Below are 72,089 nucleotides of genomic sequence, written 5' to 3'. Positions count from 1 at the left end.
TTGTACTATTTATCTAATGTTGCAAGACATATAATACAAAGATAAATTGAATAAACTTGTACTATTTATCTAATTTCTTATTAATTAAATAAGATGTTTTTTTTATAATAAAAAATTCATAAATACACAAAAAAAATTCACGAATGGTCCTTTAACATTACAATTTTTCCCTAATATGGTCTCTGTGAAACTTTTTTCCCTGAGATGAAACCTAAGTAGCAAACTTTACATATAAACGTGCTTACGGTGGATGTCCGTTAGATTGATCCGTTAAGTTGAAAGAATTTTGGATAAGGATTATTTCTGTCATTTTGTGAAACTTGTTTAAGGACCATTTGTGAAATTTTACATAAAAAACCATTTGAGATATTACAATGTTAGTCTTTTGCTTTTTCTTTTTTACATTTTTGGTCCTCTTTTTTACTTTTTTTTTTAATTCAAATTTCTTTTAAAAAATTTCCTTAATTTTTTCACAATTTTGTTATTATGTATTTTTAAATATATATATATATATATATATATATATATATATATATATATATATATATATATATATATATATATATATAAAAGTTTTGTTGTCTAGACTTTATTTATAATAGTCAAACTACGATACTTAATTAAATATTTTCGTTTTCTATTTTATATATAAAAAAAAATTAAAGTATAAAAACATCATTTTATTACTTTTTAAGTTTTACATAATGTAATTATTAATACTATTGACGACGGTGAGTCTAACAACCATCGTCCAAATCTGAGCCGTTTAAACTCCACGAACTTTCAATGTGAGCCGCATAAACTCCAATTTGGCGGTTGTTTGCAGTTCATTCCATCGGCTCCTGCTTCTTCTACCCACGATTTCGTCTCTACCCACGTTTGCGTCCATGTCGGTAACTGCTGCATAAGGTGTTCCTCATCCGCCTATAAATTGATGGTTCGCTGTTAGATGTTTACAGCTTTCAATTGGTAAAAACAGTTGCTTCAATCGATCCTATGACTTCCAATTCGTCTGACATACCTTCACCTAAGGTAAAAATTCAATTGTCTAATCGATTTCTATTATTTGTATTTCATTGCATTTGTTTGTTTCAATTGGTAAAAAGAATTGATTCGTTTGATTTTATGGTTTGCAATTTGTAACACCGTAAAATTTCAAATAAAATTTTCATTTATAATCGCATGTTTCTAATAACATATTTCACATAAATATCATTTATTTATTTTACAATTCACATCTCCATAATTGTTTGATTAAAATCCAGGATCTTCAAAACATAACTCTTTCACTGGTGTGTGTAAAATCAAGCCGGTGCCTTCCCGCGATCCTGAGAAAACCTGAAACACATAACACATAACACGGTAAGCACGAAGCTTAGTGAGTTCCCCAAAATACCACACAACACATTAGCCACTCGAGGCTATAACTCAATAAGACCATCCGGTCAATGTGTCTCAGTGGGACCCTCCGGTCCTACAACTCGGATGGACCCTCTGGTCCCTCAACTCAGCATCTCAATATAATACACAGTAAGCATATCACAAAACAAATAGCAAGATATCTCAATACACAGCACATACACATAAGACCCTCTGGTCATACGTAAGTTACCACTCAAGGTAAGTATAGTGAGAAGACTCACCTCGCAGCTAGTAGGTAATAGACAAGCACTCGAAATCCTGAGCTAGCCTTCGCCTAACACATTAGACAAGCATCTCAATCATTATTCATCTTTTACTCATTCACACCTAAGTCCTCTTATTCGCTTCCCAACCCTCGGGATGGGTAAAAGACCATTTTACCCCTCTATGGTCCTACATGCTCCTAATTGACCCACTCATGAAGTCAACAGAAGGCAAAATGAGTCAACAGCCCAATTCGACCAGACTCGCCGAGTGCACCCATGTGACTCGCCGAGTCCACTCGTATCTCAGATTTCTTCCTAGGGTTTACTCATCTCGTCGAGTTGACCCCCAACCTCAACGAGTTATTACTGGGTCAAGGGTACTGGGTCAGACCTGACACGACTCGTCAAGTCATCCCATAGACTCGACGAGTTGTCTCAAACGGATCTCTCATTTGATCGACTGAGGTGAGATCTGTAACTCCAACTCATAGATCTACCCTCCTAGCACTCAGAAGTCACGTAAAGGTCTGATCTTGGTGTCCATGCATGGTATATATTGTTCTATATGCCATCAAAACTCCATTAATGCTTCCTAGCTTCAAAACTCCATGGTTGCTCAACCATGGCTTCACACTTTCGGACTCTCGGGACCTCACAAGGTCCAAATCTATAGCACAAGCTCACAAAGGAGGTTTGATGCACCCAAAGCCCCATCAAAAGGTGATGCAAGCCCTAATTCTCACCAACATGGAATCTAATCAATCAACAAAGAAGGTAAGAACTTTATACCTAGATCTGAAGCTTGAGATGAAAAGGAAACAGATCCACAAGCTCTCCTCCTTGATTCCTTGAAGAACCTTGCTCTTCCTTTTAAGGAAATGACTTCAAATGAGCCTCCTTCCCTCTCTTGCTCACAATAAACGCTAGGGTTACTCTCATTGGGTGAATGAACACCGATGGGGGTGATATGGAGGCTATAAGTGCCTTTAAATAGGCCCAGGCCCGAGAAAATTAGGGTTTCCATCGGCAGCGCTGACTCGTCGAGTCGGCTCATCGACTCGTCGAGTCCACTCATTAATCCACGTCACCAGTCGCGACCCTACTCGACGAGTTGAGACACCAACTCATCGAGTCCCTTCAGAAATTCTTAAATTAAATAATTAAAATTATATGCCTGGAAATTCGGGTGTTACAATTCTCCCCCACTTGAATTAGATTTCGCCCTCGAAATCGCTCTCTAGTATCACACAGCTCAAAAACCAAAAGTCCGAAAGCACTACCCAAGAGGACTTCATACCACACAACTATCTTCCTCCAATGATACCTGATCCCAAACTCCCAAACCCAGAAAAGGACAGACCCAACTGTCGCTACGATACCACCTCTGGCTCCCCAGAATCTGGAAACTCTAGTAGTCTGCCTCCCTGCTAGCTACCCTCTCAAGATATCACCATGGTATCTGCTCCTCACATAATAGACCCCGATAACTCACTATCCCTCTGATCCTTTCGTCGTGGCTGATAAACAAGTCAACGCCCCAACATAGGCTTCTGATCGCTAAAACCAGATATATTACTCAATCCAAATCATACTCCAAAATGAAAGGACCACATTACACCAGGGATCCATCCACTAAGCTTCAATCAGAACCTATCCGAACAATGAACTCTCGATACCCTGTACTTGAACACAAGACAAGATCATGCTTACTCAACAATATCCTCTGACTTCTACAATCATGAAGCTCCATAGGTTATCCATAACATGTCTCAAAGTGTCTCACTGACTTCCTTCTCTCAACAACTACCTCGGCCCATTGTGACACACGAGTCACGAAGTTCGCTTTTCCCCAAGCGAATACTAAAATCCAAACTGAAAACATCTCACCCTCGACCTCTGTCGTCTACTGCTCATTAACTCCAAGCGTCTCGAGGTCCTTTCCATACGAACGAACCGACCCACACAGATCTAAGACATCCGATGACGCACAATACCTCTCTACGAGGAACCCACCTCGGAGCTCGGAATCTCATCTCGCCTTCATAATACACCACTAGAGCCAACTCAAACTCGAGAGTCTGGACCGCCACGAAATTGAAACCACTCATCCCAAAGAAGCACCCAACTCATAACCCATGACTCTATGATAATGTTACCCAACCTAGGAACTCTTCTGCGTCATGCTCTGATTGGTGAAAACTACGGCTCCCCGTAATTCCACGGCGCTCTCCCTCTGACCAGTGAAAGTTACGGCTCTCCGCAGTTTCACAATGCTTTCTCACTGCTTGGCGAGTACCACGGCTCCTCGCAGTATCGTCACACCATCTTGCTGACTGGCGGATACTACGGCTCCCCGCAGTATCACCACACCCTTTTGCTAACTGGTGAATACTACGGCTCCCCGTAGTATCACCACACCCTCTTGCTAACTGGTGAATAATACGGCTCCCCGTAGTTTCACCACGCCCTCTTGCTAACCGATGAATACTACGGCTCCCCGTAGTTTCACCACACTCTCTTGCTAACCGGTGAATACTACGACTCCCTGTAGTATCACCACACCCTCTTGTACTAACTCATGGATGTTGCAGCTCCCTGCAGCCTTACAACACTTTCTCTTACCATCCACGGTCTCATCCTCAAGTCGACGCCACACACTACATCCATTAACCCATGTTCCACGACCCAACATAGATATATGCACACACACCCATCCAAAAATAAGCATCACTACTTCTGACGGCAACCGACATGACAAAAATCCTTTTCTCACTGCAATTCACATTCTTAAATAATCTCGTTTGACATCAATTAGCCGAAGGGCTCCCACTGGAACCATAGATACTTGCTACACTACTTGCCACCTCTTAACTCAAAACTCAAAATAATCTGTAAATAAGGACATCATACCCGGATACCTCGGTACACCAACACAGAATCCCACGATGTTTTGCCCAAACCACTGCTCTCATACTCACGGCACCATACTCGGATACCGCATTGCTCTTTTAGAATCTCTCGACCGATCTTCCTCTCGTACCACTTGTAACCTCAGATTATTCCATCTCCCAATTTGAAACACAGAGGCATCGTCAATGGCTCAGAACACGTTGACGAAAACCCTAAGCTCCCCCTCTACTGGTTACTACCCATACGGAACTACTCATATCGACCCTGAAATTGGTTGACAAATCAACTGATGCCCTTCCTGGGGTATAGATCACAATCTATACCTTCACTTGCAAATCTCAGCTATTGCATCCATAATCCAGCGACCCGATCGCACTCGAACTCGACATATGCTAACCCCGAAAATCACAGGCCACAATGAATTCTCCAATCCACGGCTACCTGTCGTGGATCCACTCATACTTTCTTAAACACAAACTCATACATCTTCCCGTCTGGCACCTCGCCTCATCCTTGGGCTCTTGCGTCGCACCACATATTTCCATAACCATTTCTCTGACCGCACATGAATGGATCACTGATCCCCTAACTGGAAAACCAGTTCTCCCCCACTCAGGGTTCGAACAATCACCAATTAGCACACCCACAATCTACTCGGTAGACTGTCTCACCAATTATGTCACACTTGAATCTTAAACGTATTACGCAATGATCCCAAGGCCTTCCCAAAGGAAACCAAACAATCTCCAAATATCTCGTCCCTGACAAAATCTCGAAATCCTCCCCACATGACTGCCTCTAGTCACCTTGAAGCCTCAGACTGACACACCGCCGGAAACCCCACTGTTCCGAATCCAATCTGTCTCTAATCCGGAAATAGTGCCCTATCACGCATTTCGACTCTAACTCCTCGACCCGCCTCCCAAATCGGAAATAATCATAAAAGCACAGACCTTATTCTCATTATCGATACACAATGTAGACCACGAGGGCCACTTCCCTGATATACTCCTTTTTAACCACCGGAAACTGCTAATAAAAGTACATTTTCCCCCAACAAGGCACCTCTTTGTTCTCATCCGTCTTAGTCCCACTAATGACTCTTTCCTGGTATCAGAATACCTCGCAGCCAACATACTGCCCAAATACTCTGGTGAAAAGGTCACCACGCTTGCTACCCCACAGGGTTTACCTTCAACTCTGAACCAGAAACTCAATATCCCTTCTGCTCCTCACAGAAAATAGCACACTGCAGTCACAGGAAGTGGCATCTCCACTATCGATCGACTGCGTAACTCAAACCGTAGTCCTCCATGAAGCACCACCTCTACTCATCCCTGAGTCTTGCGACTCCAGTTGTCATCTCATCTAAATTTCTCGGAAACCAAATCAATTTCCCCCTCAAGGTGTGGTCCCTTGAAACTCGTTCAACATGGCCCTCTGGCCCCACACTCTATCACATCTGATCTCAATCTAATCAATCATAACGGAATAACCGGTAACATCAGAAGCACTAACCGCCACGAATCATGGTACTCGAACCACGTGATCACCTCTCATCTGCTACGGATCATGGTACTCGAACCATGCGATCACCTCTCATCTACTACGAATCAAGGTACTCGAACCATGCGATCACCTCTCATTTGCTATGAATCATGGTACCCGAACCATGTTTTCTCTTCTCAATCTACCTTAAATCATGGTTCTCGAACCATGTTATCTCTTCTCAACCTGCTACTTAGAACCTCTGGAATTTTCCCTGTTTCAAGTATGGGTCATCTGCTTTCAATAGTACGGGCCCATACTACCTGCCACATCTACCCATACTTTCCACACGGATCGTTCCAGATTTACTAAGTAGTTGCCCCTCCTTCTCGATCACCAATCTCGTTACGCGTGTTTGCTCCCCAGCGAAATACTCTACTCTATCAGCATACTTATCTGACTAAGGTCACTCCCTAGGCTCTTCTTAGGTTCTCACACTTCTCCGCCATCAGTTGCTGAAGAACTCCTTATGATGCCAGCCATCTACCTCCTGAATATCATCATTTTCACTTAGTAGCTGTCTCCCATCATCAAGAGTTCCACAAAGCACGAAGCAAGCAGCATTCGGGCATCGGGTAATCCCCACTAGCACATAAAACCCCTCTAGGTTAGTACCCCCCCCCCCCTTCATCTCCTCATACTCGTAGGATACCACCGAACTCAAGCAACCTTACCCCACGCGGGCACCTGACTACTCTCTCCGTAGGCTCCTCAAATATTCATCTAGGTATCTCCCCTAGATTACTCCTCTACTCAAATCCCTCTCTAAAAAGGATTCCTGGTGGATACTCTTACCCCACACATACTCAAAATCAAATCACAGATAGCAGCAACTCCTAGGCTAAGGCATCACAAATCAGGCCACTCTAGTCCTAAAATATGAAATACCTAGCCTATCTCTAGCATGCATAATATCTCATAAAATATCTCATAAATATCTCATAACACAAAAGTAAGGGTATTTTGGGAAATCACTGTTCGGGCTCTGGCTGATTGTACATACTGCTCCAACTTGTTTTCTCTTAAACTCTTTCTCATTTTTAGAAAAATTTATCCCTTTTGAAAATCTTTCTCAAATCCTCAGTTTGAGTTCAAATACACCCGGAGGTGCATCCGAATCCCTCAAACCAAGGCTCTGATACCAACTTGTAACACCGTAAATTTTCAAATAAAATTTTCATTTATAATTGCATGTTTCTCATAACATATTTCACATAAATCTCATTTATTTATTTTACAATTCACATCTCCATAATTGTTTGATTAAAATCCAGGATCTTCAAAACATAACTCTTTCACTGGTGTGTGTACAATCAAGCCGGTGCCTTCCCGCGATCCTGAGAAAACCTGAAACACATAACACATAACACGGTAAGCACGAAGCTTAGTGAGTTCCCCAAAATACCACACACAACACATTAGCCACTCGAGGCTATAACTCAATAAGACCCTCCAGTCAATGTGTCTCAGTGGGACCCTCCGGTCCCACAACTCGGATGGACCCTCTGGTCCCTCAACTCAGCATCTCAATATAATACACAGTAAGCATATCACAAAACAAATAGCAGGATATCTCAATACACAGTACATACACATAAGACCCTCTGGTCACACATAAGTTACCACTCAAGGTAAGTATAGTGAGAAGACTCACCTCGCAGCTAGTAGGTAATAAACAAGCACTCGGAATCCTGAGCTAGCCTCCGCCTAACACATTAGACAAGCATCTCAATCATTATTCATCTTTTACTCATTCACACCTAAGTCCTCTTATTCTCTTCCCAACCCTCGGGATGGGTAAAAGACCATTTTACCCCTCCATGGTCCTACATGCTCCTAATTGACCCACTCACGAAGTCAACAGAAGGAAAAATGAGTCAACAGCCCAATCCGACCAGACTCGCCGAGTGCACCCATGTGACTCGTCGAGTCCACTCGTATCTCAGATTTCTTCCTAGGGTTTACTCAGCTCGTCGAGTTGACCCCCAAACTCAACGAGTTATTACTGGGTCAAGGGTACTGGGTCAGACCCGATCCGACTCGTCGAGTCATCCCATAGACTCGGCGAGTTGTCTTAAACGGATCTCTCATTTCATCGACTGAGTTCAGATCTGTAACTCCAACTCATAGATCTAGCCTCCTAGCACTCAGAAGTCACGTAAAGGTCTGATCTTGGTGTCCATGCATGGTATATATTGCTCTATATGCCATCAAAACTCCATTAATGCTTCCTAGCTTCAAAACTCCATGGTTGCTCAACCATGGCTTCACACTTTCGGACTCTCTGGACCTCACAAGGTCCAGATCTATAGCACAAGCTCACAAAGGGGGTTTGATGCACCCAAAGCCCCATCAAAAGGTGATACAAGCCCTAATTCTCACCACCATGGAATCTAATCAATCAACAAAGAAGGTAAGAGCTTTATACCTAGATCTGAAGCTTGAGATGAAAAGGAAATAGATCCACAAGCTCTCCTCCTTGATTCCTTGAAGAACCTTGCTCTTCCTTTTAAGGAAATGACTTCAAATGTGCCTCCTTCCCTCTATTGCTCACAATAGACGCTAGGGTTACTCTCATGGGGTGAATGAACATTGATGGGGGTGATATGGAGGCTATAAGTGCCTTTAAATAGGCCCAGGCCCGAGAAAATTAGGGTTTCCATCGGCAGCGCTGACTCGTCGAGTCGGCCCATCGACTCGTCGAGTCCACTCATTAATCCACGTCACCAGTCGCGACCCTACTCGACGAGTTGAGACACCAACTCGTTGAGTCCCTTCAAAAATTCTTAAGTTAAATAATTAAAATTATATGCCTGGAAATTCAGGTGTTACACAATTCGTCTATTGTTTCTTCACATCGGCAATGCCTATCTCCAGCGGCTTTGAATATATCCTTGATACTATCAATGTCATTGAAGGCTTTGAATGCCGAACTAAAGAGGAATTATTCTAACGTTTTTGCTCCTGGTATTAATAATTGCACATTTATTCTTTATGTGGATCCTAATTTGATTTTATTTCTAATTTCAAGGTTTATTATTGCTTAGGTTTAATCCAGGAGTTGGATATTGAAACCCAAAATTATTCGAAGGAGTTAAAACTGTGAAACCAAAAAAGGTCATTGAGCTTTTAAATGAGATGAAAGTTTGATAAAAAGGTCTATGTTTGACTCTTTTTTGTGTTATCTTATGCTTATAATTATTATAAAATCATCATGTTTCTGAACTATATGGTTGACATCTTTTGTATTTACAGTTAAAATCTGTGGAAGCAAATCACATCATTATGTAAAAGTTAATTTCATATTAACTTTCTTTTTATCTGTTTACAGAGGTTGCAATGAAAATCAATGAAGAAGAGTTGAATTCAACAATTTCCAAATTGGAAAGCAATATTTTTTCTTTGAAAGAAAGTCTTGCCAATGAACAACCACAAAAGCAAGTAAGCCTTTCTTTCTAACAACACTATGTTATCTTATCTTTCCACCTTCTTTTTTTGTTTCTTACCTCAATTGTTTATTATAATTAATAGGCTGCCATTGATGGACACAATAGAGAAAAAGAAGTCACAAAGGATTGATATTATTTAAAGGAAAAGCTTTTTGTTTATGGGCAGAATTTGTCAACTGCTAATGACAAGGTGATTATGTACAAAAGAATCTACATCCATAAAAGTAAAACTACAAAATGTGGTTTTGAGTTTTGATTACAGATTGTCTGTTAAATTAATCGCCTTATTCCATATTGATTTTCAGATAAAACAACAAGAAGATATGTATAAATGACCGCAAGAATAGAAATGTACTTACCTTTATTTGATTTAATCAGGCCTTTTAGGAATCTAGCTTTCAAGTTAACGGTTTTGAAAGCATTGAGAAGCTTGATGCCTCCAGGTAAGTTATATATCTTAATATGTCCAACCAAAAGTTAAATGTGTTTAAATTTCATTCACATATTATCATTGTAAACATGGAATGAAGTTTAAAAGAACTCTGAGTCAGCTTAGTCTGAAGCTGACTATATTTTCTGCACATGTGTTCTTGAGTTCAAGCCAACTATCCATCTGTAACTAACTGATAATGGTATTTCTTACTTTGCTTTTTTTTGGTTCGTTTTGATAAAACTTTTTGTGATATTTATTCTCTTTCCTCTAAACAATTCATACTTTATCTTTGCTTATTTTTAAGGAGTGTTGTATGAATCAGAGGCATTAGTGCCTTTTGTCGGGTGCCATTTTTTTCCTACATTACAGTGATGCTAAATATTTAGTGCAATCTATCTTCCTGCAGGGAGATGATCTATTAACTGTCAATGGTGTTGAAAGTTAAGCTAGATTTACTTATAATTAAATTTCTCTTTGGTTTTGTTAATCAAATTTGGTGTATTCAATATCTATTGTCACCATCGTTCCTGTAGTGATTATAGAACATGGTTTGGCATGCGGAATTAAAGATTGCACAATGAACACGGTGATTTAGGTGTTTAGGAGATGTATTGAATATGTATTGTGTTACAAAAAGGGATATAAATCAACATCATCTTTTACTGGAAGTCAATACAGAAACTATCCTCAACAATCTTATTTATATCTGCCACAAACACTCATAATTATCCTGTTCAGGAGGCTTATCATACTTATCCTCAACATTATCATGCACTCGCAACTCCCCCTGCACCTTCACCTATGGTCAACCCCATAAACCATAGAAGAAACTTGACCGGATGTATTCAAGGTTTGCAAATAATTACACTTCATTGGAACAGGTAGAATTTCATGAATTTTTCTTATATAGTTTGCAAGATGTGATGTATCCTATCATATGGTCATTAGATATGTCAATCTTATATAGAATTTGGATAATTGATTTTGTCTTTAGTATTTTGATGAATTTAGGTATGCTAATGATTATTGGAGAGATTTTTTTTTGAAAATATGTCATACTTTTGTAATATTATGCATTGTATTGTAGTCTGTGCAAGTTGTTGCTAAAAAAAATTTGTATGATAGTGGAAATTATCGCATTCATTTGGATTGTTATCTTGTAGGTTTAGTTGAAAGCTTCCACAATTACTAGAATGACACTTCGAATTTTTTTGCACGGGTGACTGAAGCTCTTCCTCGTGCAGGGCTCAAATCTTCTAACCTAATTGTTGGTATCGAATTCACTAAGAACAATGAATGTAGCGGTAACATTTACGTTATTACCCTTTTTGTTCTTTTTCCTTCTTTGTGATGTGATACTGTATGTATAAGAAGCACACTAAGTCTAACTAACCAGTTACTTACAAATAGGTTCAAGGTCTTTTAATAGAAAAAGTCTACATCATATTGGAGATGATTTAAATCCCTATGAATAAGCAATAACCATTATCGGGAAACATTTGCTGCCTTTGATGAAGATAACTTGATTCCCTGTTATGGTTTTGGAGACAGTATAGTAATTTCATTATTTACAATTCATAATCCAATAAAAATATAGCTTCATAAAAATCTTACATTTTTTGTTATAAAATGGCAACATCAACATACGATCAAGATGTTTTATGCTTTTATCCTGAAGAAGGATTTGTAATGGATTTGAGGAAGTCTTGAGTAGATACAGAGGAATTGTCACTCATTTAAGGCTTGCAGGTTTGAGATCTTATACTCTATAATTTGTTTCTTTATATCTTGAATGCTACATAAAATTTACCATTTTGCCATTTTAACCTCTATGTTTGTATTTCATGTTTTTACAAGAATCAGTATGTGATACCTTTGATTTCATCTCATATTTTTATATAATGCTTTCAAATTTTCATTACCAAAAGTTTATCAAGATTATATTATTTTTAGATTCATAAACCAGATGCTAATTTTGGTGTTTTGTGAATCAGAATCTTTGAAGTGACCTGGCTTTGTGGAGTTTGTAGTTAGGTTTACTAGATTTGGGCGAACACCGATGGTAGCCATGTTTATTAATCTGACTTTCATCCATATGTTTTGAAGGCAATATCTACATTTAATTCCATAAAAGAACAATTCGAAGGTCAAATTTTTGATCGTTATAATGCACTTTTTAGAGTATGTTATAGTTTGTAGTTACTTAGTACATGCGGTTATGATTTTTCATTTATTTTATTTGAGGAATTAAGTATAAGTTACATGAATCTTGAAGTAGGAAAACGACCATTTTGCACCCTAAAGTCAAATTAAAATACCTCTTGAATGGTTGAAATGGTGGTTCTATATGACAGAAAATTAATTTTTATTACTTTATTTTATGCTTGCTTATGTATGGTTCCAATATGGATATAAGTAGAAAATAAAACAACATTAGTCAGATTAAGACTATAGGAACCAAAATGATGATCTACATGTCATTAGTTTAACTTTTGGTAGAAATTTTAAAAGTAATTTTCAATTTTTGCTAGCCTTTTCACTTTTTCCTTTTTAGAGACCCATCATGAGAGTTGGTTTATAAAGTTTAGTAGAGTGTTGTATTACTTATTTAACTCTTCAGTTAACTTGTAATATATGTTGTTTGTTTCAGATCTTTGGGTGTGTCTACAACAAAAACTGAGATGTGAGAAGTGCATACGTTCTTGCACTTGGAGTAATTGTAGGAGCTGATAGAATTATATATAATCTTGGTGATTCAAAGTTGAATATGGTTGGGGTACCCGACAAAATAGCTTGGTATAGGTCTGGTAACAAGCTATATTGTTCTGTATAATTTGAAACTGGATTTTGGGATTATGATAGGTACTGTTTCTATCTATTCTAAATTTCTAATTCTCCAAAAACAACCTATACATTTTCTATTTCTAATTTTACCATGGTTTTTTTTATTAAATCTCTCCATCACTATAGAAAGCATTGGACATGCTACAAGGAAGACATTTTCCCTTACATACCATCACTACCTTCACAAGTTTGAGAATAAAGTAGAATGGGGAATCGACTTGGCATCTAAACATTAAAAGTATTGTTTTTGCTACTTTTAAACCAATAAGTGTATATTTCTAACTAAAAAATTTCTTTTTTTGTTAAATCTTGTATAGTCTGGATTTGGGTATCAGTAGCAACTTATACCATGAATGAGGTCTGGTGCCCTAATGCCAAATTTCTTTATTCACATTGTTCAGAAAGGTCAACAAGGTCAATGCCCATATGGCAGACACACATCTGGGCTCGGGCCTGTTCCCCTTAACAAGTTTCTTGCTAACTTGATATTATTATTACAATAATATTCATTCCACGTTGGATGATGTAAACATATCCCTTGGTCGGAACATTCTGGGTGCTTCCATATGATATGGGTGGTTCCTTAGTTTTGCTTTATCCTAAGTTTTGGTCTTAAAAACGAACCGACTTTCATTATTGGTCCTTAATTTCATCTTCTATAACAATTTTCGTCCCTGAATTAATAAAGTTAATAAATGCTCATTTATTTAATATTGGCCGTTTTGACGTTAAACAAAATCTGAGAGAAAAAATGTACATCATGGACCAAATATGTAGTTTCCTTCCAATTTTAGGATCAAAATTACAAAAATCAGCTATAGTCTCACATGACCCAAAAAACAACTTTTTACTTTCAAAAATAGATTTGGGCAAACTCCATAAAAACCATTGTAGTTTTTTTTTTTGTTTAACAACCAATAGTTTTTTCTTTTTGTTTTAACCACTGAAAGTTTGTTATTTAGAAAAGTTGTTAACCACATACCCCAAACCACATAGTGGCGCTCCATTACCCATGTTGATGTCATCACTCAGCTTTGACATTGTCTAATGCTATTATGAATCTATCAAGTATAATTTTTTTTTCACATTTTCTATCATCTATTTTTTTCATGGAGGAAATTCGGCGACACAATGGAACTGCATTGCTATTTGTTGTAGTTAACCCTCTAATGTTATTGTACTTGAACTTACTGCAAAAATAACTGTAATGACTGTATGCTGGTATAGTGAACAAAAAATAAGTTTTTATGTTTTTGTATAATTGAAAAAAATGAACAATATAAGTACAAAAAATAATGAAGTTCATAGTACAATGCTATAATTGGAACAAATGAAAGTCGATGTTATAAAATCGATCTATTGTTTTTACGTCATCATACCCGACCAACACGCGGGTATAACACTAGTTTTATAGAGGTCTTCCCAAGTTATTAGTCTAAAATATGACCGGTTTGGATGTGGACTAGGTTTGATGCATCATATGGGCCTCGTGAACAACAACATGAAATTGTCCAAAATCTATTTTTGGCAGCCCACCTTATGCCTTTTAAAGCAGCCGATAAATCTTTTTTTAAGGCCATTCTTGGCACTTTGGCAGCCCACGTTGATTATCAAAACCCAAATCATTAGCTAAGCCCAATAATATTGATTCCTAAAGGATCAAACTCACGTGGCTTTGAATGAAAGAGAGGGGGGATTGGTTATAAGAAGAAGACAAAATTGCAAATTTTTTTGGGGTTTTAGTCCAAACCTTGACTTTTTTGGATTGGTAGTCCTTTTGAGCTAGTTTACATGCAATTTTGGTCCCTGTCCAAACTAAAAAGACTATTATACCCTTAATGAAATTAACTTTCATTTTCTTTCACTTTTTAAAATTATTATTATTATTAAATATAAATTTGGGCCCACATATCCACCATACCTCTCTCTCTCTCTCTATCTCTCTCTCTCTCTCTCTCTCTCTCACTACTCACAGCTCCCTCATCTTCTTCCCCCTGGTGCCATTTCCCCTTATCGATAACAGAGAAAAACTCCTCAGGATGACTCTGACTTACAAGATGAATCGATCGATGAATAAGGTGGGCCGGAGAAATTACTAAATTCAAATATCGATTAACTTACTCAGAAAACGCTCGATGAGGCCCAAATACCATATCGTTTCCATAATCCTCGGAGTCATCGGAATTGTCGGCAACAGCCTCGCCAAAATCCTTCACGAACTCATCAGAATCTTCCAGCATGTAGAAGGAGACGGCTGTATGTGAGGTAAGTCTGAACGGTTATTTTTTGAACTTGATCCCACAAGTTTGATACTTGGAATCTGAGAATCCTTATGGGGAAAATAAGAAGTCGATGAAGGAGACTCGTGATTTAAAAGATTTGGATTGTTTGGAGAAGACAGTGGGTGTATGTATGTGTGTTTTGTTCTTGGTTCACCGAAATCCCTGTACCCTTTTCCTCACATAACCTATGGTGGCTGACGATTCAATGACGGAGAAACCATATCATAACCAAATCGGAGTTTTCATCTGCAGTTGGGGGCACCAAAATGAAGGGGAAACTAGATTGGTAACCACAAACAATGGCAGATTGGATGGCAGATCGGGAACATGAGAAACAACCACATTAGAGATAGCAGTTGTAGAGGGGGCTGAAGAGGGTCGATGTTGTTTGCGTTGGGGTAGCGTGTCACACCCCCAAACCAGACGGCGGAAATGTCCGGGGGTAGAGGACTTCATTTGTAGTATCACAACACATGCATTATAGTAATCAAAGTACAAAAAACCATTGTATTTAAAAAGGTTAAATATTTACATGTGTTTCAACGTTGTATACTGAAACTAAATAGTTGTACAAAAGAAGAAGACAAGACATAATAGCTCCATCTTCTCAAAAGCTCGGGGTGCACCTGTCTACCGATTCCCTGAGAATACAAGTAATTTGAAAAGGGAGTATCAACATAAAGTTGAGTGAGTGCATAAGTATTTATGTTTTGAAAGAATGTCTTCTGCTTTCTTGAATATGTAAACTATTTCCAGAAAATCCTATATTTTCTGTTGTATATGAAAAGTAATTGTATTTGCATAAAATTGTTCTATTTGTAAATAAATGTTTTGTATTTGTAATCCTTCAGGAAGAGATAGGATTGGTGCACTACACAAGGCTCGCTTTAGTGTTTGGAACGATGTTTCTTGCTTCTCTCCCCAACTAAATGATACACCCTTTTGCGTCAGGGTGGTAAGAGGCTTAGCTATTCGAGAGAAATTCTGAATGAATCTGTGATAATAGCCAGCAAGACCTAAGAATTGACGGATTTCTGTAGGTGTTTTGGGTGCTGACCAGTTTTCAATTGCCTTTATTTTGGAAGGGTCGACGTGTATTCCTTCTGAACTGACCACGAGACCTAGGAAATCAACCTTCCTGGTCCAAAATTCACACTTTGAAAACTTCGCATAAAGTTTCTCTGTTCTAAGAGTTTGCAAAACTTGACGAAGATGTTGGCTATGATCCTCTTCACTTCTTGAGTAGATAAGGATGTCGTCAATGAAGACTATGACGAATTTGTCCAAGAATGGACGACACACTCTGTACATTAGATCCATGAACACATCAGGTGCATTCGTCAATCCGAATGGCGTCACTACGAACTCATAATGACCATAACGAGTTCTGAACGCGGTTTTGGGAATATCATTCTCCAAAATTCGTAACTGGTGATACCCGGACCTTAAGTCTATTTTTGAGAAGTAGCTCGCACCTTGAAGTTGGTCGAACAGATCATCAATGCGAGGCAGAGGGTATCGATTCTTAATGGTAAGTTTATTCAGCTTGCGGTAGTCTATGCACATACGGAATGATCCATCCTTCTTCTTCACGAACAAGACCGGTGCTCCCCAGGGTGAGAAGCTTGGTCTTATAAAACCTTTGCTAAGGATTTCATTGAGTTGGCTGGATAATTCCTGCATTTCATAAGGTGCAAGACGATAGGGAGATTTGGCTACAGGGGTAGCCCCTGGAATTAAGTCGATTCGGATTTCGACTTGTCGTTCGGGAGGCACTCCTGGAAGATCATCGGGAAATATGTCAGGAAAGTTGCATACTTCAGGAATGCTCGCTATGTCTTTCACTTCTTTCTTTTTATCTACCACGTGAGCTAAGAAAGCACAGTACTCTTTGAGAAGGTACTTCTGTGCTTTAATGCAAGAAATGATCTGGAGGTTCGTTCCGGGTTTGTCGCCGTAAATAAAAAGAGTTTCGTTAGTTGGCAAGTTCAGACGAATGGCTCTTTCATAGCATAGGATGTCGGCACGGTTAGGACACAACCAATCCATACCTATTATGACGTCGAAACTCTTGATAGAGACCGGCATAAGGTCTATTGGGAATGAAAAGTTATTCAAGGTAAGAGTACATCCTATGTATATATCGTTGGTGGATTCGGACTTTCCGTTAGCCATTTCGACTGTGAATGTTTCTTTTAATGGTTGCGAGTTTTGATTTAGTAAGTGTTTGAAATTATGGCTCACAAAGCTCTTCTCAGCACCACAATCAAATAGAATGCATGCATAAGTGTTGTTGAGAAGGAACGTACCCGTGACTACGGCAGGGTTTGCTACCGCTTCTTCGTGACCTAGGGCTAATATTCTCCCGACTCCACCAGCATTTCCAGCTTTAGGACAATCTTTCTTGAAGTGTCCCACTTCACCACAATTGTAGCACGCTTGACCTACTCCAGCAGTAGGTACTTGGTTAAGTGGTTGGGGTGGTGCTCTACAGAATCGGGCAGTATGCCCTTTTCTGTTGCAGTTACGACACTGCATTTCTCTGCAATTTCCATTATGGTGAAAATTGCATTTGTTGCACTTCGGGAGATTACCAGCATAAGGCGTAGCTGCTACTGGGTTAACAGGAACAGCAGCGGGTACAGTAGCCGCATTAACTGTAATTAGTTGTTGCTTCTTAGACGAATCATGTGAGAATTTTCCATTCCTCTTGTTCCTACCCTTCTTGCTGTTGTTGTTTACCTTTGGTTGTTCTGGTATAGCAACCACTGAGTGTTGATGGGCTCCGTGGTCGATAAGAGATTGTGCCAGCTCTTTGGCACTGTCAAAAGTAACAGGCCTTGATGCTAAGACACTTGACTGAATTTGGGGCGACAGTCCCCAAATATATCTCTCAATCTTCTTGCTCTCCAGAGCAACCATATACAGGCAAAGAATTGCCAGATCGTAGAATCTACTAGTATAGGTTGATATATCAGAACCAACCATTGAAAGACCCCAGAGTTCCTGCTCAAGTTTTTGGACTTCGCCTCGCGGGCAATATTCCCACATTAGCATGGCCTTGAAGTTCTCCCAGCTTATTGAATTAGCCACAACCAGAGTGAGTGACTTAACGTGGCCATTCCACCACGTCAAAGCTCTTTTCGAAAAGGTACAAGCAGCGAATTTGACCTTGTTGCTTTCAGGACAGGAGAAGATTTCGAAAATTGCTTCTGTCTTTTCTATCCATTGCCTTAATGCCATAACTCCTCCAGTTCCATTAAAGTTCCTGGGTTTGGCATTGGAAAAATCTTTATAAGTGCACTCTCGCGAGTGCCCATGACCTTCGCCATGGTTAGAAGGATTTACACCAGCTCCTGACCCACTAGCTCCAGGAGTATTAATTTGAGACACCGGTGCTTCATTAACAATGTTACGCCTTGGATTTTTACGAGGAGGCATCTTTTTCTATAAAAGTCAAAAGATACAATATGGTAAGATATCAAGAGTGAATATGAATTTTGATATCTCTGAACTAAAACATATAACTCAACACGAATTATGTAATGAATTGGAAATAGAAGTCTACGACAAGTACAATTTGTAACGGAATGATATGAAATTGAATGGTTATTTTTCAAAAACTATGAAAATGCATATCGATTGAATTGGCATATTTATTACATAAAGTTTGGAAAACTTGACCCTAAACAGGTCTACAATATACCAAATTCTGGGAATACATCGACATCATACAAACCTTCTGAAATAAATAAAATTTTCGTGGTCTTACTGAACATGAAAAATAACGCTATAACTTATCCGTAGACTTAACTATAACCAAAAGAGTAAATAAGAAACAAGTAGAGCATCTTCTACTGTCGGCGGGTATCTCTCGAATGAAACCTCAACTCAGCCAGTTGACGCTCCATAGTAAGCATATGTCTTTCATTAACTGTCAGACGTGCTCGTAGCTCTATAACTTCAGCTTGAGTTTCAGCTAACCCTTGCAGTAGAGACTCATTGTCTCTTTCAGCTCTCTCACGAGCATCTTCCAATCGACGAATGCGGACAATATTGACTCCTGCATTGGCGTCAACTTCCGCGATTCGGTTGAGTGTTGTCCTACCCCGAATCTCATTATGAGCAACTCTACGGATCAGAATAGGCAGGATTCTATCCGTTGAGCCTCCCTTGCTTAGGTTATAGAAGCTTCGGTCTCCATTGTATGACATTGGTTGACCCTGTTCTTGGCTCCATGTCTCTAAACTTTCCACCCACAGAGGCGTCGGGCCTTGAAAAGTCGGACGAGGGTTAGGATTTGGGTTTTGAGCCACCAGAGGTAGGTCATTGACTTCTGGCTCGGAGTCAGAATTCTCCGGAAAGTTTTCTGCAAAGTCGTCATCCAAAGGGATTGGATGATTCTCTTCTGGCTCATCATCAAGCCATCCTCCGTTATTTTGGTTGGGGAAGTATGGGTCTCCGGGTAACTAAAATCCAGCCATTGTTATCTAAACGAGAATAGGGATAAGAGATATAGAATATAGTTAGTAACGATTGATTAGGGATACAATTTTCTACAAAAGAGACCTACAGTTAACAAGTAAGGTATTCTGTATGACTTGTTCTAGATATTACTATAACTATAAAGTGTATACTAATTATATATAACTTGGGTATATTCAACCTTTGATTAAATGACCCGACTCTAAATCCACAACCAAACAAGGAACAAGAAATGAAGCTAAATCACATATTCTAAGTCTATATAACTTTAATTATATATAATTGTAATATACCCTTAATATTTATAGTTCTACCCTTAATTGTTCTATTGTTTTCACATGTTTGTTATTAGTATATAGTTCCTAAAATACCCCTATAGTATTTTAATCTTTATGTTCTGTTCTAGAGTTCTTCTGAATATGTATAATTGGTAAGCTTTAGACATATCGCAACACCACTATCACTCCCAAACACATGTTGATCATATCTCAAATCAATATAGTTGATCATGCTATATTAATCCCATATATGATTACATAACTGCCCAGGTTTGACTGTAATGTCCAATATCCAAATACTTTTAAGTTCTTATGATTGTGATATTGTACTTGTAGATAAGTGTTAGTATACTTCTTGTAAAAATAATTAAATTTTTAAAAGTATACTTGTAGTCAGAGCTCTTAGCCCCAAATGTATTTATAGTTTGTATATCTTTTATGGATTGATATACTGAGTTCACTATAAACACTGCTTTGATACCAATTTGTCACACACCCAAACCAGACGGCGGAAACGTCCGGGGGTGGACGACTTCATTTGTAGTATCACAACACATGCATTATAGTAATCAAAGTACAAACAACCATTGTATTTAAAAAGGTTAAATATTTACATGTGTTTCAACGTTGTATACTGAAACTAAATAGTTGTACAAAAGAAGAATACAAGACATAATAGCTCCATCTTCTCAAAAGCTCGGGGTGTACCTGTCTACTGATTCCCTGAGAATACAAGTAATTTGAAAAGAGAGTATCAACATAAAGTTGAGTGAGTGCATAAGTATTTATGTTTTGAAAGAATGTCTTCTGCTTTCTTGAATATGTAAACTATTTCCAGAAAATCCTATATTTTCTGTTGTATATGAAAAGTAATTGTATTTGCATAAAATTGTTCTATTTGTAAATGAATGTTTTGTATTTGTAATCCTTTTGTAAACTTGTATCTGAGAGTGTATCTGGTTTCCCCAACTGTTATTGTAAATTGTAATGTTTAACTGTAAACTGTATTTTGTAAACTAGTACTTTGGAATAGTACATAAGTTTAGTTAATTATACACTAACGTATTGTTAATATCTTTTAATGAGTTATTATAACCATACTGACTAGATGGCCTGACCCAACGCTAAGAATGCGCTGACAGGCGTGTATGCCTGACTGTAGCTAGCAGTCCGAGTGCGGGGTTGTCAATCCCAATATAGATCTATACACACATTGTTTCGATCCCCGGTTGGAGATTCTGGTTATAATGTCAGGAATTTAACTATGTTGTTTAAAATGAATTAAACAACCTGAACTACTTGTCTCATAAAAGCATATAAACGTTACATGTATAATAGTTATGAAAACCCAATCATTCTGAAATAAATGATTGATAGTATGTTCTTGAATTAGTATTCTTAACATGTATTTGGAAGAATGTATAGTCTTGAATAGTTTTGAATCAAACCCTTGTTCTTGTAAAACAATGTACTCTAGTATACTTGAATCGTGAATTAATGTCCTATGAATCATAAATTATACCTATTATAATTTATATGTACTTTCTGATTTGATAACGAGTATTCATGAATGTAACCCCTTGCTCAACATGTTACAAAGGGTAATTGAAACTAATGAATTAACTTTTATACTTGTATACATATACAAATATATATAAGTAAAATTTAAATGACACTCGGACAAATAACTGATACTTGTAATCCCACATCCAAACAAGGAAAAGGAATCAAAGTGGGTTATTAGTCCTAAGCCTTTTAAATCTTATTTATATAAATATATGTATACTAGTATGATTTTTGGGGAAAAATATAAGTTTATAAAAACATTTAAAAGAAGTTTGATACTTTGAATCATATATTAAAAATCATTTGATTTGATAATATCTGAAATCCATTTTTATAAAATATTGAAATCACTTGTTTATAACACAAAAACTTTGTGTTAGACTTGTATTCCCCCCCCCCCCCCTTAAAACAGTAAAAACTATGAAAATTTGGGGGTATGAACTCACCTGATGTAAGTTTTTCAAATGTATAATCGGTGTAGGATGCTAAGTGTCAAGTGAAGTCTTGAACACAACGGATCCTATTAACATATAATGATACATATATAGATATAATTAGTGTATATAACAACTAATTATATAAGAAACCACTTTAGGGACTAGAAAACACTTGAATTTAAGTGTTACAATCACATGTGATTGCTTTATAGGTGTTTACGGCCACACAAGGTGTTCATGGCCATGGAGTTTACGGCCTAAGATGTTCTTCATAGGAGTTTACGGCCAAGGGAGATGCTCATGGCCGTAAACTCTCATTGTTCTTGGAATTGATTGTTTTCAAGGTTGTAAGTTATGAATTTCTATAGAATAACTAGTATTAGGATGTGTACTTACATTTTGAAGCTTGAATGAGGTGTTCACGGCCTAAAGAACTAGTATGTGTTCTTGGTGTTTGTCACACCCCCAAACCGGAACGGCGGAAACGTTCGGGGGTGGTTGACGTCATGCGTAGTATCACAACAATTGTATCGTAGCAAGCATAGTAAACACAACCAGACATTGAATACATATATGAAAAAGGTTTACATTGTTTAATACATAGTTTTGTTCATATCAAAAGTATAAAAACAAGACTCTTATTGCTCCAGCTTCTCTAAATCCAAGGAGTACCTGTCTACTAATTTCCTGAGAATACAAGCAGTTTGAAAGAATATCAGCATAAAGCTGGTGAGTTCATAAGCATTTAGTTTTGGTGGACAAATGTTCTTTGATTCTTCTGAAAAGTGTTCCTCAAGAAAATCCTGTATTTTCTTATGAAAAACGTGTTTGAAAGCCTATTCCTTCCATGACTCCCAGATTCATACAATAATATACAATCCAAGGTGTCGTGGAATGAATACGAATATCCATTGGTTACTTGTTAAACGGTCTGTTTATGAAAAAACCGAGTTATCCCGGGAAAATCCTATATTTTCCCTAAAAGTTGATGGTTGGTTATCCGTTCTAAACTGAGGTGTACAAGTATCTACCATACTTATATCGATAAACGCAGTTTTCTTTTAAAAACCCCGGTTACACCCAGAGAGGTATATTAGCCTTATTACATAAATAAAACTAAATAAAAGAAAACCGTGATGAACTAAGTCCTGAAGGTATTATTAATACCCTCCAGTAATCTATCGGTTATTACTTTGAAGTTGGTTCACTTGATTCATTATTACAAAAGTAAATTCCTGTTATCTAGGTTTTGAGTTTCATGACCATAACTGACTGGATAAGGCACGTAACGGGGCCGGTATCCTCAATGACTTTGTCACCCGTAGACCTGTCGGTCCAACTGTAGCTAGCAGCGGGGTGTGGGATTTTCAGTCTCATATAGATCTATACACAACAGTCACGCTCTTCCTACAAGAGATTCTGGTCACAAGTGCTAGTCCTACACCCTGATTATGTGGGAGTGTTACCAAGGACGTGTCTCCAACTTAGACTAACAAATTTACAAGTAATAATATTGAAAATCCTTTTTATGATTTGCATGAATCCTTTATAAAATAATACATTTTACTACATGATTCACGAGTTCGTTACCCAAGTTTTGAAAACTGTTTCTACGAGTTGATTTCTTATTCGTTTGGTAAAAATGTTTTCCATGTTAAAATCATACTGAAAATATAATTATCTTAAACAAAATAATATATTTTGAGCACAAGTTTCCTTGTACTTTTGCTTGTATTCTCCCCCTGAAAACATGAAAATCTTGGAAAAACGTAAGGGTATGAACTCACCGTTTGACGTAGAATTCGTGTGTAAGTCGATAGGAATGCTGTTGGATTAGTGTCTAAGTCCATAACTATTTTGGTATGTACTTGACCCGATTATGAGCATGGTCCTTTTGGGTTGCCTTCACCATAGCAATATGTAGGATGAATTAAGGAGAGAAAGGTTTAATTATGATTTATTAATATATTATGAGAATAATATATTAAAGGAGAAATCATATTGTTTAATTAATATTAGTCAAGAATTAATTAAGATTTAATTTTGTGGCTAAAAGAGATTAATTAATTTAAGGGGACTGATATTGTAATTATAAGATAGTTACAAAGTTGGTCTTAGGATCCATTAGATGGCAATGGACGAATTCTATATGGAGGTCCATAAAGAAATCGTCCAAGGGCCTTCTGGAATGGTCTATTGGACTGCTTAAGGCCTAAGCAGTCAGATTAGGGTTTCCTAGTTGAAAACCCTAATAGCCTACATGTATATAAAGGACCCCTATGCCCCAAAAACGTGGTGAAGTGTTCCTTTAGGGTTTCCAGCCGTTTTTGGTGCCTCCTCTCTCCTCCCTCTTCATCCAAGTTGCTTAGTGGTGTTTGTGACTCCATTAGAGGTGCAACACTTGAGGCACTAAGCTTTCTGAAGCCAAGGAATTGATTGTTATTACTATATAACAATCAAAGGTAAGATCTAAACCCTAATTCCAAATATTGTTTATTAGATCTAGGGTTTATGGCTTTGGATTATCAATTGCATGTTCATTAGACAAACTAGATCCAAAGCTATTAGGGTTTGCATGTACACCATAGGATTGATGTAGTGCTCGAAACCCATTAGTGGTATCAGAGCCTAGGGCTGTTTGTTTGATGTATTTGATGCTATATTTGATTATTCAAGCTTAAAATCGAAAAATTTGAGTTTCTGGGGGCTGGACTCGCCGAGTCCATGGCTGAACTCGCCGAGTCCACTGTGAACTCGACGAGTCTAGTGCTGACTCGACGAGTCTGAGACGCATAATGTTGTTTTTGTGGGATTTTGACCTGTTTTGGCTGTGGATAATTACCTAAAACGTTTTTGGTCAATAAAATCTGAATTTTATCTATATTAGGTGATTATCCTTGCCAAAATAGAAGATAATTGTCAAAATTTAGATAATCTTTTGTTTTATTAGATAAAGATTGATTATTTGTAATTTAGATTTGAATTATCTTGTGAAAAAGTTTCAATTTTCCCCTTTAGGTTTTATAGTTTAAATTTGAACTTAAATGTTTTGTTTTTTGAAATTTAAATAGTTAAACCCTAATGTTTTGAAAAGTTTCAAAACTTGCCCTCAAGTTTTGGAATTTAATTTTTTATTAAAAGTTAATTTTGAAATATTTAAATTCTAATCCCAAATGTTTTGAAAAGTTTCAAAACTTGTCCTCAAGTTTTGGAATTTAAAAGTTGATTAAAAGTTTAATTTTGAAATGTTAAATTCTAAAACCCTCGTATTTTTGAAAAGTTCAAATTACACCCTTATGGTTTTGTTAATTAATTAAAGTGTATAATTAAAAGAGAGTTAATAAATCCATAAAGTTTTGGTTTACATTTAATTAAATTTAAAATATAATTAATTAAATTAGACCACCTAGTATTTTAAAAGTTTAAAATACACCCTATGATATGTATATATGACATTAAAAGTCTAATATTATATATGTATAAGTAAACAGTCAGTCTTACCGTTAGTAGGCCTCATTCACGAAGCTGGTCTATAAGGGGTGTTTAAGGAAATTGCCTATAAAATGGCGATTGAATGGGCATCCACTCTTACCCACCGCACTCTTGACTAGTGGAGGGTCGTTAGCCGAACGGGTAGGATAGGACGAAACCTTCCATTATAAGTATAATGAAATACAAAGTAACTACATGCTTTTACAAATTCCCAAATTCTAGTTACTTTAGGCAAAATGTGAAATTGTATGTTAATCCATGAAATTACACTTCGTACCCTTGTCAAACGTTAGTGGAGCGTGTGTGGTTAACCGACACACTAATTTGGGATTGACATTGGTGGTGAAGGGTGGCTCGATGTTTATCATAGATCAATGGAGCGTGTGTGGCTAACCGGCACATTGATTAGGTGATAGTAGCATTGGGTGCACCACGTGATTCGTATGGTTATTCACACCTTGTTTGTGATCCTCGGCATCCCAGTCGCAAACTTGAAGGGCATAATCGAGATTAAACATGTCATTGAAAAGTTCAATGAATCTCAAAAGATCTAGGAGTTTCAATTCATTTAAAACTTAAATTTCTTTTTCGTTTTTCATGGTGGAAATTGGTAAATCGTCATTTACCTACCTTCAAATATTCTGCAACTAGATTACGGCATCCCTCTTCTAGGTTGTAGAGTATTGTGTTGGATCCTAGCCTTGATGTCTCATTTGGGTGTTACATCAAGGATTCTTATCAACTAACTTGAATTTTCTCCCGGTTTGTAGATGTATGAATCTAACAATAGTCTTCCCAAATCCATTGGAACAAGCTTTCCAAATGAAGATGGCGTTCCAAGATACGATCAAGGAAATGAGAGTCATGCTTCACTTCCTCCACCTCCTCCAATTGTTCTCCCTGACCCACAAATTCAAAGGCTTGAAAAGTTCAAGCTCACTCAATCCCTATTGGCAAGTAAGCACGAAGATGGGAAACCTGTGTGTGCACATGTCTTAGAGATGAAGTCACGCATTGATAGGTTAAGGATGTTGGGTGTCGATATCTCAGAGATGTTGGCTGTTGACTGGGTTCTTCAGTCACTTCCTGATTCGTATAGTGAGTTCGTAAGAGAGTACTATGCGATGGTTCACGACGTAACCCTCATTGATTTGACTTATTTGCTTATTGCTGCTGAATCAACGATGATTTGGCGCACTGGTCAAGCAAACTTGATTGGTCGATCATACTCCCATACTTCATTGGACACTAGCTACATTGGAAGTGCAGAAAAGGCTGAGATTGTCCCTTGCTATGTACCACAGGAGTCCATTTGCTTTTACTGCCAAGAGAAGGGGCATTGGAGACGAAGCTGCCCTAGCTACCTGAGAGATCTAAGAGATGGGAGAGTCAAGACGTATGGCTCTACTTCAGGTAAAATCCATTAACTAACCTGATAAGTTCCTATTTTTGATTCTTAATACATGATGTGATAAGATTACATTTTGATGTTTTGCAGGATCGAAGAAAAGAAAGGAAACTTAAGGAAGAAGCGTGTTGAATCTGATCACGAAGAAATGGATTTCGATCGCATGGATTCGAAGATCGGATTTTTGAGCTGCTACTTTAGAGTTAGGGTAGATTTCTAAGAAATATGTAATAGCATAGTTTTTCAGTTGAATTGCATTGTAAGGACAAAGTTTTTCCGCAATAAAATAAAATTTGTTTTTTTTGTCTTATTTATTTATCCTTGCAATGGCATGTATGAAAAATTGATGTTTGAATGTTTCTTCTATTAGCAATAATGGATTTGATTCTTAAATGTGTTATTTGTGGAAATGTCGAGAATTTACCAAATAGGGAGAGTTTCTCATCACCCAAGTTTCAATTGGACAAAAACTTGGAATCATGCAACCTGCATTGTGTGATGAATGAGAAACTTCATATTTGAAAATTAGACTAATTCTTTGACAAAGTGTCAAGTGAAGGACTAAGAGATCGAGTACACTAGGTTGTGCTTCGATCAAGTCCACCACAAGAGTAATAAAGATATTCGTCATGATTTACTAAAGTTTAGTAAATATGGTTATACTTATAAGATTGAGTATAATTCTGAGTTGATTGAAAGAGTTTCAATCAATAGCAGAACGAATAAGAAGAATCTGGTAAGCAGAAAGATAAAAGTTTCTCTATTCTAAGAAGAAGGGAGAGTAACTTTTATTGTGTTTTATGATAGGTCTTAATGATTAAGAACCATGTCTCAATTGATCCTCTAAGTGAGTCTTAGTGCAATTGCATGTCTAAGAAGAGGAATCGAGAATTGTAGAAATGGTTAAATCAAGAAGTCAATCATACTTCATTCCAATATCAAGTCTTAAGAGTCATACTCCAAGATTGTGACTTGAGTGGCATGTCTTTAGTAGGTTTATAACACTCAACAAATGTGGAATTGGAAAAAGTCTTCTTATTCCTGCACATTTGAGATTGGTAAGTTGTGATGTCTTGGATAAGACAAAGACCAACTAGAACCAATTATGTGAAGTGATAGTCTTGATAAAAACTACACTAACTCTTGAATATTTGTTTTGTCAAGGAATGTTTCTTGACAAGAGAATCTTATATGTCAAGGAGTCAGTGGGAGTCTTAATGGTCTTAAAAGGTTTCAAGAACAAATCAAGAGTTAAACCTAGTTGATCATCACTAGCACACGACTTGAGGTTTAAAGCCTATCGTGGATGACATACTCTTTTTCTGTGCCATTCCAATTGAGTTAATTATGCATGTGAGTTCTATGAGTTCTCATGTGAATGCATAAAGACAAAGCACCTTGATCAATGAAAAGTACATTGATAAGTAAGGATGAGTTGATGAACCACTTGGAAGACATGGTGGGCACTCGTGTTACCATGAGGCAAGAAATTGAGATTGAGCACGTTCGGTCCATATGAGTTTGGATTTGTCGCAAACTTTGGTTTTGGAAAATTCACATGGATAGGAACACATACACTTTAAAATCTAAGTGTCATGAGGTTTCCCTCCTTCATGAAAATGATTGTGAGGAAATGCTTTCACTAAGAGAGATTTTAAGAAGATATCAATTGTGATAATTGTATTCTCAAATTCGATTATGATTACAGCATCCCTTTTCATAGCTCGAATTGTGAGATTTGGCAATTGGTCTGAACATTTGGGACTTAGTAACATAAATTCTGAATTGTTTAGACATACATGTGAGCTATCTAAGGCAAAGGTGTATGAGCTTAAAAAGCTTAGATAAAGGCTTATCAAAGCATTAGGTATTAGAAATATGAACTTAAGGAATTCAATAAGCATTGTTTTCTAGAAGTTCAATTGTTTTCTGAATACATGTCAAAGCTAGTGGGAGCATAAGTGTTATGCTGGTAAGAAAATAATCATCATGTTAGTGGGAGCATGATTATTATGGTAAGTATTGCAAGTTAGCAATATTAATTATAGAAAACAAAGATTCACTTTGCAAAGTTGCAAAGGTTGAAAAGTTGTTTTGCTATAATTAAGGGAGAGAATATTATACTTCGTTTCAAAATTCTAAAGCTTAGATCGAGAAATGTTAATAAATTTAGTCAAGGATACATAGTGCATTCTCAAAATTCGATTATTATTATGGCATCCCTCTTCATAGTTCGAATTGTGGGAACATGGCACATAAAATATTATGGTAGAAAGATGATAAAGTATCACGTCTTTATGTGAGACATTATGCATCGTGTCCAATACGCTTCGAGTATAGGATCGATTGCATATGCTATAATATTTGACCGTTCTAAAATTTTCCAAATGCTTAGGGCATTAAGAGGGAAAAAGGGACTAGAATCGGTTTTCACTAAAATAATTAAACAACTATCAAAGGACGATCTGAGGTTCACTGAGGATTTGTCGCTTGTGAGTAGTTGGAAGTATAGTACTGGATGGACTATATTGACATTATTATGAATAGATAAGATTCTTTTAAGAATGAGTTATCATATAGCAAATATGAAAATATTTCCATAAATGGGAGTTGGAAATTAAGAATCTATGTAGATTAGAAACTTTTATGCAAAAGGATGTTCAAAGGAATGTACTTTGAGTGAGAGACATCACATCTATAGAATTGTTTTGTAACAATTTCTGATAGAGAACTTAGTAATTTCATTAGCCAAGTCTTGGTGACTTTTGTGCTATGACTTTACGAAAGGGTCGTTGCATAAAATGTTAGAATCTAACATATTCTAATAGTGGTAAGAACCTTGTATTCTTACACTAACGATGAGGATTAGGAATTGTGAAATGAGCATCATTGGAAAGGTTTTCAATTTATCTATTTCACAAAGTATGGACCATAGGAAACCAAAGTGTGCATGCTTGGAGTATGGGACAATTGTGGTTATAATTCGAGTAATAAGTTGATTTTCTGAAACAGTAAGCAATGAATAATGAGTAATCAATATGGTGTTTAAATAAAAGTGTTTTTATTTACACTCAAAAGTTTTGGGGCCATATAGGATTAATATTATTATTGCGTTTCATTTTGCATGTTTTAACTTCCAGAATAACTGGGTTATTCGAACCTCCACAGTCGGTCATACGTAGGAACTAGGTATGAAGGAAGACTGTCATAAATATGTCTGTAGATTGTCTAAGTGTTTAGACATAGCACAAGTTTGCTGCAGAGTTCATGAGTGCTTTAATAAGATTAGAGTATTGGATCAAACCCACGCTCACTTGAATCACTTCATGGTTTTTTATCATGAGTAATTGTGAGACGATAACATTGTATATTCTTGAAACCGAGACGTGCGAGTTGTTATTTGTTGGTCGGTTGCGCATTGATAATAAGAAAACGCACCAGTAACTTGGTGTTATAAAACTTATTGTTGTGTGTGATTCGATCAGTAAATGCAAGTGAGCATTTGAGTCGAAGTTTATCCATTCATTTTACCCAAAGTGGGATAAAAGCGATATATGTGGGCCTCTCGATGATTTAGTGATGACACCCTAAGCGCTTGGCCAAGCCGGGACTAAGTTGATGTGTCCAATTGTAGTCTGTTGTCAGTCGTCATAAATCGGAAATCGGGAAACAGTATAGAGAGAATGATTAAAATTCATGTCTTGTGTCTATACGATATCTTGAGAATGGAGGAATATATGATCCCTTATCTAAAGGACACGCGTATCTGATAAGATCAGAGTTGACAGCGACTTTTGAAAGCTACGATTGCTGATCAGGTTCTGAAGTTATGCAAAATAGTTATTAGACTTATCCAAGTGGGAGACTGTTGGATTAGTGTCTAAGTCCATAACTATTTTGGTATGTACTTGACCCGATTATGAGCATGGTCCTTTTGGGTTGCCTTCACCATAGCAATATGTAGGATGAATTAAGGAGATAAAGGTTTAATTATGATTTATTAATATATTATGAGAATAATATATTAAAGGAGAAATCATATTGTTTAATTAATATTAGTCAAGAATTAATTAAGATTTAATTTTGTGGCTAAAAGAGATTAATTAATTTAAGGGGACTGATATTGTAATGATAAGATAGTTACAAAGTTGGTCTTAGGATCCATTAGATGGCAATGGACGAATTCTATATGGAGGTCCATAAAGAAATCGTCCAAGGGCCTTCTGGAATGGTCCATTGGACTGCTTAAGGCCTAAGCACTCAGATTAGAGTTTCCTAGTTGAAAACCCTAATAGCCTACATGTATATAAAGGACCCATATGCCCCAAAAACGTGGTGAAGTGTTCCTTTAGGGTTTCCAGCCGTTTTTGGTGCCTCCTCTCTCCTCCCTCTTCATCCAAGTTGCTTAGTGGTGTTTGTGACTCCATTAGAGGTGCAACACTTGAGGCACTAAGCTTTCTGAAGCCAAGGAATTGATTGTTATTACTATATAACAATCAAAGATAAGATCTAAACCCTAATTCCAAATATTGTTTATTAGATATAGGGTTTATGGCTTTGGATTATCAATTGCATGTTCATTAGACAAACTAGATCCAAAGTTATTAGGGTTTGCATGTACACCATAGGATTGATGTAGTGCTCGAAACCCATCAAATGCTGAGTGTCAAAAGGAGCCTCGGACACAAACGTATCCTATTTAACCTATAGAAGCACATATAGGAATTAGGTGAGGGCATAACACTATTTGTTATGGAAGGAAACCACCTTAGGGACTAGGAAACACTTGAAATTAAGTGTTAGCATCACATGTAATCGAAGGTGAGGAGTTTGCGGCCGTAATCAGGGGTGTACGGTCATGGGTTTGCGGCCAAACAGGGTTTACGGCCCAAGAGTTTGCGGTCCATGGGTTTACGGCCCATGGGTTTACGGCCCATAAGTTTACGGTCGTAAACACTTGTGTTTACGGCCGTAAACACTTGATGAGGAATACGATTTTCGGTGTTTCAAGGACATTTCTAGCCTCATGGAAATGTTCTAAGTCTCGTGCATAACAAAAAGGGGAGTTTAAGGTCAATTCTTGACCATTTACTAGGGTTTACGGCCAATGAAGAGTGTACGGCCGTACACAGGGTTTACGGCCGTAAACCCTTCGTTTTTCATGCATTTTGGGTCGATTTCCAGGTGAAAATGGAGGGTTTCTAATAGATACCAAGCATAGGAGATAGTTACTTACTATTAGGAAGCTTGGAATGAAGTTTTTAGCCACCAAGAACTAGTGTGTGTTCTTGGTGTTCTTGGTGAGAGAGAAGATCTAGAAAAAGATGAGATTTAATGAGATAAAACATGAATTCATCACTAGAATAAGGATTTGCAACAACATTCAAGGTGGAAAAACACTTACATCTTGAAGATCTTGGAGAGAATTTGATGAATGTAGAGAGAGAGTAGAGAGAGAAAGTCCTTGGAGTGGTTAAAGGGATAAATGAAGGCTAGGTACCCCTTATATAGGGGTGAGTTTTCGGCCAGGGGGGGTGGGGGTGTACGGCCGTAAACTCGAGTTTGCGGCCGTACACTCCTCTCGAAGGGTGTTTGGCCCGGATGCTATGCTTTGACTTAGAAAACCTCGTTTTTGAACCCAAAACTTAATTGGACCGAACTCAGAATATTTAATTAAGCTCAAAATAATGTTGGCAAGAGCAGAAATAAATTCCAAATTGTTTTATTTTTAACGTTTTGAACGAAAGAAATTCCGGGTTGTCACATCATCCCCTCGTTAGAGGGAATTTGTCCCGAAATTCGAGCATAGAATACAAATCATGGATTTAGAAAGAGATGTGGATATTTCTGTTTCATCTGATCTTCGCGCTCCCAAGTGAATTCAGGTCCCCGCTTGGCATTCCAGCGAACCTTCACTATCGGGATGCGACTTTGTTTCGTTCGTTTGATCTCTCTGTCCATAATTTCGACCGGTTCTTCCACGAAGTTGAGGTTCTCGTTGATTTCAATTTCATCGAGAGGGATTATAAGGGTCTCGTCGGATAAACACTTCTTAAGGTTCGAGACGTGGAAAACGGGATGAATGTTGCTAAGCTCTTGAGGTAGGCGAAGTTTGTAAGCTACATGACCGATCCTAGCAAGGATCTCGAATGGTCCTATGAATCTCGGGTTCAGCTTTCCACGCTTTCCAAAGCGTATCATGCCTTTCCAGGGCGAGACCTTCAGCAGAACACGGTCTCCAACCTGGAACTCCAAGGGTTTTCGTCTCTTATCGGCGTAGCTCTTTTGTCTATCTCGTGAGACTTTCAATCGTTCTCGGATTTGTACGATCTTTTCAGTCGTCTCTCGGATGATCTCAGGACCAGTAAGAGTGTTGTCAGGGACTTGACCCTTGGCTAGCTGTGTGTCACCCACTTCAGCCCAGCACAGAGGGGATCTGCACTTACGTCCATAGAGGGCTTCAAATGGCGCAGCCTTGATGCTGGTATGGTAGCTGTTGTTGTAGGAAAATTTAACCAAAGGAAGATGAGTGTCCCATGATGTGCTGAAGTCGATGACGCAGGCTCTCAACATATCTTCCAATGTCTGAATTGTTCTCTCACTCTGTCCATCTGTCTGAGGATGATAAGCCGTGCTCATATCCAACTTAGTTCCAAGAGCCTTCTGTAGCGATTGCCAAAATCTCGAGGTGAACCTGCTATCTCGATCGGAGATAATGGATACAGGTACCCCATGAATGCGAACTATTTCCCTAATGTAAATCCGCGTGAGTCTCTCCATCTTGAAATTTTCTTTGATTGGCAGGAAGTGGGCGGATTTAGTTAATCGATCGACAATTACCCAGATGGCGCCGTGCCCACTCAGAGATCTGGGTAACTTGGTGATAAAATCCATGGTGATCATTTCCCACTTCCACTCAGGTACTTCTGGCTGCTGAAGTAAACCTGAGGGCTTTTGATACTCCACCTTCACCTTGGCGCAAGTCAAGCACTTGCCCACGAAGGTTGCAATTTCCGCTTTCATGTTTGGGCACCAGTAGAGTTGTTTGAGATCCAGATACATTTTATCTGAACCTGGGTGAACGGAGTATCTCGTCTTGTGAGCTTCGTTCATGACAACCTCCCTGTAACCACCGTACTTTGGGGTCCAGATCTGGTTCATGAAATAGTAAGCTCCTTCTCCCTTGATCTCTAGGTTCTTCTCCATTCCTCTCAAGGCTTCATCCGGCATGTTCTCTGGTTTTAAGGCTTCCAACTGAGCCTCCTTGATTTGCGTGGATAAGTGGGAATGGATAGTCATTGTCAGTGCCTTCACTCTACGACCTGAGCATTCCTTCCTGCTAAGGGCATCTGCCACCACATTGGCCTTGCCGGGATGGTAGCGAATTTCGCACTCATAATCATTGAGTAGCTCTACCCATCGCCGTTGTCTCATGTTCAGCTCCTTCTGGTCGAAAATATGTTGCAGGCTTTTATGGTCAGTGAAGATGGTGCACTTGGTTCCGTAAAGATAATGTCTCCATATCTTTAATGCGAAGACCACTGCTCCCAACTCTAGATCGTGAGTTGTATAATTGACTTCGTGCGTTTTCAGCTGTCTTGAGGCATAAGCGATAACTTTTCCTCGCTGCATAAGCACACAGCCTAAGCCCTGATTGGATGCATCGCAGTAGACAACGAAGCCCTCCGTCCCTTCGGGCAGAGACAGGATAGGTGCACTGCATAGTGCCTGCTTCAATGTTTGGAATGCAGTGTCTTGATTCTCACTCCAACAAAAGGGTACACCCTTCTGAGTTAGAGTGGTTAAGGGTTTGGCAATTTTAGAGAAATTCTTGATAAACTTGCGATAATAGCCAGCGAGACCCAAAAATTGACGGATTGTCTGTGGGCGTCTTCAGTGCTGACCAGTTCTCTATCGCTTTGATTTTGGAAGGGTCCACGTGTATGCCTTCTTCGCTTACCACGTGACCTAGGAAAGTTACTTTTCGAATCCAGAATTCGCACTTTGGAGAATTTCACGTACAGCTTCTCCGTTCTAAGAGTTTCCAACACCAATCTTAAGTGCTGTCTATGATCTTCCTCGCTTCTGGAATAGACAAGTATATCATCGATGAACATGATTACGAACTTGTCGAGGAAAGAACGGCACACCCGATTCATCAAGTCCATGAATACTGCCGGTGCGTTGGCTAGACCGAAGGGCATTACTACAAACTCGTAGCGACCATACCAAGTCTAAAATGTTGTAGTAGGAACATCACTCTCGTGGACTCGTAGTTGATGGTACCCTGATCTTAGGTCTATTTTGGAGAAGTAGCTGGCTCCTTGAAGTTGATCGAAGAGATCGTCGATCCTGGGTAGGGGATAACGATTCTTGATGGTCAGCTTGTTCAGTTCTCGGTAGTTGATGCACATCCAAAAAGATCCATCTTTCTTCTTTACGAATAAGATCGGGGCTCCCCAGGGTGAGGAACTCGGTCTTATGAATCCTTTGTTGATCAGATCATTGAGCTGGCTGGATAACTCTTGCATTTCTACTGGCGCTAAGCGGTATGGGGATTTAGCTACAGGAGTAGCTCCGGGGATTAAATCGATACGAAACTCAACTTGGCGCTCGGGAGGAATCCCTGGAAGATCTTCGGGGAAGACATCAAGAAAGTTGCAGACTTCGGGGATGCTCTTGAGGTCCTTAACTTTTTGTGTTTCATCAACAACATGAGCTAAAAATGCATGGCACTCCTTCTGCAGATATTTCTGGGCTTTGATGCATGAAATGATACGAAGGTTTGAACTAGGCTTATCACCGTAAATCAGGAGAGCTTCACCAGAGGGAAGATTGAGACGGATGGCTTTCTCGAAGCAAAGGATATCAGCACGATTGGAGCTCAACCAATCCATGCCGATAATGACATCGAAGCTCTTGATAGATACAGGCATAAGATCGATGGGAAATGAATGATTGCCTATGGTAAGAGTACATTCTATGAATATGTCGTTCGTGCTCTCTTTCTTTCCGTTAGCCATCTCGATGGTGAATGTTTCGGTTAAAGGTTGAGATTCACATTTGATTAGGTGTTTGAATGCATGACTAACAAAACTTCTCTCCGCACCAAAATCGAAAAGAATGCATGCATAAGAGTTGTCAAGGAGGAACGTACCCGTTACAACGGTAGGATCAGCGACCACTTCCTCCTGGCCCATCGCCAACACCCTTCCTGCATTGCCGACTGTTGTTGCCTTGGGACAATCTCTCTTGAAGTGCCCAACCTCTCCACAGCCATAACAGGCTTGACCAGCACCCGCTCCAGGAGCCCGATTGGTTGGTTGGACTGGTCCTTTGCAGAATCGAGCTGTGTGTCCCTTTTTGCCACAACTGGTGCACGACATCTCCCGGCACTGTCCCTGATGATGGTAGTTGCACTTGTTGCACAGAGGTAGCTTTCCAGCATAGCGACTGGGGTTCGTCGGAGTAACGGGAACTGCAGCAGGAGTAGTAGCAGCGTGGACTGCCACCGTTTGTTGTTTCTTGGAGGGCTCCTGCGAAGACTGACCCTTCCGTTTGTTACCGAACTTCTTCTTCTTCCCACCACTCTCCTTTTGTGGCTCGGGGACGGCTGCCACCTCATAAAGATCAGCTCCATGATCGATCAGAGTCTGCGCCAGATCCTTGGCGCTTTCAAAGGTAGTCGGCCTAGCAGCCAAGACATTTCCTTTGGTTGGTTGCGTCAGTCCCCAGATGTATCTCTCAATTTTCTTGCTTTCCGGGGTGACCATTCCCGGACAGAGAAGAGCCAGATCACAGAATCTAGCGGTGTAGGCAGCGATGTCAGATCCCTTCATCTTCAGATTCCAAAGTTCGTGCTCCAACTTTTGCACCTCGCCCCTTGGGCAGTATTCCACAAGCATGAGTTCCTTTAGTCTTTCCCAACCCATGACATTAGCCACTGGCAGGGTTAGGGTTTTGACTCGACCATTCCACCAGGTCAAAGCTCTGTCGGTGAAGGTGCAGGCGGCAAACTTCACCTTGTTAGCTTCGGAACAGGCGAAAATTTCGAAGATGGATTCGATCTTCTCGAACCACCGAGTTAGAGCGATAACACCTCCATTTCCGTCGAAGGGCTTGGGTTTGGCGGTCATGAAGTCCTTGTAGGAACACTCCTTTTGATGTCCCTGACTTCCGTCTTGCCGTTGGGGGTCGGTTCCACCTCCGGTCCCACCGGAGTTCACTTGTGTCATTGCTGCAGTCACGACGGCGGTAACTGCTGCTTGGAACATGACGGGGTCAAACTGAGGGGGTGGTGGTGGTGGTGGTGGAGTGTCGTCGTTTCTTCTTATGGGTCTTGGTCGGGGAGGCATCTTGTTCTAGAAACAATCAGGAAGAAGAGGATGGTAAGTCCTCAAGATATATGAAATAAAATATATCTCATCCTGATAATAAAAGTGTTCTACCAAGCGATAAGCACAGAAAATTTACTAATGCAAATAAATTATCGCTTAAGGAGGAAGAGGTAGTAACACTTGGAATGAATCTATATACAAAATTTGGCTCTAGCTAAAATACTCCTATAGTATTTTATGATGAATGTTTTTGGTAAGTTTTAGGCCTGCTGTAACACCACGATCACTCCCAAGCACATGTTGGTCATGTCTCGACTGAATATAGTTGATCAGGCTATATCCACCCTAGACATGATTACATAACTGCCCACGCTTAACCGCAGCGTCCCAACATCCAAATACTTTTGTTTTGTTCAATTTATGACTCTGATTCAGGTACTTAGGTATACTTGTATACTTTTTAATAAAATACTTATATTTTTGAAAGTATACTTTTAGTTTAGAGCACTTAGGCCCCTTAATATTTATAGTTGTATACCATGTAAGGTTCGGTATACTTAGTTCGCTATAAACAATGGCTCTGATACCAATCTGTCACACCCCCAAACCGAAATGGCGGAAACGTTCGGGGGTGGTTGACGTCATGCGTAGTATCACAACAATTGTATCGTAGCAAGCATAGTAAACACAACCAGACATTGAATACATATATGAAAAAGGTTTAAATTGTTTAATACATAGTTTTGTTCATATCAAAAGTATAAAAACAAGACTCTTATTGCTCCGGCTTCTCTAAATCCAAGGAGTACCTGTCTACTGATTTCCTGAGAATACAAGCAGTTTGAAAGAATATCAGCATAAATCTGGTGAGTTCATAAGCATTTAGTTTTGGTGGACAAATGTTCTTTGATTCTTCTGAAAAGTGTTCCTCAAGAAAATCCTGTATTTTCTGATGAAAAACATGTTCGAAAGCCTATTCCTTCCATGACTCCCAGATTCATACAATAATGTACAATCCAAGGTGTCGTGGAATGAATACGAATATCCGTTGGTTACTTGTTAAACAGTCCGTTTATGAAAAAGCCGAGTTATCCCGGGAAAATCCTATATTTTCCCTAAAAGTTGATGGTTGGTTATCCGTTCTAACCTGAGGTGTACAAGTATCTACCATACTTATATCGATAAACGCAGTTTTCTTTTAAAAACCCCGGTTACACCCAGAGAGGTATATTAGCCTTATTACATAAATAAAACTAAATAAAAGAAAACCGTGATGAACTAAGTCCTGAAGGTATTATTAATACCCTCCAGTAATCTATCGGTTATTACTTTGAAGTTGGTTCACTTGATTCATTATTACAAAAGTAAATTCCTGTTATCTAGGTTTTGAGTTTCATGACCATAACTGACTGGACAAGGCACGTAACGGGGCCGGTATCCTCAATGACTTTGTCACCCGTAGACCTGCCGGTCCAACTGTAGCCAGCAACGGGGTGCGGGATTGTCAGTCCCGTATAGATCTATACACAACAGTCACACTCTCCCTACAAGAGATTCTTGTCACAAGTGCTAGTCCTACACCCTGATTCTGTGGGAGTGTTACCAAGGACGTGTCTCCAACTTACACTAACAAATTTACAAGTAATAATACTGAAAATCCTTTTTATGATTTGCATGAATCCTTTATAAAATAATACATTTTACTACATGATTCACGAGTTCGTTACCTAAGTTTTGAAAACTGTTTCTACGAGTTGATTTCATATTCGTTTGGTAAAAATGTTTTCCATGTTAAAAGCATACTGAAAATATAATTATCTTAAACAAAATAATATATTTTGAGCACAAGTTTCCTTGTACTTTTGCTTGTATTCTCCCCCTGAAAACATGAAAATCTTGGAAAAACGTAGGGGTATGAACTCACCGTTTGACGTAGAATTCGTGTGTAATTCGATAGGAATGCTGAGTGTCAAAAGGAGCCTCTGACACAAACGTATCCTATTTAACCTATAGAAGCACATATAGGAATTAGGTGAGGGCATAACACTATTTGTTATGGAAGGAAACCACCTTAGGGACTAGGAAACAATTGACCTTAAGTGTTAGAATCACATGTAATTGAAGGTGAGGAGTTTGCGGCCGTAATCAGGGGTGTACGGTCATGGGTTTGCGGCCAAATAGGGTTTACGGCCCAAGAGTTTGCGGTCCATGGGTTTACGGCCCATGGGTTTACGGCCTATGGGTTTACGGCCCATGAGTTTACGGCCGTAAACACTTGATGAGGGATACGATTTTCGGTGTTTCAAGGACATTTCTAGCCTCATGGAAATGTTCTAAGTCTCGTGCATAGCAAAAAGGGGAGTTTAAGGTCAATTCTTGACCATTTACTAGGGTTTACGGCCAATGAAGAGTGTACGGCCGTACACAGGGTTTACGGCCGTAAACCCTTCGTTTTTCATGCATTTTGGGTCGATTTCCAGGTGAAAATGGAGGGTTTCTAATAGATACCAAGCATAGGAGATAGTTACTTACTATTAGGAAGCTTGGAATGAAGTTTTTAGCCACCAAGAACTAGTGTGTGTTCTTAGTGTTCTTGGTGAGAGAGAAGATCTAGACAAAGATGAGATTTAATGAGATAAAACATGAATTCATCACTAGAATAAGGATTTGCAACAACATTCAAGGTGGAAAAACACTTACATCTTGAAGATCTTGGAGAGAATTCGATGAATGTAGAGAGAGAGTAGAGAGAGAAAGTCCTTGGAGTGGTTAAAGGGATAAATGAAGGCTAGGTACCCCTTATATAGGGGTGAGTTTTCAGCCAAGGGGGGTGGGGGTGTACGGCCGTAAACTCGAGTTTGCGGTCGTACACTCCTCTCGAAGGGGTGTTTGGCCCGGATGCTATGCTTTGACTTAGAAAACCTCGTTTTTGAACCCAAAACTTAATTGGACCGAGCTCAGAATATTTGATTAAGCTCAAAATAATGACGGCAAGAGCAGAAATAAATTCCAAATTGTTTTATTTTTAACGGTTTAAACGAAAGAATTTTCGGGTTGTCACAGTGTTCTTGAAGATCTAAGCAAAAGAGATGATTTCATGGATGAAATCATAGAGTTTCACTAGATTAAGCAAGGTATCAACTAATTAAAATAGGAGAAACACTTACTTATTTGAAGATTAAGGTGTAAATATTGATGATAGTTGAGAGAAAACCGAGTTTCTTGGGTTGAATGTGTGAGAAATAGTGAGAGAATGAAGGAAATCTATATATATGTGCGAGGGTTTACGGCCGAGGAGTTTGCGATCCGAAGTCGGTTTGATGTTTTCGGTCGAAGCCTCGTTTATGGCCTGCGAGGAGTTTACGGTCCGAAGTGTTTACGGTCGTAAGCTCTTTGCGGCCCGAAGTGTATACGGTCCGAGGCAAGAATAAGATGCGAAGTTCTCGATTTTTAGCATTTTCCTTCTAAATTCAACTATGGGTATTATAAAGATTTTAGCAAATAAAGGTTATTATCATAACCTTAAATAAAAATCCAAATAATAAAAAGAACTTTAGTTGACTTTAGTTTGACTTCGGTTGACTTGAGTTGACTTTACAAATAGGAAAATAACGGGATGTTACATAGCGGGAGCATATGGAACCTCCGTGAGCATTATCATCATCACTGAACCACCACAGAACACCACCCTCCTACCTCTTCAACTCGCACCTGAGCAGTTTGTGGCCTCACTGTCGCTGAAGAAGAAGGATGAACCGGAGTTTGAGGAATCATCGATCGCTACCTCAGTGTGTGTGTGTGTGTCTTTTATTCTCAATATGTGTATGTTTTGGTGAAGAAGACGATCAGGTAAAAACGGTGTGGGCCCAAATTATATGAGAGAGAGAGGGGTATGGTGGATATGTGGGTCCGGTATTATATATAATAATAATAATAATTTTAAAAAGGGAAAGAAAATGAAAATTAATTTCATTAAGGGTATAATAGTCTTTTTAGTTTGGACAGGGACCAAAATTGCATGTAAACTAGCTCAAAAGGACCGTCAATCCAAAAAAGTCAAGGTTTGGACTAAATCCCCAAAAAAATGCATACCACCGGGACCATTTTTGCAATTTTGTCTAAGAAGAAAGTGGAAACATTAGTTAAGAGACATATATTTTTGGGGCACATCTTCATGCACGACTAGGAAAAAAAGGAAGGATCGATCGGCTTTAAGGTTTTAATAATCAAAACAATCTTTTGATTTCTTTTTGTAAATATTAGTTCTTGTTAATTGAATTGTAGTTTCTGGGGTTTAGCCGTCTTAATCATTTGAGTTTTAGATCGTTGTGTTAGATTGTTAGTTAGATTAATACACTCTTATCCATGTGATTTCTGATTTTTATAATTCGTTGTTACAATTTTAGTTGGGCTTGAGCAACCTGGTTAGGGTTTTAATAAAGAATTGTCAATCAATTAATTGAATCTGTAATTGCTCTTTTAATTGGTCTAAGTAGCAAATAATACACTTGTATAATGAAATCATGTTAGTACAATGTAAATTCTCCGAGCTTACATGAGGGTTCATTGTGTCTGGTGTTTCGTTTATGCTTTAATGCGGCTCTCACCTAATTACAAATTGCTCGTTTGAAAATTTCGTAGTGAGTCAGTTCTGATTGAAGCACTCGTTTCAATTAGGTAAATTCGCAGTTTGGTTAAAGTGTTTGTTTTAATCGAGTGTGGCGAAATGGGTTGTCATAGTCTGTTGACAACCGCAGCCAAACTAGAACGTAACAATCCATGATCACGCGTTTAAATCGGTCTTTTGATGTTAATTTAATCATCAACTAGTTAGTACTTTGTAGTACTTATTTATCATATTTTAGTTAGCACGTCCGGTTTTGTAGTTTGGACATCCTTTTTATGTAATTGATCATATGTTTTGATGTTGATTTTGTAGTATATCTAGTGAATTTGGTTTCGTATTAGTTAAAAGAGTGATTTTAATTTTGATTCATGATGGCCACCTAAGTTAGGGTTAAACATTAATTTGATTTTCACTGAATGATTTTTAATGTAAACCAAAATCACACATTCTTACGCTCCCGAGCTTGCGAGGAGTATTGAATGTTGTTGGAAACATTCACACAGAACTTAATGCGGTCTCTCAATCTATTTGTAAGAGCTTGTTTAAAGTAGGTTAGTAAGGTTAGGTTTAGTTCAAATAGCTTGTTTTGTTTAAACAACTTGGTGAATGGGAAATGTTAGAGCTTGTTAATGTTTCCAAGTACCAACTTAGATTAGAATTCAATTTGAAATCAATTCATTATTAACTTGCATCATTAGGAGAATAGACATCGAAACTGGATTGTTTTTATTTTTGTTTCTAGCATGTATTTTACCGTATTTCATTTTAGTTTACTCATTTTCAAAATCCTCCCTCATATTTACTTTTTATGCATAGGAATAAAAGCATGACTATTTTGGTGTATTTATTGATAAAAACCGAGTCTTCGGGATCAACCATGTTTTCCACTATTACTATTATTTTTAAATCACATAAATGCATATAGGACTTATTGTTTGATGGATTCGACACCCATCGCATATTTGTAGTAGATGTTAAGTTTATGTGATTTGATCATTCGTGAGCAAAAATATGGATAGAAGATTAGATGTCATTTGCACTATGGGATGCATATACAAGAGAGTTGTTGAAAACTAGTCAATGTAGATGCTTAGACCAAAACTTTATTAGGTATACGAAATCTCACAATGGAAGAAGATGTGAAGGTTAAGATTGGATTTGGCCCTAAGAGAGAAAGTGCAAAGTTTATATCGACATTAACTTAAAGCTATAATGGGAGAATTTAATATTGTTAGAAGAGTTGCAAGAAAAGTTTCCTTTGGTGAGGATGACATTAGGATTCAAACTTTGATAATTACACCAAAAGGACTCATATGGATTACTTGTGTGTTAGGACGGAAATAGGTACCGATCGGAAGATATCCATTTCCATACCTTTGTTATCACTAATGGAACTCTCATTATACTCAATATAGATGTAACTTGATTTAGAGTAGGTTGCTTACAACAGTCCCATGATTGATATAACATGTATGGCATGTTATATCTATTGGTTCCATGTCATAATTTTTTACGTTAGGTTTCAAGAAGAGTGAAGCTTGTTAACAGTCACATGTGAGTAAATTTTCTCTCTCGAGAACCTTTCTGATTAGGGTGGGGAGGAACCTTTGGTTCTTTACTATTTTTTCTTTTCTATCTTTTCATATTGTAATAAACAATCTTCTAGATCCATAGATACCATATTTCGACTTCACTGCATCTATGGGAAAAAAATCTTATTAAGTTGTTTCTCATGAGAACACCTTTTATATGTATTTTGGGGTTCTTAAAAGTTAAAAGTCAGCACAAAGCATTTTTTATGATATTGAAAGGTAATTCATTTGTATATGTCATTATCTATTAATGGTGGTCCTAGGTGTGCGAATGGTGTGTCCAATTATAAGAGGCCTTCGATCGAAAACTTACTATAATATTATATTACTAAAAAAATAGAAGACAAAATAATAATATATTGAATAAAATTAGAAACAAAACAAAAAAAATTAGGTTCTAGTAAATATATTATTAATATTATTTAGAATTTAGATACCGATATGATATAAAGACATCTACATATCAAAGGCAATATCGAGAGCATGGGTTTGACAAGGCTTTTCATTAAGCTAGAGTTATAGCTTCTAACTTATAATCATATTAATTTTAGGTTCCTTACGGAACAGTTCCATCCTCCTATTGGTTATTTATTATTTATTTATTTTTTAATATGTTCTTGATAGCGTCTCTTCACCTACTTTGCTTTTATTACGTGTCCTCTATCGCCACCATCGTCCAATACCTACGCACAGCCATTTAGTCTTCCGGGGTTAAAATCCATCCACCGATCATCCACCGCATCCTCCTTCTTCTAGTTCCTTCCATGTAGTTCCTCCCACCGAATGCTTTCAACCAAATATCTTCAATCTCCTTTTCCTATTGGGTTAATGTCATAAAAACCCTCATGTTTTCAAGGTTTTGTCGGTTTTGCCAAAAGTTGAATTTTATGTCCGTTTTTACCCTAACATTTTCGAAAAAATGTTCGGTTTTACCCTTTTACCGATGATAACAGGTTTTCCAGGTTACCATTATATTAAATTCGCAAAAAATCCCTTAACTTTACCATTTTTTTGCGTTTTTACCTTTAAGTTTATAATTTTTTTACACTTTTACCCTAAGTATTTTTTTTTGTCATAATATACGTATTCATGCAGAAAAATCGTATTTATATACGAAAAAATGTTTAATTAAATATTGTATTTTTTTAATGTTAAATATATATATATATATATATATATATATATATATATATATATATATATATATATATATATATATATATATATATATATATATATATATATTTGTTTGTGTGTGTGTGTGTGTGTTTTTTGCAAGGTTATATCATTTAAAAAGATAACTAATATTTTTAGAATTATGAATACGTGTTTTATAGATATAGTTTTTAGAAGTATAAATACATATTTTTACATTTTTATATATTAATATGTATCTATACTTCTAAAAATATATTTATACTTTAAAAAAAAACATATATCAAAATACATATTTACACTTCTAAAAATATATGTATATACTTATATAAACATGTTTATGATTGAACAAGTTTTTTTTATTGATATGTATATTTTTAAATACATAAAAATACGTATTTGTAGTTCTAAAAACATATTAATTTGTTTTTTTACATCTTAAATGGTTTATCCAAGAAAAAAACCTACACACATACACACACACACACACACACATATATATATATATATATATATATATATATATATATATATATATAAAGAAATAACATTAAAAAATGTAAATACAATATTTAATTAAAAAAATTTCGTATATAAATATGATTTTTCTGCATGAATACGTATAATATGAAAAAAAAATACATAGGGTAAAAGTGTAAAAAAATTATAAACTTAAGGGTAAAAACGTAAAAAAACTGTAAACTTAAGAGTTTTTTATGAAGTTAATATGATGGTAACCTGTTATCACGGGTAGAAGGGTAAAACCGAACATTTTTTGGAAAATGTTAGGATAAAAACGGACATAAAATTCAACTTTGGTCAAAACCGACAAAACCCTGAAAACTTGAGGGTTTTTATGACATTAGCCCTTTCGTATTTTCAATTAGCTTCAATCCCGTCATCGGTTCTGATTTTATGAACAAACACACACCGACTAAATGAGTTTAATTCGACCAGATATTTCAAATCGGTACCTGGAGCAATAAGCCTTAAATCGATTGTTGTGGATGGATGGGAAGTCAAAGCCGAAGTTCCATGTAGGTGAAATTTAATTTTACAGTTTCTGAAGTTCAAGCCCTATATCGATTCTCATGCTTCACTGGTGGTCATCTGCATCAACGAATTCCAGAAATCAATTTCTCCTTCCCACGCTTCAAAAACTTGGAAATTTTCGCAATATAATGTTCTTTTTTTACAACTCATGAATGCAATTGATACAAAGAAGAAGAAGACGGCTTGGCGGGGGTGTCCATATTTTCTTTGGTAAACACAAAAATTGTTCATCATCAGGTAAAGTATCTATAAATGTCTTCCTTTTGCTCATGATTTCGTTTAGACACACGTTCACAAGCCCATGACCTTCAGATTGAGTTAAATCTTAATGCCCAATTCGCTGTAGTTGTAATTATTATAAGATTTTGGGTTTTTTGTACAAAAATCCAAAATCTAAGTCACATATATTGGGGCTTCATACTAAGATACAAGATTGCTCTCAGGTGAAATCTACTGAACAAGATTTAAACCTTAATTTCACTCTGCTATGCCATTTTTGCCATATTTCTGATCAAATTGGGTTTCTGGTAAGCAATTTCCTTTAGTGTATAGCTTCATTATACGCTTTCTTTGCTAAAAGTCCTTTCTTTCTACAGGCACCAGGGATTCTAATTTGCCATAGTTACGAAGCAACTTCTCATGGGAGAATCCAAGTTCGTTTCACTTGGGGCTGACTCTCTTGGGACGGTATTCTGTTTTCTTTATTATGGTTGAAAATAACGGACAACATATCTTTATCTTTACTATTATATAAAGCATATTAGATGTTTCTTGTTGAAAATTAAGAGGTACAATTATTATAAGACCATGTACAATCTTGTTAAGCTAAATATATACACACACATCTGCTTTGTAACTCCTTACATGGAAAACCCTAAACTCCTATACACAGCTTCTTCCGCCATTACCACCATCGCCACCCAGCATCACCACTTAATCCTAAATCCGTTCTCATCCAACTTTATATCTTAAAACCTAGACCTAGATACCACGAACAACCATATGCCTCCGTCACCATCGTTTTCCGCCTTCCCCACCTTTATCGATCTATTGCGTCACCATCTCCTTCGTTAGACACTACCTTCGAAAATCAATGATGCCGCCAACACTTTCACCACTGGTTTGTAGAGTATCTCTCATAAATCCGTTTTTTTTGTTACATCATCAAATGAACAAGATCCTAAACTGGTAAGCATCTTCCAATTTATTTCGCTTTTGATTTCTCATATATCTTATTTTCCATATTTCTCCGGTTCAGTCATTTTGTATGATACTTATTTATGCTTCCTTATAGATATCTATTTTGTTGAATAATAGCTTTCTGAGTGAAAATTTATCTGACTCTTTTGTTCGGTGTCGTTCTCAAATCTTTAGTTGCACCACCGTCTTTCTCTCTTTCACCCTCTTTGTCTCTCGCTAAAAACTACTCCATCTCTTTCTCTCATTCCCTTTTTGTCTCTCTAATAAAGGGCCTAAATCTATGTGTGTTTATAGGTTGTAGAATGGCAGGAACATGAAATAAAGGACCCAACAGACGAAGCCTTATGGAAGTCCATCACTAGAGGTCAGTTTTTGTCAGTAATCTTCTTTTTTCTTCAATGTTATTGACATGTGTTTGGATATTTTAATACTAATTTCTCTATTCCTGTGTATAAACAAGCTAATGGTTCAAGAAACAACAACAAATGTATATACTTTCCTTTTTTTTCTTAGCGAGTGTGTATCTTAAAGTTTTGGGGGTATTGATTTATTCAAGTTTACCGTTATATGTTTTTGAGTTCTGAGTTCTTCCTCTCTGCTTCTGATTTTTGAATTAAAAAAAAAACTTAAATAAATATTTTGGGTTTCTAATATAGTGATTTTACTTGTTAGTTTTCTTGAATTATAAGTTTTATGATTTATAATATTATGATCCTGAAGAACAGGACCTATGAAGCTTTTTATTCTGATCCAAGAACTAAAGTTCGAGAGTACTCAAGTAATTTTCTGATTGTGTAAAGGTTTAACTTCTTTCCAGAAGGTGTCAACGAGTTTGTTTGTATAGGTTCAATTGTATAGATTTTTTCATTTTATACTTCTCATTGACGATATTTATTCCATTGTTTGTCTGACTTTTAACAGATAAATAAGAAGAAGGGTTTTCTTTTTATTCAGAAATTTTTCTTCCTTGATAGTTTCGGGTATATGGTTCTTCATCTCGAATCTATCTTGACTTTTTTTGTTGATATCTTAAATCTTAGTGTAGTTTTATATATGAAGATTAAATTGATCTATGATTTTGTTTCTATATGTTTGTTTTTAGTCTGAACTAAAAGAGTTTGTTTCATGATTTAAAGGGGATAAGAAGAAAGCCAATTAACCAATAAATGTGAGTGGTTAGAGGAAAAGGAATGGTTAAACTGCAAAGAATGGTAACAAAATTTAGTTATATATTAATTGTTCTAATTGGTAGGGAGTTTTTTTGTTTTTGATCAAATGTTTTTAATGTTCTCTCAATGAAGTTTTTTGTAATTGATCGATTGGGTGCAATTCATTTGCAAGTTTATTAGTATATTTTTTTTATAAAGATTTTAAGGTTGAGAGTTTAATTTATTGGGAATTTATTCTTTACCATTTTGAGAAGCTACACAATTGCATTGCTATAACAAAGATGTTCAAGCCATTCTTTATGGCTTTATTCATCGAAGGAAGATGTTTGCTATTTTATTGTTAACCAAAACATAACTTTCTATCTCATCAGTTAACATTTGTTACTTTGGTAACTCAAGATTGTTAACTGGTTCAATATATTTTTAAAGGGTTTTTTCTATAAATTTATTAGATGAGTGATTATGCATAACTTTGCGTTAAAAAAGATTAAATCACCGAAACTATCTTGTTGTATGCAAAAAGTTTTAAATTTAGTCCATATGTTTCTATGCAAAAAAGAAAAAATCAGTCAAAAATCATACATTTTAACATACCTAAGGGACCATTTATGTAAATTACTTATTTACAAGTTTCTACAACTTAAATTAGTATAAATAAAGGAGCTACTAAAATTCAAAGAAATATGTCAAAGTCTTTATTATCACTTCTCTCTTGTCTAAATCTTGAAAGAAAAGTTAGACGCATGATGTCGTTTGTGACTCGCTAGAGATATTGTTAAAACTTAAGAAATGATTTGGATAATTTGTTTGAATGATTATGATTTTAGTGTTATCAAGTATTATAGAAGCGTGGTGAAATATTTTCTTTTCAAAATCTGATCTTCAAAGTTTTAAAGATATTTAAAATCCCAAATTCTCCAAATTATTTAGTAACAAATTTATATCGACAATACTTGAATAACAAATTTAAATTATTTTGTATCAAAAAAACTCGATGACATATTAAAATAATTTGCTATATATCATTTTTCAAATATAAAACCAAGATAATGATTTTGAGTTGAATCAATCATCTTTTATCATATCATACGAAAAGATTCATATAAAAATATACGTTTAAACTGACTCGTAAGAAATACAAATATATCCACTTTAATAATATTTGCCACATATTGTAAAAATATTTTTCATTATGACAAAACCTTTTTTTTTAACCGGCAAATATAATATATAATCTACTTCTAAACTAACACCTAAATCCACCTACGTCAAAGACGGGACTAGAACCCTCCCTTATGACAAAATCACCATTGGTTTCGCAATACTCACTACAAAATTCATTGTTTGCTATAAAATTATTCTATTATTAAAGACATATTTTACCTTTTCTCATTTTTACATATAATTTCTTTTGTAACATCATATTAACCTAAAACTTTACTTTTATATTATTCCTTAAGTTAATATTTTAAATTTAAAATTTCTAAAATTTGATCATCGAAAATAACTGTAAACAACAAGAAAATTCTTCGTCGTTCGCCGAGGTGAAACTAATCGCCGAAACGAAACTATTTACAACTATTATTCGCTGCCGCAGCTTTGGGCGAGTACACCACTAGTGTAAGTGAAAAGTCTATTTGTTGAAATTTATTGCAATCTACCTTCTACTTCATTCACATAAAGAAAGTCATCTATGGTATTGTTTAGAACAAATATGTTAGGACAGCCACAGAAAGACAAACCTTTGGTGATATTTTTGTTTTACTTAATCACTGCAGAACTTTATCCACCACTACAGACTTTCCACTTACATATGTTGCTTTATATTTTATCTTTTTCCTTTCTTTTAAGGTTATGCTTGACTTTTTTTTATCGAATGGATTATCTAGATAGAACAGAATACCGATATACAAAATGACAAATTTTTTTTGTTAGGAGTGTTTTGGGAAAAATTGCAATTTTTTGTGTAATGCTCGATTAAGAACCACTAATCACAAAAACACCGATTCATCTTTGTCTTGGTAAAATAGTCGATTTTTTACCCCACGTCTCATTTCATAAAGACCTAACATGTAATGTTTTATATTTTCACTGCATCTTTTGTGATTATGAATTTCATTTTACCGGTTGAGAATTTTCCCTGTTGTTTGACAAGTATCAAGCCTTATTGTAATGTGTTAGATGAAGAAGATGTAACTGAGTTAATTAGAGTGTCATGTGTTATGCATATGGATCCTATAAGAAGTAGTCATGTTGGCTTGAAACGTGTTATGCAAAGATACGTATAGCAGAAAGATTAAGTAAGTTGTATCTGTTTGAAATTGGAGGAAAGACTAATGTACATTTTTACTATTATTGGAAACGTGCTTTACAATTACACCCCTCATCGTTTTCGTAACCGATTATGTCTCATTGTGCTGGTGTTTTTTATTCTTTTTACAGGTAGAATAGAGGTTTGAACATTGAAATAGTAAAGATTGTAATTATGGTCCTCCGTATGAGTGGTAACTGTACATATATGCATCAAACTCTATTTCATCAGTACTTTTGGTTATATTACTTATCTATTTATGTTTTAATTTCTTCATTTTTTTTAATGCATAAAGAACATTGAATGGATATTATGGGATTTCATAGGTTCACTGCTAGGATAGACAATGTGACTTTTACATTCCGGTGACTTTTTTTTCTGAGAATTATATATATATATATATATATATATATATATATATATATATATATATATATATATATATATAGGCTTAGGTTATTCTATGCAAAGTAATTATTGTGTTATTGTATGCATAAATGTGGGCCAATCAATTTTACTTATTTTAAGAAAGTGAATAATACATATTATTAAATTAAAGATAATTAGAAAATACCATCTAATTTCATTTGAAGGGTATTTTAGTCAATTAACATAAATTTAGAAAAGGAAAATTGCATATTTTAAGAGATAATAGATTCAATTAATTTTAAAAATCTGATTGTAGTGATGATAATTCTCGGATATTCTGACAGAATATATTTATCAAAAATAAAAATATTCTTGAACCATAAAATAATAAAAATATTTTTGAACCTATTTCTTGATCATAACTTTAAAAACTTCTTGGAGAATAACAAATTCGTGAACCATCAATTGAAGAATAAAAACAAAAATTACATTAATTCTTATAAAATACGGGTAACAATTGCTAAGAATTACATTTATTGTTAAAGAATAAAACTAAAAAAACTTTCAAATTGGGAAAAAAAACATCAAAATCTAACAAAGACACTAATATATTCTAAAAGAATAATGTTGCTAAGAATCACTTTCAATTTCATGGTCCATTCTTCAAGCATCAGCTGCTTCTGTGGAAACAAATCAAATGCATAAATCAGTGAGAAAAATATCCATATTCCATTCCAACAGAATTGGAATTTGTGATTCCATTCTGATAGAATTGGAATTCAAGATTCAGTTACGGTATGCATTCTGTTGGAGCAGGTTGATTTTTCCGGGGAGAATCTGAATCATTTGGTTGTTGTTGTTGTTGTTGCAATGGGAAGTTGTACCCTTGGTGGGGCATTAAATACACGAAATTTTGTTGACCCATTGCCGGATTTTGAGGATGGAGGTGACCCTGAGACTGGTACATCTGGTAGTAAGGTGCTACCGTAACCACCGCCGGAGAAGGGTGGTGGTGGTGGATGTACTGTGGTGGTGGAGCAGCAGTTTGAATAATTTGGAGTTGTTGGGTTGTTGGTAATGAAAATAAATAAGGAGAATTTTGAATTTGTTGTTGTTGTTGTTGGATCTGAATTCTCGTGTTTTGATCAAGGGTTTCGTTTAGATCAGTAGATCGATTATTGTTACCAGAAGATTGGATTTGAAGAATTGGCGATAACTAATCGCTGCAATTAAACCAATGATAAACTCCATTAAAATCAAAAATAGATAGTATGCATTGCTGATATAAGCAGAGTAGTATGAAATACCTTAAAACTGAATCTGAAGAAGCCAAATCAAATCCCGTAGATTGTTTTTGCTGAAATTGATGTTCATCCTTTAGATAAGCCATCTGTAAACCTTGATAGGATGAGAAAGGATCAGATTGTTCCGGGATCGCCGTCGCAGAACTCATCGGAGAACCTGAAACCACCACTAGACTCGCTGTAGGGATGAACCCCGCGTCGTTTTGTTGCTTATGATGTCGTTGATGTACAGTCATCTGAGAAAATTGCTCTTTGATTCCTCCTCCTAAAACCTTCGGATGATGCCGATCTTAAGAATCGCGACCATGGTGATGTCGATCTTGTTCACTTTCGGTGGTTTTAAAAAGTCGATGGAGAAAACCTAGGTAGGTAGGTAGCTAGCTGAAGTCAATGGTTACCATAATTATAGGATATTATTTGTGGAAACTAATTATCAAATTACCTATTTACCCTTATTTATTTATTTAATTATTTGTTTTTATTTTAAATTTTGATTGGCCCACATTTATGTATACAATAACACAATAATTACTTTGAATACCTGAACCTAGCTCTCTCTCTCTCTCTCTCAATATATATATATATATATATATATATATATATATATATATATATATATATATATATATATATATATATATTACGTTGACCTTGATATAACATATGATAAAAAGATTGAATCTTTACACAGTTTTTGGATATGGTTGGACCAAAATATGGAAATACAGATAATAAAAAAAAACATAATACACAATACCATCACGACTTCTTTTTTTGATATTTGAGCTCTAACACTAATGTTGATGTGTGTGTGTGTAAATTTTGTTCATGTATGCTTAGTCCTTTAGTAAAATTTGATCTTTATTTTTAATATTTTTTCAATAAAAGAGTAACATTAGTGCATCCTTTTTCGAAATTTGATCTCTTATTTCTGATGTGTGCTTAACATATTTTATTATTATTATTATTATTATTATTATTATTATTATTGTCATTTGTAGCCCAAATATAGCAGTAATCTTACTAATGTACTGCACCAGATCTTGAAGGAAATTGGAGAAGATTTGTCTAGATTACATATTCTTGTGAATCTGGCAGTTAAGTTACTTTCTATATATCATGATCCATGATTCATGTGATGTATATGTTTTGACATTGGCTTTGCATGTGTACATCGAAGTCCAGATGAGAAGACCACCATTTGTATGGTGAGTTTGAATCAAAGGCTGGAAGAACATGAAAAAGAAGTTTTGTTACATCTTTTCATATTTCCATGTATTTTGATTTATGATTAAAAATGACATTTTTCCTGTTTGCTATGCGGAAAAGTAGGTTTCTAATATGTGGTTGTGGCAACAAAATTAGATTTGTATTATGTTATTCTCTTTTTCTATTTCATTTGTGGCTACCTAACCCACTTTTTAAATGTAATTTGTTTTTTAGCAGAATTACCAACACAAACACAATTCTAAACCCTCCAACCCATACAAAGCATGAGAAACTTCTCTAGTTTATTAATTAATTTAGTGTTTATTGTAAAAAATAATAAAAGAATAAATTTTAAGAAAATACATTTTGATGACAGTAACTTTGTTTCATTGGAGCTAGTACATGAACTTTTACCTCAACAGACATTCATGATTCAATATTTTATGTACATAGTTGATCAAGTTATTGGTTCATTGAAGTAAATGTTCCATCAATACAAGCACTATGAATACATTTTGGGTTTCTTATTCACAGTAGAAAAGTTGAAGTCATTAAATACTGATTAATAAATGCGAGTTGTAAGATATTGAAAAGAAGTTGCAAAATGGTCACATCTCAGACATCGATGATGACGATTTATTCAACGAGCTAGAATTGTTACAAAAATACCAATTAAATATGATATAGCTAACACAAAACTAAATTTCATAAAAAGGATAAATGCATATCTAGTTTTTTGGCTACCACATGGAATATTGTTGATTATTCTTATTACAGTTACATAAGTGTAAAGAAACTTTTTAAAATTAAAACTTTTAAAATCTTAAGTTTTGGCTTTGATTTCGATTGAGAATAGTTTCTTAAAAATATTTATTATGAAAGTATAATAGATGAATTTGCTTCTAAAAATGCTAGAAGATCCATATTTAGAAAATAATAATGTGTTTGTTGTTTATCTTGTTTTGGAAAATTGTTTGTAGTAGTTTCAATTTATTATTAATGAGTGAAGACATGCATAGGGTGCTTAGATTTAATAATATTTTACAACAACATTTTATAGGGTCTCAATTTAATTTTCTTCATTAATACGGACCCCTGAAAGTATGGTTCTTCCTGGTCTTATGAAGTACTTTCTTTTTCTTGATATTTTTTTTATTTTTTGAACGTAAGTATCATTAAACACGGCCATTCTAGCAAGGAGCTAGAGGAAAACAAAAATTACAAGAACTTTATAGCATTGGAAGGGTTCTTAACCCATTTAGTCCAATTCAACTTACTACTCTTAATCCTAGTATATAATCATATGATGGAATACAAAATCAAATATTTGTCCTTTAAATTTTTGGGTTTTATAGCATCAAAAACCAACCAATTTCGGTAGGACCAGATTGAGCACATGCAACACCCCACCACCACCTCAGCCAGCCTTATGAGCTTTCCCCTTGAAACCATCAGGAAGGTCTTGTAAAGCAAATATTCTTTGTCTTGATATTGATATATCTCCTTTTCTACTTTGGTATAATAACGTGTCAATTTAAAAGGAACATGTGGGCCAGGTTGTTCAAACTATCAATGTTAAACTATTGGGTTGTATACTTGTATATGTTTATTTGCAGCCCTTATGAATTGCTCATATAACCGGGCTCTATTAGCCCATTTTGTAGTAGTGTGTATTCAAACTTAAACTTGAACTTGATAAATTTGATTTATTCACCTAAGTTACATTATGAATGACTAACAAAGTTTTGGTAAGAAAACAATTAACATGTAAGACACAAATATGTATAAATTTACTCTTTATAATGCCTTTGGACAACTGAGAAACAAGTGTGTGCAACAATCAAATAGTTTGGTATTATGATGAATCTCTATTATCTAATGAATTAATGGTTATGGATCGACGAATAGGACTATTGGTGATGGATTTAATAATGAACATTCTTTTCTTGTGTAGTTGATCCTTTAAATAGAGGATCTTGGCATCGACTCTGGCTGAAAACCCAATATGGGTCACCTTCCTGGAACTTTGCTTCTCTCTCAACCACATGTCATCATCTACAACAACTTCCCTTCCATACTTCATTTCCTGGATGACATGATCATCCATTGGATAAAAGGACCTGGTGATGACCATGTAAATGAAGTAGGGAAGAAGAGCAACGACTACAACTAACAACGTGACAATCCAGTACACGGGTGCGGGTCCCACGGCTTCAATCAGGAGTTTGAATTCTCGGCCGGAGTATACGGGTGGAAGAACACCATAGAAGAGTAAGAAAATATACCAACACAAGATGCTTCCCCAGATGAAGATATGTTGGATCCATGTAAAGTGAGTGATGATTAGAGCAATCTGAGAGTTTACAGTCCATATGACGACAGTGTATGTGATCACTCCTAAATGGGCGATGTCTATGACTTCTCCCCCTTGTCGGAAGGCTGAGGAGGATAGAATGTTGACGTTTAGGATGAATATGGTGACAGATGTAAGTATTCCATTTCCCATCCACCCCAAGATTCTCTTCCAACTAAAGAAAATACCCTTTTGTCCTTGTTGATAAAGGGCCGGAAACTGATATCATTAAGGGAAAACGCTGGTGTTAGTCTTTATGATTGATAATTTCATCTTTTTACGGAAATATATTTATATATACCTCAAGGCAAATATCTGAGGAAACATCTTGTTCCAGGACGCCTAACGATATCACAGGAAGGGATGTGAGAAAGAGATTGAACATAAGCATATACCATCCGTCATATAACACGTCCCCCGAGAATTTGGAGTAGAGTTCATAGTAGAATAACGTAAGCCCAAATACAATGTTCTTGTATACGAAATACAGAATCTGCAGGAATACACGATCGATTTAGAAAGTAAGTCATCATACTTTTATACCCAAAAAAAAAAAACATATTCTCTAAATTAAGTTTGGTAGAGACCATCTTGGAGATTCTCTTGTAACACCAATGCCCATGCACTATTAACAAGCGTTCCAAGAATCGAAATTGGGGCATTGAGAAATCACTTGCCATCACAGCCTGCATTCCTTCCATACCACTAATCCCAATGCCGATATCAGCTGCTTGAATCATACCAACATCGTTTGCTCCATCTCCAATCGCCAATGTCATCTTGCCACTATATTTCTTCACTAATCGAGTAATCTAAGTTTGCACAAAATTAGATGCCGATGGAATTTCTAATTGTTTAGGATATGATTTGAAGTAATTAAGATGAATCTAGGTGGATTGATTACCAAGGCTTTCTGTTTAGGAGAGACACGACAACATATAACAGAGGAACAATTAACTGCCAGCTGCAAGAAATGGTCTCTTATGTCATCCCCCAAAGCAATTTCAAGGGCTTTTCCGTCCACCACAAGACCAAAAGGATCATCCTTGGTTTTTTCGTTAACTGTCATTTGATAAGAAGCCTCGATTTGATTTAATATGTCATCTGTCATAGCCTGAAAGCTACAAAATGTTGAATCATTACCCCTAACTCGGATTTTTCTACCTCAGATTGAGTAAATCGACTCAATTCAAGTTCATAAATATTCACCTTTAGTTGATTCTTTGATTCAGCGTCCCTGCTCAAACTCAGATGAAACTGCTTCATATCATGCCTAAGCAAACTACAAGCGAATCTGACCAAAAAAAAAAAAAAAAATAAAAAAAAATTGGAATTTGATAATTGATGAAGGCGCATCATATCTATTTGAGAATTCTAACCCAATATTAACTGCAGTCTCCTTTTTGTCTCCGGTAAGGAGCCATATCTTGAGTCCAGCTTGTGCGAGTTTATCTATGCATTCTGCAACCTGAAATCCATGTTAGGAAGTGATCAATATTTTGTCATAGATGAGAAAAGAGAGGTTGAGTAAATGTTTTACCCCATCTTGTAACTTGTCATCAACAGCTACAGCACCTAACAACACCAAATCTTTCTCGATGATTTCAGATGCATTCTCTAGCAACTCCTCTCTTTCAGGCCCAATTGTGGCCTTTGCTTTAGCAAATGTTGAGCTCCATTCTTCATACTCCAAATCTTTAATCTTTCGATAAGCAAACGCCATTGTCCTTAACCCATCTTCTGCATAGTTTGCAAGGTGCATGGTTGTAGCATGTTGGTATGTCCTACCACTATCACCTAGCCTATCAAAGATGATGCTACACAATACAAGAAATCTTTACCTCCATATTATTTCATTTTCATACCATTTTAGGTCAAAGATTAAATCTTTATCCTCAAAATTACAAATAAAGAAGAGCATTCGATCAAGAAACTTACTTGTCAGCGCCTTTACAAAATAGGAAAATCTGACCAACTTCATCACGAACTATCACTGACATCCTCTTTCTTGAGCTGCTGAATTCTAATAAGTTCAATAGCTTGTATTCCCTGAAATTTAATCATAGATATGTATAGTTTAAAAAGGTTAGATAATAAAGGGGGGCGATGAAGTCATAAAGATAAAGAATATCATGGGAAAGCATCGACCTTTCGACCTCCTCTGCAGCGGAAGAATCAATCTCTTTGACAAACATTGAAGACTGAGTTCTTTTGCAAAATTGGAAACCAAATTCTTGAGCTGCAATCAGAAAGGTCACTTCTTCGGGGGATTCTGCTTCATATTTGAGTTTATGGCTTCCTGTTTCTTCTCCATTTTCGACTGGTATACCTGTATGACATAAAGCCATGACTCTGAAGAACATCATCATATCCCAGACATTCGATCCATGAACCCACATTTTGTTCATCAATCTATCATCTCTAAAATTAAAACCTTTTATACCAAGATTTCTCATACTTTTTGCATCATCCAAGACACTGTTCTTTACTTCATTATCCTGATCGGAATAAATTTCGTGCATCTCAATACTATCTCGAGGCGTGGAATCCTCACCATCTATATTGAAACGATAGCTCTCGATGTTAATATTCATTCTGTGAGAAGCAGCACGAACAATCGCATTTACATCACCACCATAAGAAATTCCTTCAATGGAGCACTTCCTGAACTCCATTTGGTTACATGTTAAAGTCCCGGTTTTATCAGACAAAATCATCTCAACCTGACCAAGTTCCTCATTCAAGTTTGAAGTTCGGGCTTCAACTGATTTCCCAGACATTTCATCGAACAGTTGGAGGTCATTGTTTATAAGCATTGCTTGTAAGAACTTGACTACTTCAATGGAGACGTAAAGGGAGATTGGGATCAAGTAACCATACAATATGAGTGCTCTCAAGAACTGAAGAAACCCAGAAATGAGTGGTTTATTAGGATCAAAAGACGCATCTGTGTCTTCGAGTAACTGAAGGTACCACCATTCTTTAGCTGTATGTTTTCTGTCTGTATATCGAGCAGAACCAATGGAGGTGATTAAAGATATTAGAAGCAACATGAAGAACAGAACATAAATTACATGATCCATCTTTTTTTCTACTCTGCTACGTTTCGAAGGCGATTTCATAGAATTTCGAACCACTTTCGTATCTCTTCCGGTAAATACCACAACTCCATAGACATAATCCGTATTTTGTAGCTTTGAATCTCGGAGAAGGAGCTGCGAAGGGGATAAAGGGTATGAAGAAATCAACGTATCTTCATCTTCGTCTCCAAACTCCAAATTTGCAACAAAAGTGTAGAGACTCGAATTCGGATCTTCACACCGAATCGTGGCTTTAAACTTATCGAACTTCAGTTCTTCATCAAAACCCAGAGTACATTCCAAGCAACGTTTGATTTTCAGATTGGTTTCTCCATCTAAATTCATAGTCTCAACATAGCAAACACCGTCTTCATAGCTAGAAGATAACAACAGAAGATCACTTGGAAAATACTCATTCTTGCTCACCTTCACAACATCCCCCACTCGTAGCGCCTTCCATGGTCTGTCAAGAAACGATCCATTTCCAATATGAACTTTCACTTTCCTCGAATTCACCTCCAAATCCTGCAAGAACCGATGCCAATCCTCTACGCCCTCTTTAAGCATACTGATTCCAACCACAAAAACCAAAGGTGCAATCAAGCTCAGAGGAGAGAAAGGAGCTAAAGAAGTAACCGATAAAACCGCAACTAACAAGAAATATAGATTTGCCACCCTACGGAACTGCTCAAACAACGACTTAGGAAGAAACGTCACCACATTGTACTTTGTTGTGGAGACATCATTGATGGGATACTTATATGGTTTTGTTCTGTGCATCGCTGAATCATTACAGAAAACAACTCTGGAGAACCCAGGCTGGCCGAAATCCGATTGGTTCACCAGAGGTGGTGACCGTAAACAAGAAAACGTGTAAAGATTGCTCCATTTTACTTTTCCTTTCTTTTTCTTCTTCCTCATCGTCTGAACATTTGTTGCAGATGGTTGCGTCGCCATTGTTGGGTGTTGTTAAGAGAGGTCAAACTATGATTGTTTTTTGCAGTAGTGGGTGGTGTTATTGAAGCTGGTGTTTGTATGAGAAACGGCACATATTGACAGATGAAGAATCACAAATGTGAATTTTGTTTCTTTTGATGATTTTATTAATGGGAAATTCAGAATCTTCTAATGCTCAAATTTGGAGCTTTCTTGGATCTTGTGTTGTTCTTGGAAGCTCAGCTCAGGCCTTTTGTAGCAACATAGTTTGACAATGGAGGTCGGGATTGGGTCATAAAGCACAAAGAAAGCACCAATGAGATTTTTTCAAAACATAAAAATAAAAAATTATTGTTTAATGGAATAATTCTGGGTAATCATGGTAAACATCATAATAAAAAGCCTAACAAATTTAAAATTATAAGGATATTAAGTATATTATCTGCATCTATTTAAAAAAAGTAACCTAAATTGGGTCCAATAGTATCTAACGAAACAACCGCTTACAATATATATATATATATATATATATATATATATATATATATATATATATATATATATATATATATATATATATATATATATATGAGTAGGATCAGTTGAGAATACCAAAAAGGTTGAGAACGTGAGAACACATCTGGACCACTTAAATATTCAAATCTAAGGCTATCATCAAACGGGTAATTTATGTTGATTCTAAAACTATCGGTAGTAAAATGTAACTTTTAAAATGGCATAAGGGTATAACAGTAATTGAAACTTTAGGTCAATCCTATAATTTCTCATTCCCATTCTTATTTCCATTAAAGATTGCCGTTTCCCTATTCATTCCCCTATCAGACGATTTTTGTAGCCCTAATCGGACCTGCAAGCTGCTGTGAAGATAAAGACTATTGATGGAGTCTTCGATCACCCCATTTCTCCTTCGTCTTCGATCTTCAACAATCCATTTACCTCTCACCAATCTGCAACGCCGCCGCCTCCTTCTGCTGCCCTAGCCCCGACAACGCAAGCTTCGCTGAAGATGGTGCAGCGACGTCGACTTCCCCGACCATTGAGGCGTCTCAGAAGAGATGAGGAGACGGGAGTGGATTCAAAGCATGAAACACAATTTGAGGTAATTTGGTTGAAGGAAATCGAGATACGGAGGGAATAAATCGAACGCACATGGGTGTATATCAATTCTCCTGTTCTAAATCTACAATCGATGATTTTTTTGAGGTTAATGGTCTTCATCGTGTGTATATCAATTCTCATGAATCGATTTTTTCATCAATTTTCTCGTTCCTGTTCTTATAGTCAATTTGATTTCATGATTATTAATTTGATTCATCTCGAACATGAAAATTTCTGATGATCTGTGAATGAAATTGATCTTTGAAGAATCGATTTGGTGTTTGATTGAATGCTAATCTCGAAGTCTGGTGATGAACGGACGAACCAATTGGATGTGAAGACTGAATCGCTTTGCTGGGATTTCGGATTCTTGGTTGTTTATAGTGATTTTGATTTTGATCGGAATTAATTTGATGACTGGTTCGCAATCGCTAAATGGGTTTTACATTCGGGGCTTAAGACAATTCGCAATCTGTGATAAAGCTGAGTCGGAATGGTTGAGATTGTTCTACATAGTCAAAACCATAAAAGTCAAAATCGACTTATGTAAACGAAGAACAATGGATTGTTGATTTGGTTGTGGAGGGCGTATTTGACATCGGGTTCATTGGCTTTGTATCTGGGACGATTGGGCTGTTTGATTAAATGCGTGAGAGAGGTATTCATTTGTGAATAGTTGGGTATTTATTTGTTAATAACAATGTATTCATTTGTAAAATAACAGTGCAATCATGTGTGAATGAAAGTATTTATTTATGATTAGATGTATTCTTTTATTCATTTGTGAATACCAGGGTATTCATTTGTTAATAACAATGTATTCATTTGTAAATAGCAGTGTAAACATGTGTGAATAAGTGTGTATTTATTTATGATTAAAGGTATTCTTTTATGAAGAAATGATAATTTTTACACCTCTTTTGTTTTCGGTTGATTAAAAGAAAGGTGGATTACTTGTAAATTGATATGTATTCATTTGTGATCGTAGTAGTATTAGTTTTTTTGAAAAAAAAATCGTTATGAATACAAATGTATTGATTTGGGGTTTGATTTCTATTAATTTTTTCGAAAAAAAAACGTGAAATAGGATAAAAAAAATTATTTTTTAAGAAAAAAAATTTAATTTTTTTTAGTTAAAAAAACTTTTTTTGATAAAAATATTTTTTATATTTCATTAATAAGAAAAATAAAAAATCAAATATTTCCTTCTTTTTTGGTAACTGATCCTAAATTTAAGGGAATTTGATTGATTTTATTTTATTTTAATTTAATTAAAATATACAATTACTAATATGACCTTATATATTGATTGGTCTAGAACTGTTCTCGCGTTCTCAACCTTTTAGGTGTTCTCATTTGATCCTTTCCCTATATATATATATATATATATATATATATATATATATATATATATATATATATATATATATATATATATATATATATGATAATTGATAACAAAAAGTATATCTTAAGTATATTATTGGGAAATTGTCATAAAAGTTTTCAGAAAAGTTATATTTTAGTTTTAAGATTATTTTTTTTTAACATAAAAGTCTAGATTATTTGTAAAAACATGATAATATGTCATTTCATGTTTAAAAAAAAGATTTTGTAAACTTGAGCCAAAATGAAATAAACGGGACTTTTATATTCAAAAAAAAAATCATGGGACTAAAGTGTAACTTTTCTGAAAATATTTGGACTTTTCTGACAATTTCCCAATATTATTTTTATTAAAGAGTCCTAAGATTATATTAGAAAACAAGAACAAATTACTAAAATCGTCCCTATGTTTTGTCAAAAATTACGTGTTTGGTCCCTAAGTTTTTTTTTTTTTGCACTCGGACCGTCCCTATAATATGATTTTATTGTGTTTTTCGTCCCTAACCGACTTAAAATGACTAAAATACCCTTATTGGTTATTTTATTTATTTTCTTTATTATTAACCTATTAAAAATAAATGTTTTAATATATAGGGCCAACCTAACCCTTTATCCCCCCACTGCATACGGTTATACTCCCAGTGCATACATGCTCCATTAACCTCAACCTCTCACCAGACACTCTACCTCCCTCTTCTTCGTCGAAAACCACCATCAATAAACTTGTTCCTTGCCGGAAACCACCACCACTATCTTTGTTTGATGGTGTAGAAGAGCGGTGACGATCGTGCAGAAGAACGCCATTTGTTTAACGTGAGTCCGAGACACAACCACCATCATTTGTACGTTCTTCCCATTCTCTAGCGGAGCCACTCCATGATCTTCTTTCTTCTATGTTGCTTGAGGTGTCGTCGCAGGCGGTGACCTCGTCAGAGTAGACATGAGGTGGTGGAGTTAGTGGTGTTCTATCACCTGCGACATGAATGTCCAAGCCCTAAATCACCACCGACAGAATCGCCTTTGCCTTTTTCTCGTTGCCTTCATCCAAGCCCTAAATCGCCACTACCAATGTCTAACAATCCCATCATCTGAAGAGTTAATGTCCTTCATCTGAAGAATCAAATTCCATGCCTTAAATAACAATCGGGATTAAACACACTCCTCCTACCTTCTTCCTTGTTGGATTTACAGAAAAAGAACCAAAAATCAATGAACTATGGTTTTTATTTCTGGATTTACAAAAACGAAGATTCTTTTTGGGATTGTTTTGAGAATTTTTGGGATTGTTCTTAATGTATATTTCAAAGATTTACATATCTTTGTTATTTTTCTTATGTGTTTTTTCTGGAATTATTAGGATTGTTATTGTGCATTTTTCTGGAATTTTGGGGATTGTTAGTGTGTTGACGGTGGTTGATGAGAGTGGAAAAGAGAGCAAACGATTTCAATGGCAGCGCCATAGTTCTTGTATTTGCCGGTGTTTATGGTTCAGGTGTTCGTCGGAGTGTGCTCACCAGAGTTGAGAGATGGCAACGGATGAAGAAAAAAAAAGGACAGAGACAAGAGAACGAGAAGATGGTTGAGTGGGTAGTGGGGTTGAAATGGGCCCGTTTTATTTAGTATTATTATTAAACATAAATCAAATAATAAAAATAAGTGAAAAAAAATAAGAAAGGGCAAAAAAGTCTTTTCATATCAGCTGGGGACGAAGAACGCAACAAAATAAAACTGTCGAGACAGTCCGAATGCAAAAAAAAAATGTTAGGTACCAAACACGCAATTTTCACCAACCACAAGGACGATTTCAATAATTTGTTCTAGAAACAAAACTAGCAAAAGAATTAGCCACAAGAAACAATACAAGAAATTAAATTTGGTTTTTTAAGTCGATCAGACTATCAATAATAACCTTTATTTTTACGAAAGTTTTAAAAACCAGATTTCTAATTGAACTGGTTTTCAAATTTTTGTGTTTTTTCTTATTTTTTTACATACATATATGCATCAATACAAATGCATAAAAAAGGTAACATAAAGTATTATACCAAAACAAAATACAGTTTTAAATGAATAGCAACGCATCAAAAAATTTCATAACATCTATTAATTTTTAGTAATAAAACAACATCATTTAAGTTATAGAGAAAAACTTATCAAATATATAACATAGAGGAGATCTTTGTCGTTTTGAAGGTCTATAAAGTTAGCTAATAGAGTATTAGAGATCAAGTCAAATGTTATTATCTTCTCATATTTACTTTTTTAGAATTGTACAGAATAGATGGTTATCAAAATGTACACGGTGATAATAGAAGTTTAAAAAGATGTGAAAAATGTCATTAAAATTTGCTATGCAAAATGTCCCATTTCAATATGTTTTTATTCAAATTAACCGGTTCAACCGAGATTTTATAAAAATCAGTCGGTTCATTTTGATCCTGAAATAGACATAAAACTAGTGTTAGTTGCACTGTTGGTTCCCCGTTCGATTGGCTAGAACCGATTTTTAAAACATTGATCATTACTACAACAAGACGTAAGACAAGAAACACAATGCATCGAATTAAAAAGATGCTCCAAAACACATACGACCCTCCCAAACACCTTGATGTCTTTATACATCCATAAAAGTCGAATAACATATGAAACAATCGTGTGATAATATTTTTCTTGTAATCCTGAAAAGTGAAACCCCTACTTTGACCACTCGATCAACGTAAGAGGGTGCAAATGTGTAATCCCCCACGATCGCACATTTGTAATCGTCGAACATTCGCAGGAAACATGTAAACTCGATTCAATTGTCAACTCACAAAAAGAGTCAGCATAAAAGTGACTCCAAATGCATCCCATCCAATCTAAATTATCTCTAGTTGTCATTTGATCCCCCTAAATCTCATCGTCAATAATCTTCCAAATTTTAGCATAATTGAAAATAGCTCTATCAAGTATATTATATGAATCTATGTATTATGCCTCCGATATGGGAACCTAGTAGTTGATGAGTGGAATTTCACGCGTGGGGTTTAGGATTCAAACTTTGTCATACCTAAAATATTGCTAGTGTTCAACGATTGACCTCTCATGTGGGTCTTGGGGAATGTTGACGTTGGTGGTTCAGATAATACGGTTTACCATTTTTATGCATCTATGTATTATCAAAGTTATTTAGTTTAAACCTAGAAAGCAATAAGTCACATATACATTTGCCATGCAATATATTACATATATTTATACCAATGCATTTCATGTTTGGTGATAGGCATCTTTTAAAGGAACCAATTATGAAATTAGAATAACTTTCACACTAATTTCAAGTTTTGAATTATAATTTTTTTAATATGACATATCACAGACGTGTGAATCCGGCGGTGTGTTAAAGAAATAGAAGTGTTCCTCAAATTAAGGTATGGTGGGCATGGGTTTGACTGATTTAAAATATTAAGGATACGGAATCTAAATTTAAAAATCTTGTATCGACTCATATATATATATATATATATATATATATATATATATATATATATATATATATATATATATATATATATATATATATATATATATATATGCACGTTTATTACAACAATTCTTTATATAAATTTATAAAAATATAAATATTTTAATCAGTAACATTTATATTTTTATACCAGCATGACACCTAAACATGAAACTCGATAACCGTTGTAGTTTGCATGGGTAACTCACGGTAGAATATGATCTTATAGATCGTGGGTGACTTTGGTGTGGCTCCAAAAACGAGAACACGAACATGGTTTTGAACGGCAAAGATGGAAGTACGTAGGACTCCTTTTTTTTTAAAGTTTGAAAGTCAGCAATACTCATAAATGTCATTAACTCTCCTTTTCCCTTTTCTCCTCTTCTATAAATTCAATACTATTATACTATTATCCAACAAAAAATAGTACAGTTCATTGGTATCCTTAAAAGATATTTCTTCCGTTCCAAAATTATTGTCCACAGGTAAAAAAAAATACACAGATTAAGGAAACGTTAATTACTACTAACTTTATACAATAAAATGACAGTTTTGTTCTTACTTTGCATTTAATGTTCCATTAAATGTTTAGTTTGTTAAGTAATAATGAGGGGGTATTTTGATGAAAATGTTATTTATTTTTTGAAGTGGACTATTATTTTGGGACAAACCAAAAATGAAATATGGACAATAATTGTGGGATGGAGGAGTATTAATTTACAAGATTGATATCACTACTTTTCAACTTCTATATTGATATTTTTTGAGAAATAGACATAACACGGTTTCTATAAATATTTGTGTGGGTTAAATCAGATTAACAACGAATTAAAACGAGTTTCATTTGAAAAAAATTCTATGATACACATTACACATAAGAACTGGATTGATCTGGAGACATTTTTTGTGAAAATACTTCTTTGACAAAGTAGATTAAAGTTATTAAAAGAACGAGATGACATAAGAAAAGAATTTACATACAAATGGATAACTTTCGGCCATTTTTATATCTTTTACTTTTAGCTTTGTTTTTTAATTATATGCATTTAACATGCTGGAGGTCAAGTATCACCCTTAATTGGACCGTTTTTTTTTTTAATATTTCGTTAATCTCATTGTAAATACGAGGGTTATATTGAGAAAAAAAAATTAAAAACGAGGGAATGAATCTGGGTCATTCATTTCGAATTTGTCGTTTAAGCGTTCTAGCATATCCGGAGGACGGAACATATCATATTCATATATAAATACGTATATATGTATATTCATATATGAATACGTATATATACATATTCATATATGAATAAGTATATGGGTTATTGTCATTGTAGCCCCAACAATGTTTAGTATATTGGTTTAAATGATCTCTCGTGATTTTTTATTTTTTATTTTTTTGTCTTTTAAGGGTACGAACTTGTGTTTTTAGGTTTTAAAGGTCATTATGAAAAATTTGAAGGGGTCACCCGGTGACCCCCATCCTAATCATCAGTTTGCATATGCTACCTAATTGTCGTGAAGATAGAACTAATCCATCTCATTTGCCACGTTGGTGTTAGAGCTACGACCAAATTAAAAAAATCTCATGCTCCCAACTTGTTCATCAGCAGTGATAAAGAAAAAAAACAAGGGTTTGCTTTAATGAACATATAAAGAACTCCTGCAAAAGGAACAAGATTGATTGAGTGGTTATAATGATTATTTTCCCTCAAAATCGAAAGCTTAAACCCAAAGTCATTGTTAATTGGTTGGATTTGCAGTGGAGGTTCGTAAATTGCGTGGGGATATGAAGGATTTTGAGATACAAGTTGCAATCAAGTTCACTCTTCTCTCTCCTGTCTTGTTTTCTCTCTTTCTGTGTTTCTGGAACACACACACACACATACAAACACACACACAAAAGCATCTACAATCTGAGTTCTTGAATTTTGGTGGGTTTTATACATGAGTACGCACACACACATATTCACATCCGATTTGTGCAAAATATCAAATTATCTAGGTTTTCTGGAATTTCATGTTGGTTTTTTTGGTTTTCAAAAATGATTTTGGTTTCAATAACTGAAGAAATCGTTTATGTATTTGTGTTCAAGAATTGAAACAATAGTGTTCTTGGTCTAAAACAAACACAAACCCAGAACTTAAGATCTTAAATCGGGTTCATGGTGAAGCAAATCTTCAATTTTTGTGATTTTTATTATTGAATCTGGTTCTTGAGTTCCAAAAATGAAGATTGGTGAGAAAAACCTAGAAGGTTGATTTTGTTCAGATCTTCCATGGTTTGTGTTCTTGATAAACAGATCTGGAATCGATTTGGTTCAGATCTTCCATGGTTAGTGTATTCGGAGGCAGAGGCTACCATCTCTTCGGCTCTTCGCCATCGCCATTGACACTTCTGAAATCCACAAAAAAAACGTATTGAATAACTAAAATCCTAGAAATCTTGATACTTGAAGTCGTCTTCAAGAACAAAAGCCTTTAATCCTTGAAATCATCTTCAAGAAAAAATTAAGGATCGACGATTGCCATGTATTTTAAGAACAAAAAGATCTGGAAATCCATAAATCTTAAATCCCGATGGCATGTATCTGGGTATCCGGAAGACTGGAAGTGTTTCCAATGGTTCTAGTTGTTAGGGCTAGGATCTCAGAACTACAATCAGGATCCCAAACATACTACAGGATCCTGACTATTATTTTCCAAATATTTATAACGGTTATATACTCTATTATCTTTCTCACATATGCAGAAATAATCAGCCAAAGACTTATTCTCAACGAATAGTCGTCATGACCATGCAAAAGACCCGGAAGACCAAGTCAAATAACATCTATAAGATGATCTCGGAGGATACCGGAATTTTCGGAGTTCTTGTTATTAGCTTTAAAAATCACTTGTATTCATCACACTACACACAAGACTTAGCAGAACAACAACACTTGTACTTATACTCATTACATTTTCTCTGTAATCGACTTTTTCAATCAATAAAATCATCAAGGCAGATGATGATTATCACCTCCTAAGGTTTTATGTCGGAGATCCTAGCAAGGATCAAGGGCTTTTCTTGTAAACAACTTGTGTCACTTTGATCAACATTTTATACTTGCGTTATTCTGAACATCACAATCTCTCATACACTTTGGTCGATTCTTGCTTGCTCATTTTTTGACCAAAACAATTTGGCGCCCACCGTGGGGACGTGGTGTTCAAAATCCTTAAAAAATCATGTCTACTCAATCGACTATGTCCTCTTCCTCGATTCCTCCCATTTCCTCCAAAAACCTTCCACCACCGCCTGTTGGAGCTCCCAAGAAAGTCTCAGAAACACCAAAGAAAAACACATCTCTGGACGTTACCACCGGACTCCAGGATCCTCCTGTATTGATGTATAACAACGAAATCTTTGCTATAATAAAGAGACTAGAACGACAAGTCGCCCAACAGCAGGAGGATAACAGGACAATTCTCAAGGAAGTGGAAAGAATGAGGAAAGAAATCCACAAGCCTTAGGAGGCAGCGCCCTCGATCTTGCAGCCCAGGATCCTGAACTTTGATAACCCGGGATCCTCAATGGTTCGTCGCGAGATAGGATCCTCAATACCGACCTATGTTCCCGCTTTGGGCGCGACTCCGAGAAATTAAGCCTATACAACCCAGGATCCCAACGAAACCTTTGTTACTCCCAATAATAAGGATCCTGGTAACCCCGTCGATAATAATATCTTTACTAACAACTCAATGGATCTTGATACAGGTTTAAGCCCGATCATGGCTATGGAGCTACAACAAATAAGACAAATTGTAACGCCCGCATATTCGGGCTAGTCAATATAGAGATAATAAGCGTTAAAAATGATTTTTGATAGAAGATTACTTAGGATAAATAATCTTAACCAAAGTTATAGTACATGTCACAAGGATTTTGTACATATAAAGAACGTTGAAATTCGACTTATAGTGAAGAAGTTATGACCCGTCGAAGTTTTGCGACAAAACCAGCACAGACCCACGTAACGTAAAAAGTGAATTTTTGATAAGCTACTTTTTAGCCTTATCAATCTAAACTAAAGTTGTAGTAGACGTTAAACCGATAGCGTGCATATAGAGAACGTCCAAATCTGACTTCGTTTGAAGAAGTTATGATTTTTCTAAGATTTAGCATAGCAGTATACAGCTCAGAAATCGAATTTTAGATCGGTCAATTTTTAGACAAAATGATCTAAATTAGAATTTAAGATCTCATTAATAGGAGTTAAACGATAAAAATACAGTCGAAAACGGAGTCCGTATGTAGAAGTTATGAATTTTATACGGTCGTTAACAATGTAATCTTCTCATACTGTTAAATTTAAAATCGGTCAAGAATTAGCCAATGGGGTCAAAAGGAAAGTTGTAGATCTTGTCAATACCTATGTGTGGATATAAAGAACGTAAAAAACGGATATCGTACGAAATTTATGATTTTTTTTAAAATTGGTTGTTTTATCTGTGTCCGGCGCCATGTGTCAGCACCAGGTGAAGCCTTGGTGCCTACGCAAGCTCACAATGTGAGAGGCCCCCAGACAGCCTATAAATAGAGGTGCAAATCTCTCATTTCTTCACACCAAATCCATTCTTTCTCTCCCAATACCCCCAAACCCTTTCTTCCATTCCCTAGCACTTCCCAAGTGTTAGAGGCGAGTCCCGGAGCGCCAGAAGGCTCCGAGAAGAAGAGCTTTCGGCCCAGAAGTTCTGCCCCTGCAGAGCCCGGCTCCTAGCTAAACCCCATTGTAAATGAGTTATGCTTACTCTAATTTAAGTATAACTTATGTTTAAGTTCATTATCGTTATTATAAACCTATAATATGTGCTAAGTATTATAAATTATACAAAGTGTTATTATAATACCTTTTAACTGCTCACGGTACGGGGAATCTGGTTTGAAGGGCCGCATAGGGTTGTTGGATTTCAGAATAGCTTAAAATCCCATGCTCCCAAACCATCACCACCGCACTCACCTTGAGTCGAACCCACATCCAACTGCATCCAATCAGATGTTCGTGTCATGCTTCGAACCCCAAAACCCTCAACCTGGATTCATCCACAAGTCTGCTATGCATAACAAAGAAGATGCCGACCAACCATTGGAAGTTTCATGAACTCCCAACCTACACAACTTCAATCCAGGCGGCCACCCGGGTCGTCTCCCCTCCTGGATGGCATGAAAACTTGCCCTGGTTCCACCCCCGATCCAACTCCTAGAATTTCTGATCATTTCTCCCCCACTTGGATTAGTCAAACTCTCCCATCTCACAGAATTTTATGGATTCCCAACCCATCCTATCTTCATAAAACATGAACCGACTATAACCTGTGCTTACCAATACTAGTGTTCCATTACTAGCCGATCTCGATGATTGCCCAACTCCTTAAATCCAGATAGATACTCCTCGAGATCCCAACAACCCGATAGCCCCAAACAATTCCCATGATACAAAACCAAACCCTGAAGTCCTTTAAACCGACGACTAAAGATCATACTTCTTGCTCAGAACTGGGGAATCTTCACCCCAATTCACCATCCTCAAAGAATTACTGAATTCTAACCATCTTCAACCCATGCAAAATATAAAATTCCCCTAACACTTCTAATGACTAAGCAACTCATGCAACCGTCACCACCATCTTCTTATTATCGCTCCTCCCCTAGCAATGGTAGTGTTTGAACCCAAAAGTTCTTCCATAGAGGATTGCCGATCCTACTAGACCAAAAGATGAAACAACTAAACCCTGACTTCACTGGAGAACTAACCCGCTAATCCTGACCATATATCCTTCAATCAATACCCCTGAATTGATCCCATCAAAGAACTGGAATAACAACTGAACACACTGAAACCCGCTCAACAAGATACGACCCACTAATGATTCATTAAAGACTTTCGGCATACAAAATGGCATATAACAATCCTTGATAATATAACCCAGACAATAGCAGAGAACCAACCTGAGATATTGCTTACCCAAACCAAAGCAATATAAATTTCTGATAATAACCAAGAAGAAAGCAGAAGATAGCATACCCGCAAAAGCATCTGTTGGAATCTTGACCTCCTCCTCTTGGGTTACCCCGACCATCCTATTAACCGCCAGAACAGCCGAGGTCCGACCCTCGAACCTGGCAACCCATCTATCAATGACGCAACCAATGATGTCGGATAACTCCTCGTATAAGGCTTGTGAAACCTCCTCGGAAATCCAATCATAGAGTCGACCCTCCTGAGGACATGGTGCAAAACCCACCTCCAATCCCAAATGGCAAGAACTAACAATATGATCCTCCTTCCTGAAGGATTCTAGGGATCCACAAGCTTTGGGCTCCAGATGAGCCCCCAACTTCCCCACTACAATCTCGGCCCGAAAGGCCCCGAGATGACCATCCACGAGCTCCAAAATCTCTTCCTTGACTGAACCAAAGATCACAGGAGTCCATTCCAAAATATCACGGGTAATCTCCAATGAGATGAACTCCCGCATGCGCTCATCGACCGGCTCAGTACCTTCACCTGAGCCTAAACCCGAACCTGAACCTCCTTCCTGAGAGCTCATCACCATACAGAAAAACAACATGCAAAATGATCGGAACATGCC

General features: G+C 36.3%; 1 protein-coding gene and 1 long non-coding RNA gene across 10 annotated transcripts; one reads left to right on the top strand and one right to left on the bottom strand.

The window, feature by feature from the left end:
• Window positions 1–45,369: 45,369 nt before the first annotated feature.
• LOC145165629 (uncharacterized) lies at window positions 45,370–48,090 on the top strand. 9 transcript variants are annotated; one of them, XR_013740155.1, is made up of 7 exons: window positions 45,370–45,761; window positions 45,968–46,051; window positions 46,121–46,211; window positions 47,019–47,088; window positions 47,450–47,502; window positions 47,646–47,704; window positions 47,861–48,090. It is a non-coding gene; the product is annotated as an uncharacterized LOC145165629 (long non-coding RNA). The 9 variants fall into 9 exon arrangements; XR_013740157.1 differs by having other exon boundaries at window positions 47,450–47,524; XR_013740156.1 differs by having other exon boundaries at window positions 47,450–47,544.
• A 6,777-nt stretch (window positions 48,091–54,867) lies between these two features.
• Window positions 54,868–59,662, bottom strand: LOC145165628 (putative phospholipid-transporting ATPase 4). Its single transcript, XM_079084393.1, has 9 exons — window positions 57,588–59,662; window positions 57,378–57,488; window positions 56,980–57,256; window positions 56,819–56,907; window positions 56,649–56,733; window positions 56,344–56,553; window positions 56,027–56,251; window positions 55,741–55,932; window positions 54,868–55,658 (listed from the first exon to the last, which is right to left on the bottom strand). Exons 1-9 carry the CDS (start codon window positions 59,474–59,476, stop codon window positions 54,942–54,944), a joined length of 3,795 nt encoding a protein of 1,264 aa, XP_078940519.1. The 5' UTR covers window positions 59,477–59,662; the 3' UTR covers window positions 54,868–54,941.
• Between the last annotated feature and the right edge of the window lie 12,427 nt (window positions 59,663–72,089).

The sequence above is a fragment of the Lactuca virosa genome, chromosome 3 (assembly GCF_052849685.1).
Source record: "Lactuca virosa cultivar CGN04683 chromosome 3, Lactuca_virosa_CGN04683_v6, whole genome shotgun sequence".
Classification (NCBI taxonomy): domain Eukaryota; kingdom Viridiplantae; phylum Streptophyta; class Magnoliopsida; order Asterales; family Asteraceae; genus Lactuca; species Lactuca virosa.
This window is presented reverse-complemented; position numbering and strand designations above follow the sequence as displayed.

Coding starts and splice junctions, on each gene's coding strand:
- LOC145165628 (XM_079084393.1), bottom strand. CDS start 59,476: ATGGCGACGCAACCATCTGCAACAAATGTTCAGACGATGAGGAAGAAG. Junction 56,908..56,979: donor ATGACAAGTTACAAGATGGG/GTAAAACATTTA, acceptor CATGGATTTCAG/GTTGCAGAATGCATAGATAA. Junction 55,933..56,026: donor ACAAGAGAATCTCCAAGATG/GTCTCTACCAAA, acceptor GTATTCCTGCAG/ATTCTGTATTTCGTATACAA.